This window comes from Camelina sativa, chromosome 17 (assembly GCF_030686135.1).
Source record: "Camelina sativa cultivar CO46 ecotype springtype chromosome 17, ASM3068613v1".
Taxonomy (NCBI): Eukaryota; Viridiplantae; Streptophyta; class Magnoliopsida; order Brassicales; family Brassicaceae; genus Camelina; species Camelina sativa.
The window spans coordinates 32,702,900-32,774,574 of NC_141896.1; the positions used below are offsets into that span (position 1 = coordinate 32,702,900).

General features: G+C 39.0%; 6 protein-coding genes and 3 long non-coding RNA genes across 16 annotated transcripts in view; 5 read left to right on the top strand and 4 right to left on the bottom strand.

Annotated features, from left to right (window-relative positions):
* Positions 1–19,901: 19,901 nt before the first annotated feature.
* Positions 19,902–20,361, top strand: LOC104774002 (uncharacterized). Its single transcript, XR_015587708.1, has 2 exons — positions 19,902–20,039; positions 20,120–20,361. It is a non-coding gene; the product is annotated as an uncharacterized LOC104774002 (long non-coding RNA).
* Positions 20,362–23,087: 2,726 nt separating this feature from the next.
* Positions 23,088–28,158, bottom strand: LOC147924615 (uncharacterized). The gene is made up of 3 exons (XM_087496856.1): positions 28,147–28,158; positions 23,446–25,599; positions 23,088–23,123 (listed from the first exon to the last, which is right to left on the bottom strand). The coding sequence occupies exons 1-3, from the start codon at positions 28,156–28,158 to the stop codon at positions 23,088–23,090; spliced, it is 2,202 nt and encodes a 733-aa protein (XP_087352982.1).
* A 682-nt stretch (positions 28,159–28,840) lies between these two features.
* LOC147924616 (uncharacterized) lies at positions 28,841–30,438 on the top strand. The gene is made up of 2 exons (XR_015587751.1): positions 28,841–29,353; positions 29,588–30,438. It is a non-coding gene; the product is annotated as an uncharacterized LOC147924616 (long non-coding RNA).
* A 10,318-nt stretch (positions 30,439–40,756) lies between these two features.
* On the bottom strand, positions 40,757–42,014 carry LOC104758085 (cell wall / vacuolar inhibitor of fructosidase 1-like). The gene is made up of 2 exons (XM_010480897.3): positions 41,726–42,014; positions 40,757–41,150 (listed from the first exon to the last, which is right to left on the bottom strand). Exons 1-2 carry the CDS (start codon positions 41,900–41,902, stop codon positions 40,848–40,850), a joined length of 480 nt encoding a protein of 159 aa, XP_010479199.2. The 5' UTR covers positions 41,903–42,014; the 3' UTR covers positions 40,757–40,847.
* Positions 42,015–59,159: 17,145 nt separating this feature from the next.
* On the top strand, positions 59,160–60,305 carry LOC147924617 (uncharacterized). Its single transcript, XM_087496857.1, has 2 exons — positions 59,160–59,420; positions 59,688–60,305. The coding sequence occupies exons 1-2, from the start codon at positions 59,160–59,162 to the stop codon at positions 60,303–60,305; spliced, it is 879 nt and encodes a 292-aa protein (XP_087352983.1).
* Positions 60,306–64,232: 3,927 nt separating this feature from the next.
* Positions 64,233–66,652, top strand: LOC104758086 (MLO-like protein 7). Of its 8 annotated transcripts, none has more exons than XR_762618.3 (9): positions 64,233–64,474; positions 64,584–64,636; positions 64,769–64,892; positions 64,976–65,046; positions 65,166–65,254; positions 65,345–65,419; positions 65,502–65,590; positions 65,709–66,136; positions 66,342–66,652. It is a non-coding gene; the product is annotated as an MLO-like protein 7 (long non-coding RNA). The 8 variants fall into 8 exon arrangements; XR_015586306.1 differs by having other exon boundaries at positions 66,379–66,652; XR_015586307.1 differs by having other exon boundaries at positions 65,709–66,122.
* LOC147924618 (uncharacterized) lies at positions 65,695–66,133 on the bottom strand. Its single transcript, XM_087496858.1, has 2 exons — positions 66,002–66,133; positions 65,695–65,922 (listed from the first exon to the last, which is right to left on the bottom strand). Exons 1-2 carry the CDS (start codon positions 66,131–66,133, stop codon positions 65,695–65,697), a joined length of 360 nt encoding a protein of 119 aa, XP_087352984.1.
* On the top strand, positions 66,644–68,946 carry LOC104758087 (uncharacterized). Its single transcript, XM_010480898.3, has 2 exons — positions 66,644–67,937; positions 68,450–68,946. Exons 1-2 carry the CDS (start codon positions 67,572–67,574, stop codon positions 68,693–68,695), a joined length of 612 nt encoding a protein of 203 aa, XP_010479200.1. The 5' UTR covers positions 66,644–67,571; the 3' UTR covers positions 68,696–68,946.
* A 713-nt stretch (positions 68,947–69,659) lies between these two features.
* Positions 69,660–71,675, bottom strand: part of LOC104758088 (ferritin-like catalase Nec2) — a 2,028-nt gene continuing 12 nt past the window's right edge. Inside the window, exons 1-3 of the mRNA XM_010480899.3 lie at positions 71,085–71,675; positions 70,710–70,935; positions 69,660–70,116 (exon numbers count right to left, since the gene is read on the bottom strand). The exon at positions 71,085–71,675 is cut by the window's right edge and continues 12 nt beyond it. Of these exons, the coding sequence (XP_010479201.1) occupies positions 69,748–70,116; positions 70,710–70,935; positions 71,085–71,416 (927 nt within the window). The 5' untranslated portion in view covers positions 71,417–71,675 and the 3' untranslated portion in view covers positions 69,660–69,747. The remainder of the gene's footprint in view (positions 70,117–70,709; positions 70,936–71,084) is intronic.

Here is a 71,675-nt window from a genome sequence, read left to right on the forward strand (position 1 = left end):
CATCAGAACACACCCCAAACCAACTCTAGATGCATCTGTATAAACCACATAGGATTCTCCCTGCTCAGGCAAAGCCAACACTGGCGCAGTAGTCAACATCTCCTTCAGGCTTGCAAAGCCTTCCTCACACTCTTCTGACCAGACAAAAGGAACATCCTTCCCTGTCAACTTAGTCATAGGACGTGCTCTGCTTGCAAACCCCTGCACAAATCTCCTGTAGTAACCTGCCAATCCAAGGAAAATCCTGATCTCTGTGACATTCTGCGGTCTAGGCCAATCTCTGATAGCCTGAATCTTCTCTGGATCTATAGAAACCCCCTCTGCAGAAACAATGTGACCCAGAAAGCCCATCTCACGCTGCCAAAAACTACACTTGCTCAACTTGGCAAACAACTTCTGCTCCCGCAGCTTCTCCATAAGTGTCCTCAAATGCACTGCATGCTCCTCAGGACTCTTAGAATAAACCAGGATATCGTCGATGAAAATGATGACATATACATCCAGAAACTCCTGAAACACACTGTTCATCAATCTCATAAACACTGCTGGTGCGTTAGTCAACCCGAAAGGCATCACCACAAACTCATAATGCCCATACCTTGTCCTGAAAGCAGTCTTCCTCACATCTGCCTCATCTATCGGTATCTGATGATAAACAGACGCCAGATCTACCTTGGAGAACCAAGTAGCACCCCTCAACTGATCCAACAACTCATCGATCCTTGGAAGAGGGTACTTGTTCTTCACAGTGACCCGGTTCAAACCCCGATAATCAATGCACAACCTGAAACTCCCATCCTTCTTCTTCACAAACAACACCGGTGCTCCCCACGGTGATACACTAGGACGAATGAATCCCTTACTCAATAAATCCTCTAGCTGCTTTTTCAGCTCTGCCATCTCTGCTGGAGCCATTCTGTAAGGAGCCTTGGATAACGGCGTCGTCCCCGGTTCCAGTTCAATGGTAAAAGGATCCGACCGAGATGATGGTAATCCCTACAAAGACTGAAACACATCCTCAAACTCCTCCACTACCGGAATACCGCTAACCGTAGACTTCCCCACTGACTCTGGCATAAATATAGTAACCAAATAAGCCTCACGGCCCTTCTCGATCATCTTCCCAGCCTGAATGGCTGAGATCACGAGACTCCCCGAAGTCGGTCTAATACCCTGAAAAACCAACTTCCCTCCTGAATGCTCAAAGTCCACTCTACCCCGATGGCACTCCAAATGCACCCTAATCCATCCCGAGAATAACATCATATAACTCCACTGGACTGATAAGCAAATCCGCTGGCCACGACTCTCCTACGATCTGAATATCAATTCCTCTAGCTCGACCAATCACTCTCAGGAACTCGCTTCCCGCAACTCTGACAAGTCATGTACGCTCTCCGGGATCCCCGCTGATCCCCGCATACTCTGCACACTCCGGAGTAATGAAGCTGTGAGAAGCTCCAGAATCAAACATAACATGAGACTTAAACCTGCCCACCAACAAGGTCCCTACACAAACCTCATGTGTTGAGAACCTAACACTTTATCACAGGAAACATATACAATCTGAACCTACTAAAATTCACAAAGTTTAAGTACCAGAAATTATACCTGTGATCGCCCCGGCATTGATTCCACCAGTCTCTGCTGTCGTGTAAACCCGTGGCGCCTGCTCAATCCGTGCCACCTGCTGCAATGCTGCCACTGCTACCGGCTAAAACTTGGGACACAAGGGCCTGATGTGCCCTGGCTCCCTGCAATAATCACATACTCGAGGCCCTGCCGTTGGGGCACTCCTCTTGGGACAGCTAGAAATCTTATGATCCTTGCTCCCACACTTGAAGCAACTCGCACCACTCTGCGTCTGCGTAGCCTCCCACTTCCTCTTGGTTCCCTGTGCAGGCCTACCGCCCCTGCTCGAACCACCCTGCTGCTGAGCCCTACTAGGCTGAACTACTGGAGCTACCGCCACTGACTGTGCCTGGATATCCTCCTCAATCTCTGCTGCAGTCTCAACCAACTCTGCACGCATAGCATAACTTTGCCCTCTACAGTGAACTCTCAAATCATCACGTAGAGCCCTCAAAAACCTCATGATTTGAGCCTCCTCAGACTCCAAAGCCCGACACCCATAACAAAGGAGTCAACTGAACTCCAAAATCCAGCTCCCGCACTTACCGTGTCCCCTGAGACAACTGGAGGAGCTGCACCTCTAACCAATCCAATGCCTTTTTAGGAAAATACTTGCGGTTGAACTCCAAGATGAAGTCAGCCCAAGTCATCTCCCGCTGCACTCTCCTAGCAGCCACTGATCTCCACCACAACTCAGCATCACCACTCAAATAGTAGACCCCCATGTCCACCCAAAACTCCTCAGGACACCTCAGAATATGGAAGTTACGTTCTACACTCGTCCTCCACGCATCCGCAACAGTAGGATCTGTACCACCCGAAAACCTCTCAGTGAACACATCCTTCATCTCCTTGAGCATAGACAAATAACGTCTATGTGCTCCCACATCCGCAACCACTGGCTGCCGCTCCTCTGCCACCACTGGTGGCACTACCTGAGCCTGAGCCGGTACCGCTGGTGGTAACCGCGCTAACACCTCTGCTAGCATAGCCGCAAAATCAGTACCAGGGAATCGACCCGCTGGGACTCCCACACCCGGGACCCTAGCATCACCGGCCACTAGAGCATCAACACGCCCCCTCCTGCCACACTCACGGAATCCTCCGGAACACCCTGCGACTCGCCAACCCCTTCAGCTGTCACACTCTCGTCCTCGGTCTCACTAACCACTGGGACTCTGCTCCTACCACGACCACGTCCGCATCCACGACCACGTCCGCGTCCACGACCACGTCCGCGTCCACGACCACGTCCGCGTCCACGACCACGACCAGCCATAGCATCATCTCTAGCCATCTGCACTACCATGAACAGAAGACTAAGCAAACAATTACTATTTAACACAGAAATATAAACTCACCGTGGAATCACACAGTCGGCTCGAAGAGGATGTTCTAGGATTCCATGCTACACACAATTGACTAACTCACATAATCAATCAATACATGCAATCCCAAACATCACAACTGAAACCTAGTGAACCCAAACCTAGAACAGTAAGGGCTCTGATACCAAAATGAAACGAGCGACCTTTTTTTTGTTAATAAATAATAAATAATATATATATATATATATATATATATATATATATATAAATAAACTACAACTAGTGGTCCCATACCCACTAGCCACCTAACCACATTCACAATCAACAGCGGAATAACAAAACCAATATCCAATAATAATCCAATAACATAGCATAAGCAATATCCAAATACCAAACAACAAGAAACATGAAACCAGCAACCTAGCAATGTTTCTAATGACTCAACTCTAGCAACCTAACAATACCAGACAACATCCAATCGAGTCCCTAGAACATCCTCCTCTTCATTGCCTTGATTCCACGATCACACTTTGCCTTTACCTACACTACAAACACAAATTGAGATGCATGAGTATTTGATAAACACTCAGTGAGGCAATCCTCCCATCTACTGGGCTATACACACAAGCAATAAGATCTCTACATGCCACAATCAACAATCAATAAAACAAACCAGGCAATATACAAAGCATGCAACATCCGACGTAGCTGAAAGAAGGGTGTCGACCGACACCATACAGGTGTCGACCGACACCCTGCCCGACACTCCCGAAAACCCTAGTTTGTGTCGACCGACACCTCCACATGGCATCGATCTACATTTGCCAAAGTCTCAAGCCGTCCTCGCATTGGTGTCGACCGACATCCCAACTGGTGTCGACCGACACCGATGCCGAGCAGCGATTTCTTTCGATCAAAAACTCCGAATCTCGCCTCCAATCTTCTCCAATCAGCTCCATGCATTCCCAGAAACCAAACCCAGCCAAAGCAGCGACGAAATACCATAGAGAACTCAAAGAAACAACCACATAAGCACCAAATCACATAAAATCTAGAGATCTTAGCTTAGATAAGCCATGGTCATGCACTCACCTCTTTGCAGGAAGATTCAGACCAATAGCAACGAATCCAAGCCTCCTAGCAAGCTTCTAACTCTTTCCTAGCTCCAAATCTCTCAAGAAGAGCAAGGAATCTCTCAATCTCTTCCCAAAAGCTCAAGAATACTTTTTCTCTCTTTCTTTCCTCAAAAACAGCCAAAAGGGAAGAGAAAGGTTGAGTTCCCCTTATAAACCCCAATTTTAGGGTTTCCTAAACTAACCATGCAAACCGGACGATTAAAATCGAACCGACCAAACCGGCCACAACCAGTGTCGATCGACACCTCCTATGGTGTCGATCGACACCCTCACCAAAATACCAAAAAAATAGTTTGCGGGTGTTACATTTTTTAATAAATAAGTTAATTATAGTACATTAGTTTGTGTGGATATTCAAAACAAAACAAAAAAATACATAAATTATATTATCTTCGACCAAATATATATATACTAGAAAGTAAAATGGAGAATTAATCTATTATGACATTGGGTAATAAATATCTTGAAGTTTCTTAAATATAGGATATATTAGTAAATATTTTGAAGTTTCTTAAACAAAAAATATATTAATTTTAGTATATTAGCATGCTTAAAAATTAATTCTTAAAAAAATACAGGATATTTCAGTTATATTATAATCTTCAAGTTCAACCATACATAACATTTTAGGAAAAAACATGATAATATATATGTGACATTTGTGCCATTTTTTTTGATTTTTTTTTGTCGCCAAACATGTTTGCCATTTTATATGTATTTTATGTTGTGTTTTGTCATTTAGAACTGATACTGTATATGATTTTGTGACCTAACTTCTTACATTTCATGAATAGTTTATACAAATGCAAAATCAATTGATAGTACATAGTGTGTACATATACTAAATCTTTAAGTAAGTTTACATATTAGTCTCTGAAAATCCAATTATTGCTTCTTCTTGTTACTTTTAATGATTATTTGAAAGATTTTGGGGATATATTAAGAAATTTGAGATAGTAGATACTAACATTTGTAATTGTTATTAGAAGTGTTATTTTTTTCTACTAAATATCTAGTTTATCAAATGTATATTAGGGATTATGATTTTATATTTAAGATTTCGTTTTGTTAAGGTGTTCTATTATAAATTAGATGTCAACATAAAAAAATGGTGTTTCAAAATAAAATAAATTGTTATTAAAAATTTACACTTCACTTTATAAATAAAAATAAATAAATAAATTTGTTTTGACACAATTAAAAAACAATTGGTCACATCTTTTTCATTTATCTAATTTAACTTCTTATTGCCATGAAAATTATCCACTTATCAAAGAAAGACAAACAAGTTTAACTTAAGACAAGAGGTTTCTTTCTAAAAAATGTTCTTGACAAAAAGGATTGATAACCATTAACGGACAATTGACAATTTGATATTACTATATATGGACATCTGCATGCATATATGCCACTCCATCCTTAGAAATTTGAAATATCTACCAATTTTAATGGTTTGATAAGAAACCAGTAAGTTGGTCGTACTCTTATATAGAGTTATAGTATTTTCATAGTTTGATGGCCCTATTAATTTCATTACATTACTTTGTCCAAGCACATGCCTTTTTGATTTTTTTTTCCAACTGAACTGGTTTGAGTAGTGGGCCATATAATTCGTCAAGATCGTGGATTGTGTAGAATGCTTATTTCTCTGATGGAGCATGTAGTTATAGAGAAGAGATGAGAGAGTGACTGCTTATGATATATATAGAGAATGTTCTCTAATTTATCATGATATGCGTTGTTGGAACTTAGTGTTGAGAGAAGATGTTCTACTAATAAACAGTCAAAGCCGCACTTGGACCATGTCAACGGAATTCATAGCACTCTACAAAGATACGATGAACCACAAACACGCTAATGGCTATCACATACTTGATTGCCATGTTCTTTCTTTAGTCATTATCCCTTGAAACAAGCGAAAAGCTATGCATACACGTTGGAAAAGGCCAGTCCCCTACTGGAATCCTTTTACCACAGCCAGTGACTCAAGATTATCACTTCTCACTTCTCTAGTTGGTACACTAAAGCCATTTGTAGGTGAGAAGGTATGGTAACAAGTGGAAGAGATAGAAAGCTAGATTTTACTGCAGAAGCTTAAGTGTTGAATATGTTGAGAAATCGCTCTATATATATATATATATATATATATATAGGAAAAATAGCACTCTAGCACATTTTTGAAACTTTAATAGCACTCTAGCACACTTTTTGTCCACAGCATACTTTCTTATATTGAATTGTCAAAAACACCCTTTAACTAAAGCATCTCTCTCCCAACCAAATTTTTTTTATGCACACAATAATGCTTAATAAAAAAAACAAAAATATCTTTTTAACTACATCTTTAGTTTAACAACCCACACAATATTTTTTTTTGTAATTTACAGCAATATCTTCTTCTTTTTTCTTTTCTTTTATAATTTCTTAATTTCCAGATCCACCATTTTCATTACTCTCTTTCTCTCTCTCCAATGAACATCTTCACCACAAAAAAAATGGGGAAACTCTAGATACTCAATTCATCTCACTCCCTCCATGATATAATTCTCACACATGTTGTCTTACCTCCTTTTTCATATCTCTAATTTATTTTCAGACTCCAAATACCAAGCTTTGACTTGGATAAATGCCAAATCAATATGAAATCCAGTTTTTTATTTTTCTTTTCTTTTAATCTTAATAAAACATTCAATCCAAATATTAAAAAAAAACATTTCACTATAAAATAAAAGTAGAAATAAGAAAAAATTACAGATCTCCAATTCATCTTATATTGTTATCATTCTCACTTGCATCGTTCTCTCCACGAGGATCTTTAAGAAAAGTAACATATGAGAATTGGTTGTTGATGACACAAAGAAAATAATCATATGGTCATTGTCTCGTGGACAACCCTTAAAAAAAACAACATATGGAAATTGATTTTTGATGCCACAAAGAAACTAACCATATGGTCACTGTCTCGTGGATATCACGTGGTTAATTTACATGTAAATTAACCATATGGTTAGTATTTTGTGGACACCATATGGTCGTTGTCTCGTGGACAACTCTTAAAAAAAAAATAACATATGAGAATTGATTGTTGATGCCACAAAGAAACTAACCATATGGTTATTGTCTCGTGGATATCATGTGGTCAGTTTACATGTATTCTTATGTTTTTATATGATCATCCAAAAATAAGTATCCACATAATAAGATACTTTAAGTATCCACATAATAATGAACAAATATTCAACTTTAAATAAATAATTATACATATTATTCATTTTAAGCATAGTAAAATGGATCTTAAAATATAGGAAAAATATAATTATAATGAATCACAAAAATTAAATCAACCATATATGTCATAATAATTAAATAAAATGCTTACAAAGAGAGAAGAAAAAGAGGAGAAACAAAAAAAAGTAAAGAGAAGAATAAAAAAATATGACATAAAAGTGTTTGAGATTAAAAAAAACAAATTATTTGTTTTAGTTGATAGTAAAAATGGTCCCCACATTTTGTTTTGTTTAAACTCTAGTTTGATATTAACACTCTCTCAAATTCTTTTTATATTTAGATGGCAAAATAGTCAAAAAATTATGTGAATAGTGTAAAAAGTTGTTAAAAAGTGCCTCATGGATAGAAAGTGTGTTAGAATGAATACACTTTCATCAAAAGTGTGCCATAGTGTCAATCTCTCATATATATATGCTCTTTAAGCTTGGGTCTCAGATTGTCTATGCAAATCTACTCCTGAATCAGCATACACTTGAGGATCCAATAGTTTTTTTTTGTTTTTTGTTGCCAAACATGTGTGCCGTTTTATATGTATTTTATGTTGTGTTTTGTCATTTAGAACTGACACTGTATATGAGTTTGTGACCTAACTTCTTACACTTCATGATATAGTTTATACAAATGCAAAAAGAAATAGTATATAGTGTGTACATATAGCAAATAGTTGTAAGTAAGTTTACATATTAGTCTCTGAAAATCCAATTATTGCTTCTTCTTGTTACTTTTAATGATTATTTGAAATATTGATCAAAGCTTTGATTGGTACAATATGATAAACATGTAACTTTAAATGGAAATGAACAATATTTATGCATTTCTTTACATAAAGATGACATGATTTCTTTTTTTTTTTTTTTTTTGTCAACTTATGATGTTTTTTATTTAATTAGATTTTGAATCAATAAATTGTAATACAATTTTTTTTATAATTATCTATATATATAAATATATATATATATATATATATATGATTGTCCACTTGAACTACATAGAAAAAATATCCAAAAACATGCAATAAAAGTGTCTAACTCTCGCACACGGGATTAAGACTCTTGTCAACTTTCGCATGCAGCGAGATACTATTGGTGGTCTGTTCGGATCGCCTTTGAAATACCATGATTCATGTGCCTTGCTTGGTTGTCAGCTTCCTCGCCAAAAGTCGGTGAGCGACGAACATTTTTTATATCTTAAATAGAGAGTATGATTTTTATCAATTTTTTTTACTATTATAAGTTTATAACAACTAACATGTTTATATGCCAAAAATAAATTAGTAATTAACATATTTCTTAATGTCCTTGTAAGTTGTAATCCTACTATATTAATTGGGAAGTAAAAATATGAAACTAACCTTAAAATGTGTAGAAAATTACATTCAATTACCATTATAAAAATTTAATTAAGCTTAATTAATTAATTTAAATAAATATAGTTAATAAAAAAAAATAAAAAACACTCACATATCAAATATTGAAAATCTAAAAAAATATAAACAAAAATGTATATTTTCTCTCTCTAATAAATTATGGTCGAAATTAGTAAATATTTAAAAAAAAAATATAAACCAATCAGAATTTTAAAAACTAAGATTTTATATCCAAGTATACAATATAACTATTTTTAATAACAAAATTCAAAGATTTTGTTAAGATATCAAATTATGATTCTCCTATCATCTTTATTTTATTTTATTTACAAATTGTTTGGAATTTTCATATAACACTTATGATTAATAAAATGCAGAATTTTTTCTGCATATGTTGTGATTTGAATTTTTAAAAACGAAGATATATTACCCAATTTATGAAAAATGTGTGTTTTAATTTCCACATTGGTGGGTTGGTAAAACTAAATTTAAATAGATGATAAATTAATAATTTTTATTTGCTCACAATTATAATATTAAAATTACTATTTTATATTTCACAAAATAATAATTCAAATACAACAAACAAACAATATAAAACTGTAATGATACCTCAAAAATAAAATACTATAATATTCTAAAATAATTAGTATTCAAATAGACTAATAGAATTACAGAATAATTAAAATAAATATTATCTCAAACAAAATAATTTTTTTAAAAAAATATAACAATTAACTTTTATTATTATATTATAAAATTTTTAAAAAATGTTGATCTGTGCTTTAAACACGGGATATCTCCTAGTACTATTAATCCCTCTGTATATAAATATTTTGGGGATATATTAAGAAATTTGAGATAGTAGATACTAACACTTGTAATTGTTATTAGAAGTGTTATTTTTTTTCTACTAAATATCTAGTTTATTAAATGTATATTAGGGATTAGGATTTTATATTTAAGATTTTATTTTGTTAAGGTGTTCTATTATAAATCAGATGTCCACATAAAAAAAATGGTGTTTCAAAATAAAATAAATTGTTATTAAAAATTTACACTTCACTTTATAAATAAAAATAAATAAATAAATTTGTTTTGACACAATTTAAAAACAATTGGTCACATCATTTTCATTTATCTAATTTAACTTCTTATTGCTATGAAAATTATTGAAACAACCCTTCCCGTTTTTTTTTTTTTTTTTTTAATACCTTAATTTACTAGTGGTCCCATACCCACTAACATCCTAACATCAATCAATAACCGCGGATAATCAAATAAAACAAATTCCATTAAACCAAAAGAATTCCAACATTCAAATCCAATAACCAATAACATCAATCAAATAAAGAGATAACCAACAACTAACATCCTACAATGTTCCTTTGACTTAATCTAGCAACCTAACAACAGCTAGACCACAATCAATCAAGCCTCTAGAACATCCTCCTCCTCATAGCCCTTGATTCCACGATCACACTTTTCCTTTACCTGCACACCACAAACAACAATTGAGATGCGTAAGTATTATCATAAATACTTAGTGAGGCCATCCTCCCATCTACTGGGTTATACACACAAGCAGATGAGACCCTCAAGTTCAAGCAAAACAAACAACACACAACAATACATCAAACCAGAAAAACAAGTCTCGGATAAGACTAGTGTCGACCGATGCCAAACGGTGTCGATCGATGCTACAACAAGGTGTCGACCAATGCCAAACAGTGTCGACCGATGCCCATCAAATTGGTGTCGACCGATGCTCCTGAGTGTCGATCGATGCCTCCTCTGCAGACACGATCTGCGCGAATCCCAGCGACGAACTCCGACTCCAATCAACCCAAAATCGACTCCAATCAAGTCTATCCATCTCGGAATTCACTAGAAATCACACAAACAACGAACCCAAGCACAAAACAACACAAAACAACAAGGAAAACACTCAAACAAGAGAGATCTCATGCTTAGATCAACCATGGTCAAGCACTCACCTCAAGAACAAGAAGTTTGGATTGAGAAACGTGGAAAACAACACCTCCAGAAGCTTCCCCTTCGATTCCAGCAACAGCTAACACTCCTACAGCCTCAGATCTCTCCAAAATCACCAAGAACAAGCCCAGAAATCCCAGAAAAAGTTTTTCTCTCTTTTCTCTCTTTCTTTTCACTCAACGGCGACAAATGAGACCTTCTGAAACCCTTCTTTCGTCCCCAGACACTTAACACACGATTAGGGTTTTAAATCAAACCAAACCGAACCAATTTGGCAATTAAATCAAACCCGACCAAACCGGAAAACATGGTGTCGATCGATGCCACCAAGGGTGTCGATCGACACCCACACCAAAAATACACAAATTGGTTCGCGGGCGTTACAATTCTCCCCCACCAATATGGATTCGTCCCCGAATCCCGCAATACCGTCCATCTGCCAAGGACCTCCGTGCCACCGTCTGCACGGCCCGCACGTCCCCAGACCGGACTAAACACCATCAGCCAAGGTTTCCCGTGCCACTGTCGCAACAGCCCGCACACCTCCGACTGACCCTCGAGGTCTCCCTCTAGCCAATATACTCGCATCATAAACACTATTTGCTCACAACTCAGTGCTTCCCCCGTCCGTGGTCGCAACCAACGAATCATGCCGGCTCGCTATCAGGCCAACCGCCTTAAGCTACGGCATCCAGGAAGTCACCCACACACACTCCCCCCGCTCTCGGGTCGCAACCCTCGAGACATACCGGCTCACTGCCGAGCCTCGGCTCACAGCTACGGTATCCAGGGAGCCTCACATATCCCGCTCTTGGGTCGTCACCCTCAAGCGCGCTCTCGGATCGTCATCCGAAGCAACATACCACTCCCACTCTCTGGCCACAAAGTCCATCGAGCTATCGGTATCACGTGAGTTGGGCCCACACGGCCTAGAGCAAAAACAAACACTGATGCCAACGAGTATCTCCCGGCTAGATCTACCTCACTTTTCCACAAAACATTCCCATTTTAGAAACTTCCTATTTAAGGAAACCTTCCTTTTGTGGAAACTTTCTATTTATGGAAACTTTCCAAAAATGGAAACCCGAGCTATTTCTCTTTTCCCATGACAACAACAGTCAAACATAAAGAAAAATACTCATCTTATTAATCTCAAAATGTCATAATCGTTACAATCTCAACGAAATTACATCAGAAAAACCAAAAATACAACAACCGGAGCCAACAACCCGCATCCCGAGCACCACCTCATCTCGATACTTAGTCGCACAACCAACCACCCCTAAGCGACCAAATATCAAGAGAGATGGGCTGGAATACTCCGTACCCGCTCCAGCCACGGACTACAACTCGGACCCGGCTAGACAAGCTCAAGCGGTCTGCTTCTCAAACCACTTCTTAAACCTTGCCTTCATCCTCGCCTCGGGCTCCCAAGTCTGCTCCTCTACTCCGTCACAGTCCCACAGGACTCTCATCAAAGGAATCTTCTTCTTCCGAAGTTCCTTGACTCTCCTCTCGAGCACCCTTACTGGTCTCGCCTCCAAAGTCATGTTAGGCTGAAGATCCTCAGGAATCTTAGCCAACAACTGATCACCCTCGTGAAGACACTTCCTCAGCATCGACACATGAAATACCTTGTGGAACGCACGCATAACCTCAGGCAACTCCAGCCGGTATGCCACTGGTCCCACCCGCTCAACCACTCTGAACGGTCCCATGTACCTCGGACTCAACTTAGTCTCTGTCAATGACCTGTTCGGACCCCGCAACATGGCCATCTTGAGGTACACTCTATCACCAACCTGAAACTCAAGATCCTTTCTCCTCTTATCAGCATAGCTCTTCTGCCGATCCTGAGCCTCCTTCATGTTCAGCCTCAAAACCCGAATCTTCTCCGAGGTCTCCTATGACAACCCGTCCCGTTGACCCCACTAGCCCACCGCTAGCTTGCCCCCATAGGCCCGAAGCTGGCCCTGCAGGGCATCGATCCTAACCCCTCACTGGGCAAATGGAACTATTCATCCAAATTCACAGTAGGTTATTGGTGTACCAGGCGTTCCTTGAACCCTGGTCCCCACCCTTTAACAACCTTCCCACAGGACAAGTTGCCACCAATTGATCTGCAGGTCAATTGGTGACAGCTTGTCCTGTGGGAAGGTTGTTAAAGGGTGGGGACCAGGGTTCGAGGAACGCCTGGTACACCAATAACCTACTGTGGATTTGGATGAATAGTTCCATCTGCCCAGTGAGGGGTTAGGATCGATGCCCTGCAGGGCCAGCTTTAGGCCTATGGGGGCAAGCTAGCGGGTTGGCTAGTGGGGTCCACGGGACGGGTTGTTACATCTCCTGAACGAAATCTGCACCAAATATGCTCCTTACCCCCACCTGAGTCCAACATAAAGGTGTACGACACGGCCTCCCTTACAGGGCCTCATAAGGAGCCATCCCAATACTAGCCTGGTAGCTGTTGTTATAAGCAAACACCACCAAGCTCAAGTGATCTGCCCAATGACCACCCCAATCCAGCACACACATCCTCAATAAATCCTCCAAGATCTGGATCGTCCTCTCTGACTGACCGTCCGTCTGAGGATGATAGGCTGTACTCATATGCACCTTCGTTCCCAACTCTGCCTGAAACGCCCTCCAGAACACCGAAGTGAACTTGGAATCTCTATCAGACACAATACTAACAGGCACACCATGCAATCTGACTATCTCCCTCACATACTTCTTGGCCAAAACCGCTGCTCCATCAGTTTTCTTGATGGCCAGAAAATGTGCAGACTTAGTCAAACGGTCCACAATGACCCAAATAGCATCAAACGTCCTCGACACAGGTAAACCTACCACGAAGTCCATCGTGATCAAATCCCACTTCCACTCTGGAATGGGTAAACTCTGTAACAAACCACCAGGAACCTGATGCTCCGCCTTCACCAGCTGGCAAGTATCACACTTCGCCACCCAGTCAGCTACGTCCTTCTTCATCCCGACCCAGTGATAATACCGCTTGAGATCACGGTACATCTTGGTCGCCCCTGGATGAATAGAGAACTTGCTCGAATGAGCCTCTCTCAGTATCTCCTGCCTCAAATCCTCACCCTTGGGCACACAGATCCGACCATGCACAAGGATAGTACCATTAGCAGAAACCTGATACTCTGCACCCGCAGCCTTAGAGGCATTCACCAGCCCCTCATCACTCTCCTGAGCTAACCTCACTCTGCTCAACAAATCTGCTCTATCAACTGCCTCCAAACCCAAAGGTTCTTGTGAGATAGCACACAAACTCAATGCACTGATCTCACCTACCAACACCTCCATATCCTGCTCCTGAGCCGAAGCCACCCGCTTCCGACTCAAGGCATCTGCAACCAGATTGGCTTTACCAGGATGGTAAGCTATGTCCAAATCATAATCTGCTACTAACTCCATCCAACGCCTCTGCCTCAAATTCAGCTCAGGCTGAGTAAAAATATACTTCAGACTCTTGTGGTCTGTAAATACTTGTACCTTCCCACCATACAGATAGGATCTCCAAATCTTAAGAGCAAAGATCACTGCTGCCATCTCCAAATCATGAGTAGGGTAATTAGCTTCATGCTTCCGCAACTGCCGCGAAGCATAAGCTATAACCTTCCCCTGCTGCATAAGTACACAACCCAACCCCACTCTAGAAGCATCTGTATACACAACATAAGGCTCGTCCTGCTCAGGCAATGCTAACACCGGCGTGGTAGTCAACATCTGCTTGAGACTTGCAAAACTTGCCTCACACTCTGGTGACCACACAAACGGGACATCCTTCCCTGTAAGCTTAGTCATCGGCTGAGCCATACTCGCAAAACCCCGAACAAACCTCCTGTAGTAACCTGCTAACCCCAGGAAACTCCGAATCTCAGTGGCACTCTGCGGCCTCGGCCACTCCCTGATGGACTGAATCTTCTCTGGATCCACTGAAACTCCCTCAGCTGAAACAATATGACCCAAGAACCCCATCTCACACTGCCAGAAACTGCACTTACTCAGCTTAGCAAACAACTTCTGCTCCCGCAGCTTCTCCAACACTGCTCTCAGATGTACTGTATGCTCCTCAGGACTCTTAGAATATACCAGGATGTCGTCGATGAAAATGATGACTGACACGTCCAGAAACTCCTGGAACACGCTGTTCATCAATCTCATAAACGCAGCTGGCGCGTTTGTCAACCCAAACGGCATCACCACAAACTCATAGTGCCCATATCTCGTCCTGAAGGCTGTCTTCCTCACATCTGCCTCATGAATAGGGATCTGATGATAACCTGAAGCCAAGTCGATCTTGGAGAACCAAGTAGCACCCCTCAACTGATCCAACAACTCATCAATCCTCGGGAGAGGGTACTTGTTCTTCACAGTAACTCGGTTCAAACCCCGGTAGTCAATACACAACCGAAAACTCCCATCCTTCTTCTTAACAAACAACACCGGAGCTCCCCACGGTGAACAACTAGGACGGATAAAACCCTTGCCCAGCAAATCCTCCAGCTGCTTCTTCAGCTCTGCCATCTCTGCTGGAGCCATCCTGTAAGGAGCCTTGGATAACGGCATCGTCCCCGGTTCCAGCTCAATAGTAAAAGGATCCGACCGAGATGGTGGTAATCCCTGCAATGACTGGAACACATCCTCAATGTCCTCCACAACCGGAATACCGCTAACCGTAGACTTCCCCACTGACTCTGGCATAGATATAGTAACCAGATAGGCCTCACGCCCCTTCTCGATCATCTTCCCTGCCTGAACGGCTGAGATCACGAGACTCCCCGAAGTCGGTCTAATACCCTGAAAAACCAACTTCCCTCCTGGACGCTCAAACTCCACTCTACCCCGATAGCAATCCAAATGCACCTTATACCGATGCAACCAATCCATACCAAGAATGACGTCATACAACTCCACTGGACTGATAAGCAAATCCGCTGGCCACAACTCTCCTGCGATCTGAATATCAACTCCTCCAGCTCGTCCAATAACCCTCAGAAACTTGCCTCCAGCAACTCTGACAACTCCTGAACGCTCTCCAGAATCCCCTCTGATCCCCGCACTCACGGCACACTCCGGAGTAATGAAGCTATGAGAAGCTCCAGAATCAAACATAACATGGGACTTAAACCCGCCCACCAACAAGGTCCCTACACAAATCTCATGTGTTGAGAACCTAACACTTGACCACAAGCAAAAACAAATATAATCTGAACTATTGAGTTGACTAAGTTCGAATCTCAGAAGTTATACCTGTGATCGCTCCTGCACTAGTGCCACCGGGCTCCTGGGTCGAGTACACCTGAGTCGTCGGCTCAATCCAACCCACCGGCTGCACACCCTGCTGCACCCCTGGCTGAGCTCCAGCCTGCAACACTGCTACTGCCCTCTGCTGCAACTTGGGACAACGAGGCTTGATATGCCCCGTCTCTCTGAAGTAGTAACACACTCGAGTATCGGTCCGCGGCTCCGTCACCGCCCGCTGCTCTGTCACTGCCCGCTGCTCACCTCTCTGTGGACAGCTAGTCACCTTGTGGTCCCTACTACCACACCCAAAGCATCTCGCACCCCCGTGCCTCGACCTCTGCATAGCATCAAACTTCCGCTTCTGCCCTTGCGCAGGCTTGCCGCCCTTGCTAGGAACAGAAGACGGCTGAGACTGCTGAGACTGCTGTGGCTGCACTGAAGAACCGACCACAACCACCTGTGACCTCAAGTCATCCTCTATCCCAGCTGCAACCTCAACCAACTCCGCTCTCGTAGCATAACTCCTCACTCTACACCGAGTCCTCAAATCATCCCGCAGAGCCAACAAAAACCTCCGCACCTGAGCTGCCTCTGGCTCCCATGCCCTGCCTGCATACCCTACAAGCCGACTGAACTCTGCATCCAGCTCCCGCACTGTACGGTTCCCCTGAGTCAGACCCAAGAACCGTGCCTCCATACGATCAAGAGCCTCCTGAGGAAAATACTTGGAGTTAAACTCCCCCACAAAATCTCCCCAAGACATACCCCTCTGCACCCTCCGTGCTGTCACCGACCTCCACCACACACGAGCATCTCCTGACAAGTAAAACACTGCCAGATCCACCCTGTACCGGTCGGGACACCTAAGCGAAAGGAAAATATCCTCCATCCGCTCTCTCCACTCATCCGCTACACTCGGATCGGTACTTCCTGAGAAATACCCTGCTCCCACATGCCGCAGCTGCTCCATCATCCGAACATACTGAGCATCCACTACCTCGACCCCCGGCTGCACACCTGCCTGCAAACCCGCCACAGGCTGCACCGCTGGACCCTGCCCACCACCCACGGGCGGCACTACCGGATCCTGCCCACCAACCACTGGCGGCACAACTGCTGGAAGTCGCTGCAAAGCCTGAGCTACCTGAGCTAGCAAGTCCATCAAGACATCCTCCCTGCCTAGAGCACCTCCCGCTGCAACCCCCACACCCGGGGCAACACCGTGACCGACACCGGGCCCATCCGCCCTGCCGTCACCCAAACCAGCCTGGTCTCCAGACACACTAGGATGAACCTGTGACTCCGCCACCTCCTCACTGGCCATGCTCTGGGCTACACTCACACTAGCCTCAGGAACCTGACCTCGTCCCCGACCACGACCACGACCACGCCCACGACCACGACCGCGACCAACAGCATCCTCACCCCTAACCATCTGTATCATCCAAGAACAGAAGGCTAAGCAAACAATAATTCTAATACACAAGAAACACAACTCACCGTGGAATCCCAATCAGGCTCGAAGAGGATGTTCTAGGACTTCATGCCACACACAATTGCCAATCACACAATCAATTATAGCATGTAATCCTAAACATCAACAGCAAAAGCACAATGAACCCTAGACCTAGAACCGTAAGGGCTCTGATACCAAATTGAAACAACCCTTCCCGTTTTTTTTTTTTTTTTAATACCTTAATTTACTAGTGGTCCCATACCCACTAACATCCTAACATCAATCAATAACCGCGGATAATCAAATAAAACAAATTCCATTAAACCAAAAGAATTCCAACATTCAAATCCAATAACCAATAACATCAATCAAATAAAGAGATAACCAACAACTAACATCCTACAATGTTCCTTTGACTTAATCTAGCAACCTAACAACAGCTAGACCACAATCAATCAAGCCTCTAGAACATCCTCCTCCTCATAGCCCTTGATTCCACGATCACACTTTTCCTTTACCTGCACACCACAAACAACAATTGAGATGCGTAAGTATTATCATAAATACTTAGTGAGGCCATCCTCCCATCTACTGGGTTATACACACAAGCAGATGAGACCCTCAAGTTCAAGCAAAACAAACAACACACAACAATACATCAAACCAGAAAAACAAGTCTCGGATAAGACTAGTGTCGACCGATGCCAAACGGTGTCGATCGATGCTACAACAAGGTGTCGACCGATGCCAAACAGTGTCGACCGATGCCCATCAAATTGGTGTCGACCGATGCTCCTGAGTGTCGATCGATGCCTCCTCTGCAGACACGATCTGCGCGAATCCCAGCGACGAACTCCGACTCCAATCAACCCAAAATCGACTCCAATCAAGTCTATCCATCTCGGAATTCACTAGAAATCACACAAACAACGAACCCAAGCACAAAACAACACAAAACAACAAGGAAAACACTCAAACAAGAGAGATCTCATGCTTAGATCAACCATGGTCAAGCACTCACCTCAAGAACAAGAAGTTTGGATTGAGAAACGTGGAAAACAACACCTCCAGAAGCTTCCCCTTCGATTCCAGCAACAGCTAACACTCCTACAGCCTCAGATCTCTCCAAAATCACCAAGAACAAGCCCAGAAATCCCAGAAAAAGTTTTTCTCTCTTTTCTCTCTTTCTTTTCACTCAACGGCGACAAATGAGACCTTCTGAAACCCTTCTTTCGTCCCCAGACACTTAACACACGATTAGGGTTTTAAATCAAACCAAACCGAACCAATTTGGCAATTAAATCAAACCCGACCAAACCGGAAAACATGGTGTCGATCGATGCCACCAAGGGTGTCGATCGACACCCACACCAAAAATACACAAATTGGTTCGCGGGCGTTACAATTATCCACTTATCAAAGAAAGACAAACAAGTTTAACTTAAGACAAGAGGTTTCTTTCTAAAAAAATGTTCTTGACAAAAAGGATTGATAATGATTAACGGACAATTGACAATTTGATATTACTATATATGGACATCTGCATGTATATATGCCACTCCATCCGTAGAAATAAAATATTAAAATATATGCCACCTTCATGCCCTAAATCTCTTTGTTAATCTCCAAATCCCAGTTTATCATTTCTCCTTTTGCTCTGATTTTCTCTCTTCTCTCTTCTTTCACTTTCCCTCTCCAAATCCCAAATCCTAGTTCGTCACCCCAAAGCAAAACCAGGTCTCCCAGTTTCGACACAATATGTTTCCCCCAAATCAGAATCGGATCTAGGTCTCCATTTGCGGACGAGTAAATCAGTAGCAAGCAGTGTGCTGCCAATAGCTTTGGATCTTTGATAGTAATGGCTGGATCTATATTTTTGATTGAATCCACACAATTTTTCTGGGTTTTTTTTTTGTGTTTTGGAGTCAATGGAGATTGTTTTCTGGAAACAAGATCGATTTTATAATTTTTCTTTGTTTTTGTATAAAATTCAATCTTAATTGCTACAGTTTTTGGATTGAATTGACTTAACAAAGATCGATTTTGTGGCTCTTTTTTTTGTGTTTTTGTCAAAAGTTTATGAAATTGATTTTATTGATACGATCAAAGATGTTTTCACTGTTTTCAATTTGAAAAATCGTAACTCTGGGGTTTTTTTTGTTTGCAGGGATTTGCTAATTGGTAGGCTGTCTTAAAGCAAACATGAATGGTTATGAAGAGGTAAGCAAACCCATTGTTTTTTTTATCTTTCTTTCTGTGCTTTCATCGAATTCACATTTAAGCTACATTGATCTCACACCGTTTACATGATTCCGATATGTTTACATTGCATGACCTTGATGATAGAGCTGGATATGATGACTATTACAGCGGTGATGAGGACCTTGATGAGTATTGAAGAGGATGAGGAGGAGGAAGAAGAAAGACAACCTCCAAAGGAAGAACTGGAATATCTCGAGTTGCGTGAAAAGATGAAGGAAACAATGTGGAAGAACCTGAGGAAAGGAAGTGCCAACGCTCAATCTTCACAGGAAAGAAGAAGAAAACTTCCTTATAAGGAGTATGTGGTGTGGCTGAAGTACATTTTCTAATTATTCTGGAATGTGTTTTGATGATGATCACCTAATTTATCCTTTTTTTTATGCAGCTTTGGTTCCTTCTTTGGTCCTTCGCAGCCTGTTATTTCTTCAAGAGTTATACAAGAAAGCAAATCATTGCTAGAAAATGAGCTACGGACAGCTAAAATGTCCAATTCAAGTCAAATGGTTTGTGCAATTGATCTCTGTTCCTCTTAGTGTTTTATCATTTAAGATGTGCTTGTATTTAAGATGTGCTTGTATAAAGTATGTATAAAGCTATAAATTAATTAAGAAACACAGCTTATACAAATTGCCATCTTTCTATATAATATTGAATTGAGGCCATATGATTCATATCTCTGTGAATTGAGGCCATATGATACACATTGAATTGAGGCCATATGATAATATTGATAAATATAAAATAAACATATTTGTTATGGCTGAGTTATGTACTTCGTACGGCTGAGTTACGTATTTCGTACGGCTGAATTATGGCTGAGTTATGTACTTGGTACGGCTGAGTTATTGACTTACATGGCTGACTTATGAAATATTTGTAAATTTATATTATTATAACTCAATATTAAAATGTACAGTTGAAATATGAATATTACAATTATTATAACCAATAAAAAATAATAATTATAGAGAAAGATTGATTTTTACACATTCTCACCAGAATGTGTTTAACATACAACACATGACGTTTAGGGGTTAGGGTTAGGGTTGGGGTTGATATGCTCAAATTTACCCTAGAGCTACTCTCTCAAATTAAGAGATCAATGCAGTACTTAGGGGTCGAATTCCACAGAGACTCAAGACTACACAATAAATTATAGAGTTTTTCAATTATGTTAAACAGATTAAATTAAATTAAAACAAAAGCAATGCAAAATATTAATATTAAAGACTATTGTAAATTCAGGAGATCAAAAAGCTAGGCCTAGGGAATTTCTCAGGAAATTATGAAATATTAAATAAATCAATAAATTAGGATTCAAACAATTAAGAACAGATCTAGAACTCTAAACACTTTTGTAAATTAAATCAGTTCTCACTGCAAATAATATCTAAATTTAAAACCAGAAAATCCAAATCTCTTTGTAAAATTCTAGGTAATAAATCAGCAATAAAATCAGGTTTAGATTGTTCACAAAATTATTAAATCAAATCTCTTTGTAAGAAATAATTTTGCTCATCAAAAGGTTTTATCAGGAAAACAATTATATTCTCATATCAATTTATTTTCCTAAGGTATTAATTCTAGATGGCCAATCAAGGATTAATATGAAGAACAACCTAAGATGAAGATCTAGAAAGATAAAGAATCCTAAATAATCAGATCTAATAATTCATAAAATCCCTGTGAAAAAACCCTAAACCTAACAAGCAAACTACTCAGACATAATCAATGAAGAACAAAACATGATTCTGAATAATAAGCAATTGAAATTAAAAGAGTAAGGAAGGAGTTTAAGAATTCTTCTCTCAAAGCAGTTCAGATCTCTCTCCCAAAAGCTCTCAAAATCTCACAGGGTTGCAGAAAAAAATAAAACTCTCTAGAATAAAACTTAAGGGTTTGGAAAACCTAAAAACTATATATATATGTCCTAAAACACGTCAGGGACTTATGTTGCAAATATGGAAAACTTCGGTCAATTTTGTAAAACTTCCAAATTTGAAGACTTGTCTCGATTTGCAATGGGTGTCGACCGATGCTCTTCTAGTGTCGATCGATGCCCTTCGTATAATCAGACTTCAAATTGATTCTTCGAGATTTATGCTCCAAAACAATCCAAATTGCTCCATTTCGCTCCTTTCATGCTAAAAACCTATAAAGACTCAAAAACAATCTAGAAACAAATGAAAAGACACTAAAAGACTCCTTATATCATGGTTAAAAACCACAAAAACCATGATATATCAACTCCCCCAGACTTAGCCTTTGCTTGCCCTCAAGCAAAACAGAAACTTAGACCTGTGAAAGAGGTTTGAAAACTGGGAACTCACTCAACTGCATAATGATTCTTATTTGCACTCTTCATTTACCTGACTCAAGAACTTACTACTTATACTTAACCATGATAAGCATCAACATTCCTTACTCAAATCCCACAATCCTTTGGAATCTCTGAAATCTCCATTGTCATCTCATTAGTCAATATTAAAGCACAAATAAGGTGAATTCTTACCTTGGGTGTATTGATCAGTGACACATGGACTCTCTTCAGGCCAAGACATTCTTCTTACATCTCCTTTCCTCTCCCTTTTCTCACTTCCATTTTTTTTCTTTTCTCTCTTTTTTTTTTTCTTCTAATCAAAGGTGTAAGCGAATACCGGGGTCATCGGTAATTTACCTACCCCTCGCTTCCAAGCTTTGTGTGATCATTTGACTCAAGAGTAGAATAATGAGGTCACAGGTAATTTACCTACCTCTCTAAACTGATCAAAATCATTTCATCTTTTATTCTTTTTTTCTGATTTTTTTTTCTTAAAGCACTGAAGGGAAGAGAGAGGGGAGACATACTTTGAAAAATTGCACTGTCTTATATGGCCTGAAGAAGATGTCTAGTCCACTGATTTCCAACCCCAAAGTAAGAGATTAAGTCCGGTTAAAATCCTGATAAAAGTTGAGACAACGTTAGATCAATCAGATATCCATTGAATAAGGGCTTTCAGGATTGTTGATAAGGCTCATAGTCTTTCTAAGCTTCAGTTCTGAGATCAAGCATAAACAAGTAATCATTAGAGTGTTAGCCAAATAAGAGAAATCATTAATCAAGATCATAATTCCCAAAGATAAAAAGAAAAATTTTGAAAAATTTGACTCAAACTTTATGGTTTTGACTGACACAACTGAAACTCAAAAACAGAAAATATAGTTAGTAACTAACCTCCCCCAGACTTAAACAACACTGTCCCCAGTGTTATCAAGTAAGAGGAAAGCAAAAATAAAAATAAAATAAATAAAAATCAAAAGCAAAAGAAAAAGAAAAACCTACCAGTGGGTTACCTCCCACTGAGCGCTTGTTTTCAGTCATTAGCTTGACTGTGTTGGAGCTCATGCATCTGGAGGATCAGAACATGGCATTGAAGTCCTCTTCATCCAAGGTGGTGTATAAGCTTTAGGTGCATGAGGCTTGCCAAGGATGTGAGAAATAGGATCAGTGTGGGATTTAGGGATTGGATTGCTTCTCTTATGCCCTGCAAAATCATCAACAGAAGAAACAAGCGCTCTACGATAATCTCGTGGCTTGGTTAACTGGAAAACAGTTTTTGTAGCTTTGAAGGTCTTATTGATGATAGGAGGAAGTTTAGGAGAAGGAGATGCATACCTTGGCCTTACCCGAGGGCTCTGGAGTGTGGAGTGGGAGACTTTCTGTTTGGGAACAGGTTTCTGACTTGGAGCATCAGTTTTGGACAAGTTCAGTCTTGGTCGTGGAGGGGTGTCGATCGATACCCTCTTGGTGGCATCGATCGACACTGAGCCTGATGCTCGTGTTGCAGAAACTTTTTCAACAGAAAAAGTCTGTCCATCAATAGTAGAAGCCCTCCTCAGCTTATCCATCTCGAAATTCAAACTCAAACCATCCACATTTAGTGCTATGTGTCCCTTCTTCACATCAATGATGGCACCAGCTGTAGCCAAGAAAGATCTTCCTAAGATGAGAGGATCTTTAGGCTCTTGATCATACTTCAGCACCACAAAGTCAGTGGGAATCATGAAGTTGCCAACCTTAACTGGAATATCCTCTAAAACACCTTCAGGAGTTCTTCGGGAGCGATCAGCCAAGATAAGAGAAATCTGAGTTGGCTTGAATTCTGTCATCCCAAGTCTCACAGCAATAGAATGTGGCATCAAGTTGATGCTAGAACCAAGGTCACAAAGAGAGTGAGAAAACCTTCCTGTGGAGATAGAGCAACCTAACACAAAACTTCCAGGATCTGGTAACTTTTCTGCAGTCCTACACTCAATTTTTGCACTCACTTTCTCAGAGACAACCACTTCCTGCTTTCTCTCCTTCTTCCTCTGAACAGGCTGGTTCAACAGAATTGCACTGACATCTTTTGTAAGAAGTGCTCCTTCTTCAGGGCTCAAACCATTGGATACCATTCTCTTAACATAGCGCTTGAGTGGTGGTGAAAGCTTTACTGCATCAATTAAAGGCATCTCAATCATCACCTTGTCCATCATTGCTTTGCATCTAGCTTCCTCCATCTCTTGCTTAGACTTTCTTGGCTTGGGAAAAGGAACCTTAGGCTTGTAGACCCTTTCAGCAGCTGGAACTTGAGATTTCGCAGCTTCTGGTTCCGTCTGAGAAGAGTGTCGATCGACACCCAGCTGGTGTCGATCGATGCCATCATCTGGATCCGACGAATTTTGCGATTTCTCTCCTTTTTCTGCAGAAACAATTTCAACAGCATCTTCATCTCTCACTGATATGGCATTGCAAGCATGTCTGGGGTTTGACTCAGTTCTTGCTGGAAGATAATTCTCTTGCCGTTTTACAGACCCAGCAGTTTGTGCAACTTGAACCTCCAGCTTCTTAACATGAACATTTAATGCTTCTATCTTCCCATTCAGCTCAGTGTAGACATTGTCAATCTTTCCATTGAATGTCACTGTCAGATTCTCTTGTCCCTGAAGAATCTGCTCGAGCATGGCTTCCATTCTACTCTCAGAAGAAGTCTGTGGAGGCGGAGACTGATAGGATGAGTTCCCATAAGTCCTTGTGAAGTTGCTCCCTTGTTGCTGCTTCTGGTAGTCCGGTTTGGGAATGTAGCCTGAAGAGTTCCCACTGTAAGGCCTGTGGCCTTGCTGATTGCCAAATCTCTGACCTTGATTGCCATATACAAAGTTGACATCTGCTTCTTCATTCCTAGTCTCAGGTTGTGGCTCAAATGATTCAACTTCAGCAGCAAAGTGAACTGATTTCTTACCAACCAGGAGATTATGAACTGAATCAAGCTTAGCATTAACAGAAGCTAGCTGGTTTGCATCAAATCCTCCATGCAATCTCTTCCTTTCAGCATCTGCTCTCTTAGTACTATTGCTAGCAGCTAAGTTCTCAATCAACAATTCAGCATCTTCTGGCATTCTTGTCTTGAAATTTCCATGACTTGCAGCATCTAAAGCCAACTGATACTCCCAGTCACACCCTCTGAAGAAGATACTTAGCAGTTGAACTCTTGAGAAACCATGGTGTGGACAGTCCCTTTGGTAAGCCTTGAATCTCACCCAAGCTGCTTTGAAAGCTTTATCTGGTCTCTGCTTGAAGGAAGACAGCTTGACTCTCAACTCATCTGACATTGCATCATCATAGAAGTGGTTGAGAAAAGCCACCTTGACATCACGCCAGCTTGTCAATGATCCAGGAGGCAGCTGTTTCAACCACTGAGATGCCTCTCCTGCAAGTGAGTAAGGGAAAAGTTTGCAGAAGATGTAGTCCTCAGTTACCCCATTAGCCTTGATGCTAGTCACCAGATCCTCAAAATGCTCAATATGGTTCAGAGGCTTCTCATTGGGTAAAGCAGAGAAAGGTCTCTGCCCAACTAGTTGAAAGTATGCAGGTTTCAACTCAAAATCATTCCTCTGAAAAGGGGGAGGAACAATAGCAGACCGGTTCTCATACACCAGATCAGCCCTATTGTAGTCAGCAATGGTCCTGATCAAGTCCCGGTTGTTCTCCTGTCGTCGAACTGGGTTCTGTACGTGGTTGGCAGCTCCACGCACGTCTGCAGGTGGGTGTCGATCGATGCCACCTGGTTGGTGTCGATCGACACCCAGATCCGGATTATCAATGACACCAGCTTGCTGGTTCACAACAGCCTGCTCGTTGACAACAGGTTCAGGGATCACGTTCCCTTCTGCATCAAGCTTTTGGCCCTGCACATTGCGCAAGTGGCCCTCTTGATCCCTCAAAACACCAGCTTCATCACGCATCAGAATGATTGTATTAACCATCTTCAGAGATTTAGCTGCCTTTCTGTTCTCACGTTCTAGTTTTCCCAACTCTTTGTTTGACAAATTCACAGTAGGACCAGACTTGTTATTCCTTGTGTGAGGTTTAGGAGGCATGCACCTGAAACACCAAAGAGAAGAAAAACAAAAACGTGTTAGTTTGAAAATAAAAAGAAAAAATTTAGACAAAATCAAAAACTCAAATCTAATGGTAGATCAAAGAGTCCCCGGCAACGGCGCCAAAATTTGATATGCTCAAATTTACCCTAGAGCTACTCTCTCAAATTAAGAGATCAATGCAGTACTTAGGGGTCGAATTCCACAGAGACTCAAGACTACACAATAAATTATAGAGTTTTTCAATTATGCTAAACAGATTAAATTAAATTAAAACAAAAGCAATGCAAAATATTAATATTAAAGACTATTGTAAATTCAGGAGATCAAAAAGCTAGGCCTAGGGAATTTCTCAGGAAATTATGAAATATTAAATAAATCAATAAATTAGGATTCAAACAATTAAGAACAGATCTAGAACTCTAAACACTTTTGTAAATTAAATCAGTTCTCACTGCAAATAATATCTAAATTTAAAACCAGAAAATCCAAATCTCTTTGTAAAATTCTAGGTAATAAATCAGCAATAAAATCAGGTTTAGATTGTTCACAAAATTATTAAATCAAATCTCTTTGTAAGAAATAATTTTGCTCATCAAAAGGTTTTATCAGGAAAACAATTATATTCTCATATCAATTTATTTTCCTAAGGTATTAATTCTAGATGGCCAATCAAGGATTAATATGAAGAACAACCTAAGATGAAGATCTAGAAAGATAAAGAATCCTAAATAATCAGATCTAATAATTCATAAAATCCCTGTGAAAAAACCCTAAACCTAACAAGCAAACTACTCAGACATAATCAATGAAGAACAAAACATGATTCTGAATAATAAGCAATTGAAATTAAAAGAGTAAGGAAGGAGTTTAAGAATTCTTCTCTCAAAGCAGTTCAGATCTCTCTCCCAAAAGCTCTCAAAATCTCACAGGGTTGCAGAAAAAAATAAAACTCTCTAGAATAAAACTTAAGGGTTTGGAAAACCTAAAAACTATATATATATGTCCTAAAACACGTCAGGGACTTATGTTGCAAATATGGAAAACTTCGGTCAATTTTGTAAAACTTCCAAATTTGAAGACTTGTCTCGATTTGCAATGGGTGTCGACCGATGCTCTTCTAGTGTCGATCGATGCCCTTCGTATAATCAGACTTCAAATTGATTCTTCGAGATTTATGCTCCAAAACAATCCAAATTGCTCCATTTCGCTCCTTTCATGCTAAAAACCTATAAAGACTCAAAAACAATCTAGAAACAAATGAAAAGACACTAAAAGACTCCTTATATCATGGTTAAAAACCACAAAAACCATGATATATCAGGGGTTTAGGGTTTGAGATGTAGGGTTCAAATGAGTAACATTATTTTTTTTTTTAGTTTTGGTTCTAATGTGTTTTAACGTGTTTGGTTTAAGGTGGTAATATGAATATACTAATATTATTACCATTTGAATATTTTTTAAAACAATCAAATTTTTTTTTGGTTATTTCCAGTTATAGGTCGGTTAAATTAATATATAACTATAAATAACTCAAAATATATTGTAATTAAGTAGATTAGCCTAATATAACCAAAATTAAGCCGAATATAACCAAAATTAAGCCGAATATACCAATTCAAAAATACTAAATTGGAAAAATTATTTTTTTCGGTTTGGTTCGGTTTGGTCGGTTATTTTGTCATTCTAATTTGAAGGTTGGCTGAGTTATGGTAAAGTTATGGCTGAGTTATGCAACGAATATAATTTATTATATACCTTCTCGAGAATACAAAAAGTGTTGTTGGGGAGACGCAAACAATAATAAATGACATTTTAGCGATTTTTTATTTAAAAGGAATTCAAAATTTGAATTTGAATTTTTCAATTTTATTTTTATTTTTTTATTAAAAGTATTTCTCAAACAATTGACTGATATGGCTGAGTTATCGAAATAAACGGCTGACTTATGAATATTTGTAAATTAGAATTATTATAACTCAAATTTAAAAGGGACAATTGCATTTTTAGTACCTTTATTTGCATTTAAAAGAGAACGTAGACCTTATATTCGTTTTTCAAGAAACATAACCACTAAGGGTGCTGAAATTACAGTTGACTCCCTCACGACCAAACAAAAAACAGAAGCCAAAATGACAGATTTAACCCGATGAAGTCTGCAATAGATATCTTTAAGCTTGATTTCAAACTGACGTCAAAAGGGAGACTTGAAGTCTCCTTTTTAATTATAGGTTAAATATTAATTTTAAATATTATTAAAAATAATTTGATTAACCGTTTGATGAAATAATAACCACATAGACTTCCTGCATTGTAATAAAATAATTTTACATATAAACTAGTAAAATTAAGGGAGGTAAAGCTGATTAGGTTAAAATTATTTGATTTAGGGTTTCCTTAAGTAGACTTCTCTGTAGACTATTGGTGGTTGACTTTTCTATGCCATCAACTATTAATAATTAGTCCTGGGCGTTCGGTCAGAATCGAGAGAACCGAACCGATTAAACCGAGATGTTCGGTTTTCGACAGCATCTATGAGAGGATCAACAAACCGATCGGCGAAATTAATTTGGTAATTCGATTCCCAGTTCGGTTTGGCGAGACACATAACCAATCGGTTTTAATTAACCGAGTTATATATACCTAATTTTCACTAACCCTAACCCTAATAATTTTTATTTCTTTCTCTTCCAACTTCTGCCTCTCTCTCTGGCGGCGATAAGCGATTCTGAAACTGAAAAAATCTGTCACTCATCAAATCATCTTCGTAATCACCTTTCTTCTTCATCTTCGCCATCTACAGCTCTTCTCTCTATCATACATGGTGTAGAGATCGACCTTTTAGCTGTCCAAACCCTAATCTCGAGTTTTAGACTGGTAATGGCTTTGTTGAGGTGTTTGGACGGGTCTGCGCTTCTCCTACGGCAGGTCTCTTGCTCAGATCTGGTTCCCGATGGTGCACCGTCGGTTTAATCTCAGATCTGCTTTTCGCCGGTGGTCTCGTCTCCTCGTTGTTCGTGTCGTGGCGGAGCTCGAAGGTTGGTTAAGGTGGCGCATTCCGGGGCTGATTCTCTGCGGTTTGCCGTCGTGGTCTTTTTGATGTCGTGTCTCAATTTTGGGTCACGGCTCCTAGTGTGGGTCGCTGGTGGTGCAGTCTGAATCGGAGCGAGTGGCGGCTTGGTTCTTCTCCGGTGTGGCAATGGACTTTGTGTTCATTCCGGTAAGATCTCTCCTCGGCTTGTGGTCCTCCGGTGCTTTAAGCATTGGTTGGATCGGGATTTTGGTTGTTGTCGTGGTGTTCTTTGTTGTGTTGTGTGGAAGGCTAGTTGTGAAGCTTAGAGCATCATTATCGTTTGTTGCAGTGTGTTGATTATTGAGTTGTTTGGTGTTTTGTTTCATAAACCCCATCGTCTGAGGTTTGATTTATAACACCATTTATTTCCTTGGTCTACAGAACAAGCATAGTGGGAGGGAGGTCTTTGAGATTGGTCTGATGTTAATGTTATAACTGAAGAGACGATTGTGGTTTCATTAGAACCTATCATAGTGATTGTGATATTTCCATTTATTTGTAAGTTGAAATAAATAATTTGATGATGTTTCTTGTTGCAGCCATGGAGCTTGCTCTCCCATTGGAGAAGCTACTAGGTGGGGAGTTATTACATAGTAGTACATCTTTTAAAGATTAAGTGGCTTTGTTACAAGTGAGAGAGACTGAGAGCTTTGGCCTGCAATTTTATGACATTTTGATTTTTAAAAATGGTCAATAGTTAGTTTGATGCATCTAGTTAATTAGGTTTAGACTTTTTAGTCTTGTCTTCATCATTTATATGATTTAACAAATCCTTTCTTTGTCAAAGTTGTGTGTGGGTTTGTTTTTTATGTGACATTTTCAGCTGGGAAACATAGGAGGGCATTTGAATGTTGCAGCTGAAACAAAGCTCCCAAGAGAAGTAGGCTACCCATCACGACTCATGTCTTAGACGTCTCACCTGATGCTCCATGGTTCAAACTTGCAGGTTCTGAAACTGACATAGCAACGGTTGTCAAGAATTTTTAATGAAGCTGAAGCTAGTGAAGGAGGATATGAGAAAAATGTTCTCTCTCTTGAACTGGTTTTCATCAACTTGCTTCTCCGGTAGCTGTAGAGTTTTGGTGGTGAAGATGGGAAGGAAAAAGCAAGAAACCTCAATCTTCTTATTTTAAGGTCCACACACGATACACATTTTATTGTAAAAGTTTCGTCTTTGAGAACTAACTGAGAATTCCAGAGAATTTTAATGGAATTTTCTTAATTTGGTTCCCTTTATGTTGCATTAATGGTGGTGTTATGGATGAATTTGGTTAATTTGGTTCCCTTTATGTATGAATTTTGAAATTCTCAAATTGGAGTTTATGGATATGGTGAATGTTCATTGAATTCTGAAATTCTCAAATTGCTACGAGACCGATGATTACATTGCACAAAGCAAGAATTGGATAATGGATTCATCATTGCTTAATCGATAGTTTGTGTTCACGGAGTTATGTATAAATAATCTGCTCATTTTAATACAACAAAAACAAACCGTCTCTCATGTATCTAAACTGAGTGATCAAGACAATATACCTTTTATCACATTTTGCCAAAATTGAAACATCATTACACTTTACTTCTTCAACAGATCATATCACATTGAGCATTTAAAATCCTAAGAGGATCCATTCAGGAACTTGTCGACTCTATGATTAGTTGAAGCTGAGAGAAACTTCATGCAAATAGGAGGTTTAACTCCAGCTATAGCAAGCACTGAACTTGGCAAAGTTCTCCACGCACATGTCAATCGCAAAGTTCCCCACGCACATGTCAATCGCAAAGTTAGAGATAGAATTGTTGTAGAAAAAGTTTAACTTAAATATCAATAGAAAAAGAAAATGAATATAAATTTTTTATAAAAAATAAAAAAAATTCAATTAAAGACTTTTTCAATTATACAGACTTCACACAGAACTCCAACATGTTGACTTCAAAAATAAGTCTAAGTTAATGACCTAACTGCCTAAGAAAACCAAAAACTTGATTTCTCCATATGTATAATATATAATCATGTCAAAAACATATAGAAGCAAGTACATAACATATATCAAAGAATACAACAAAAAAATCTTAAAAATTATTCACCAATTTGCAATAATTTGGTTTTCAAATAATGCTGACTTCATGTTCACATCAACGAGTAGACATAAAAAAGACTATACGAGGATAACTTCAAATGAAGTCTATTTCTTGGGGTCTATTTTTGCAATTACAATTTTACAAAGCAGACTGCGAATGAAGTCTACCATAACCGGTTGACTTCTTTTGTGGTCTTCCTTTGTTAATTTTTTGGTTAGTTTTGCAATTAAATAGATAAAACAAGGTAGACTTCAATGGAAAGTTCAACCGGTTAACTTCAAATATAGTCGACTATGGTTATTTTTGCAATTGACCAACCCATTGACTTTACAGTAGACTTCTGTCTACTAAGTAGATTTTAACTATCCGTCAACCAGAAAAAGTAAACTTCGTCGTGGTTAGTTTTGCAATTGACCAAGTTTGACTTTCGCCAAGTAGACTTCGTATGAAGTCTACATTAATGACGACTTCGTTTGCAGTCTGCCGTGGTCATTTTTGCAATTGACCAACAATTGCATTTTTTAAATAGTAGACTTCTTTTGCAGTCAACTAATTATTTTAATATATTTTTAATATATTAATATTACGGTCAATGCTTAAATAGTTTGGTCAATTGCAAAAATAGTCACTATGGAAGTCTACTCGTTTATTATCGTAAGAAGACTTCGTCCGGCAGTCATAACTAAAAAGTCAAGAATTTGGTCAATTGCAAAAATACACCTTAGTAGACTGCAAATGAAGTATCTGACGGAAAGATTATAATGCAGTCTGAACCATATTTTTTTGTTTTCAAATGAAATTAAGGAGACTGAAATTGCAGTCTACGGGCTCGAAACTCGATAAATTTTTAATTGCAAAATTGACCACAGAGTAGACTTTACATGATATTATGACGGTTAGACTAACAAATGAAGTCTACTTTCGCAAAAAAATCAAGGAAAATCATGAAATCTACCGGAAAATAACCGTATCGGTGGTTGTTTCGCAATGTCAAGCACCGAGGACGTCGTCTTTAGTCACCACAGAAGAAACCCAGCACCAATTTAATCACTATCCAAGAATCATGACATATAACAAGATAAATGCACTTGCAAATTTTCTTAGATTAAAATGGAGAGGAGATGGAAGAAAATGAAGTTCTCATAGCATTGGGTGTTATTTAAACTCACAAATTTGGGTTGTTGAAGCATTAAGAGCTTCAAATTTGGTTGTTCATGGTGGTTGTAAAATTGATGGCGGTGGCACAACCGTAAATAAAAGAAGAAGATGAGGATATGGATGTAATAAACATTTTCGCAAGAAATTCAAATAAATCAGAAATAATGGCATTTATGTGAATACATGGAATGGCAGAGGATTTAGTAGGGAGAAAGTGGCAAATGTTGGAGAGAGAAAAAGAGGGGTCCAATTTTGCAATTGACTCAAATAAGGGGTCTAATTTTGCAAACGTCCCAATTTAAAATATAGAATGAAAAAATGAATATTACAATCATTATAAGCAATAAAAAGTAATAATTATAGACAAAGATTGATTTTTACACAGTATGATCAAATTGTGTAAAACATTCAAATCATGACATTTAGGGGTTAGGGTTAGGGTTAGGATTAGGGTTTGAGGTATAGGGTTCATATTTCCAACATTATGAGTTTTAATATAACAATTTGGTTTTGGTTATATTATGTTTGGTTTAAGGTGGTAATTTGGATATACTAATATGATAACCATTTTAAAATTTAAAAAATTTTGAAATTATTTTTCGGTTATTTCCGGTTATGTGTCGGTTAAATGAATATATAACCATAAATAATCCAAATGTTACCTAAATTCCGGTTCGGTTCGGTTTGGTCAGTTATTTAGTCATTCTAATTTGAGGGTTGGCTGAGTTATGGTAAAGTTATGGCTGAGTTATCGTTTAGGGTCTTCTCAATAATATGAAAACGTATTCTTCTTTCCTGGATCTTTTGTTCTGTCAGATTCCTAATAAGTATTAAAACGTCTCTCGATATTATAAAAAGTGTTGTTAGGGAAGCGCAAAAAATCACTAATTCTGTGCCTGCTCAAATCCACACGCATAATAAATTCATAAAGTGAGATTTTTATCACAAGATATTATTGCAAATAATATATGGGTCTTTTGTTCTGTCAGATTCCTAATAAGTATTAAAACGTCACTCGATGTCACAAAAAGTGTTGTTAGGGAAGCGCGAAAAATCACTAATTTTGTGCCTGCTCAAATCCACACGCATAATAAATTCATAAAGTGAGTTTTTTACCACAAAATATTATTGCAAATAATTAACTAATTATTATTCAAATTTAGAATTTTATTTTTCTAAAAGTATTTCTCCAACAATTGAATATTAAAATTATTATAACTCAAAATTTAAATTAAGAATGGAAATATGTCTATTATTAGGTTAACAGATGGTTTCACGCCAAAATATCGCTTTACGGCTGAGTTATAATCATTGCGGGAAAACGAAAGGTCATGTGACGGCTGAATTATAATCATTACGGGAAAACGAAAGGTCATGTGACGGCTGAGTTATAGTGAGTTATGGCTGAGTTATCACAAGAAACAATCTGAAAGTAAATGGATGATATATATGACTTTACGGCTGAGTTATAATATTTAGGGGAAAACGAAAGGTTATGTGACGGCTGAGTTATAGTTAGTTATGGCTGAGTTATCACAAGAAAAATCTGAAAGTAAATAGATGATATAGGCTATGACTGGTAACATGTGTTACTATTGACTTAAGTTGAGTTATGGACTTAACTCAAATTTTATTCAAAAATGTTACCAATCACTAACAAAACTAACTTTTTTAATTAGTTATTTAATTTCTCCTAAAGTATTATTTTTTATTATCATTTGAAATGAAAATAGACATAGACCTAAATTTTATTCAAAAATGTTACCAATCAATAACAAAACTAATTTTTTTGAAGTTGAATTTGAATAATCATGTGTTATGGTTGATGTACAAGTTTGAGGTATATCCTTTGTAAAATTGTTAACTCAAAAGATTATTCAACATCATGAAAATTTTCATCAGTTAAAGATGTAGTAAGTTGAGTTATCTATTTTTTTTAATTAAAAAAAAACGAAAATTCAGTTATATAATACAAAAAATTATTTTTTTTCGTTTTTATTTAATTCATATAATTTAGGAGAAAAATAATTTTTACTGTTTTTCTTTTATTTAATAACTTTTTTAATTAGTTATTTTATTTCTCCTAAATTATTATTTTTTATTATTATTTGAAATGAAAATAGACATAGGCCTAAATTTTATTCAAAAATGTTACTAATCACTAACAAAACTAATTTTTTTGAAGTTGAGTTTGAATAATCATGTGTTATGGTTGATGTACAATTTTGAGGTATATCCTTTGTAAAATTGTTAACTCAAAAGATTATTCAACATCATGGAAATTTTCATGAGTTAAAGATTTGGTAAGTTGAGTTATATATTTTTTTTAATTATAAAAACGAAAATTCAGTTATATAATACAAAAAAAAATATTTTTTTCGTTTTTATTAAATTTATATAATTTAGGAGAAAAATAATTTTTACTATTTTTCTTTTATTTAATAAATTTTTAATTAGTTATTTTATTTCTCCTAAATTATTATTTTTTATTATTATTTTAAATGAAAATAGACATAGACCTAAATTTTATTCAAAAATGTTACCAATCACTAACAAAACTATTTTTTTTGAAGTTGAGTTTGAATAATCATGTGTTATGGTTGATGTACAAGTTTGAAGTATATCTTTTGTAAAATTGTTAACTCAAAAGATTATTCAACCTCATGGAAATTTTCATGAGTTAAAGATGTGGTAAGTTGAGTTATCTATTTTTTTAATTAAAAAAAACAAAAAATCAGTTATATAATACAAAAAAATTATTTTTTTTCGTTTTTATTTAATTCATATAATTTAGGAGAAAAATAATTTTTACTATTTTTCTTTTATTTAATAACTTTTTTAATTAGTTATTTTATTTCTCCTAAATTATTATTTTTTATTATTATGTGAAATGAAAATAGACATAGACCTAAATTTTATTCAAAAATGTTACCAATCACTAACAAAACTAATTTTTTTGAAGTTGAGTTTGAATAATCATGTGTTATGGTTGATGTACAAGTATGAAGTATATCCTTTGTAAAATTGTTAACTCAAAAGATTATTCAACCTCATGGAAATTTTCAAGAGTTAAAGATGTGGTAAGTTGAGTTATCTATTTTTTTTAATTAAAATAAAAACAAAAATTCAGTTATATAATACAAAAAAATTACTTTTTTTCGTTTTTATTTAATTCATATAATTTAGGAGAAAAATAATTTTTACTGTTTTTCTTTTATTTAATAACTTTTTTAATTAGTTATTTTATTTCTCCTAAATTATTATTTTTTATTATTATTTGAAATGAAAATAGACATAGACCTAAATTTTATTCAAAAATGTTACCAATCACTAACAAAACTAATTTTTTTGAAGTTGAGTTTGAATAATCATGTGTTATGGTTGATGTACAATTTTGAGGTATATCCTTTGTAAAATTGTTAACTCAAAAGATTATTCAACATCATGGAAATTTTCATGAGTTAAAGATTTGGTAAGTTGAGTTATCTATTTTTTTTAATTATAAAAACGAAAATTCAGTTATATAATATAAAAAAATTATTTTTTTCGTTTTTATTAAATTCATATAATTTAGGAGAAAAATAATTTTTACTATTTTTCTTTTATTTAATAAATTTTTAATTAGTTATTTTATTTCTCCTAAATTATTATTTTTTATTATTATTTGAAATGAAAATAGACATAGACCTAAATTTTATTCAAAAATGTTACCAATCACTAACAAAACTAATTTTTTTGAAGTTGAGTTAGAATAATCATGTGTTATGGTTGATGTACAAGTTTGAAGTATATCCTTTGTAAAATTGTTAACTCAAAAGATTATTCAACCTCATGGAAATTTTCATGAGTTAAAGATGTGGTAAGTTGAGTTATCTATTTTTTTTAATTAAAAAAAACAAAAATTCAGTTATATAATACAAAAAAATTATTTTTTTTCGTTTTTATTTAATTCATATAATTTAGGAGAAAAATAATTTTTACTATTTTTCTTTTATTTAATAATTTTTTTAATTAGTTATTTTATTTCTCCTAAATTATTATTTTTTATTATTATTTGAAATGAAAATAGACATAGACCTAAATTTTATTCAAAAATGTTACCAATCACTAACAAAACTAATTTTTTTGAAGTTGAGTTTGAATAATCATGTGTTATGGTTGTTGTACAAGTATGAAGTATATCCTTTGTAAAATTGTTAACTCAAAAGATTATTCAACCTCATGGAAATTTTCAAGAGTTAAAGATGTGGTAAGTTGAGTTATCTATTTTTTTTAATTAAAAAAAAACAAAAATTCAGTTATATAATACAAAAAATTACTTTTTCGTTTTTATTTAATTCATATAATTTAGGAGAAAAATAATTTTTACTATTTTTCTTTTATTTAATAACTTTTTAATTAGTTATTTTATTTCTCCTAAATTATTATTTATTATTATTATTTGAAATGAAAATAGACATAGACCTAAATTTTATTCAAAAATGTTACCAATCACTAACAAAACTAATTTTTTTGAAGTTGAGTTTGAATAATCATGTGTTATGGTTGATGTACAAGTTTGAAGTATATCCTTTGTAAAATTGTTAACTCAAAAGATTATTCAACCTCATGGAAATTTTCATGAGTTAAAGATGTGGTAAGTTGAGTTATCTATTTTTTTAATTAAAAAAAAAAACAAAAATTCAGTTATATAATACAAAAAATTATTTTTTTCGTTTTTATTTAATTCATATAATTTAGGAGAAAAACAATTTTTACTGTTTTTCTTTTATTTAATAACTTTTTTAATTAGTTATTTTATTTCTCCTAAATTATTATTTTTTATTATTATTTGAAATGAAAATAGACATAGACCTAAATTTTATTCACAAATGTTACCAATCACTAACAAAACTAATTTTTTTGAAGTTGAGTTTGAATAATCATGTGTTATGGTTGATGTACAAGTTTGAGGTATATCCTTTGTAAAATTGTTAACTTAAAAGATTATTCAACATCATGGAAATTTTCATCAGTTAAAGATGTGGTAAGTTGAGTTATCTATTTTTTTTTAATTAAAAAAACAAAAATTCAGTTACATAATACAAAAAAATTATTTTTTTCGTTTTTATTTAATTCATATATCAAGAAAAATAATATTTACTGTTTTTCTTTTATTTAATAACTTTTTTAATTAGTTATTTTATTTCTCCTAAATTATTATTTTTTATTATCATTTGAAGTGAAAATAGACATAGACCTAAATATGATAAGATTTAAAATATTATGGCATGCATGTAGTTAATTTTTTAATTTGCAATGTAACAAAGAAGTTTAGTTAACAATGTAACTCAGCCACAACATGAAAAACATTACAGTAATTAAAAAGCAAAAAAAATTGCTGCCAAACTCAGCCGCTTCATCAACTGAAAATATGTAACTCAGCCGTATCGTTTGATAAGTCAGCCGTAACTGAATAACATTCTAGTAATTAATATTTTGCTAATAAGTCAGCCGTCAAACGGCTGAGTTGTCGATAAGTCAGCCTATGACGGCTGAGTTATAGTTTTTTTACCATAACTCAGCCGTAACAACATCTCATAAGTCAGCCGTTTTTCATAACTCAGCCAGACGGAAAATGTTAACTCAACCGTGTCGTTGTGATAACTCAGCCAAAATTTTGACAACTCAGCCGAGTCGTTGTGATAACTTAGCCAAAATTTTGACAACTCAACCATCGGGTGAAAACTCAGCCGTAACTACAGCTGAGTTATGCGCATAACTCAGCCAGATTTAATAAGTCAGCCGTAACCCTTGGCTGACTTATGCGCATAACTCAGCCAGATTTTAATAAGTCAGCCGTCCGCTCTTACTCAAATGTTTTTCCGATAACTCAGCCGCAACATACCTATAACTCAGCCGCAACATACTATGTAACGCGTTATGGCTGAGTTATGGTTACACGTCAGCGATTTCTGACGTGGCGTCTGACGTGGCAATGGCATTTTTGTAATTACATTTTTTCCGGTAACATAAAACAGGGGCACGCTGGGTATTTTGAAAATACCCGAAACATTCTAGTAATAAAAAAGTTTTTTGTAGATTCTGGTAATATTACCTAAAATGAGTAACATTTGAGTAATTCACCCAACAAATAATCATTAGAGTGTTAGCCAAATAAGAGAAATCATTAGTCAAGATCATAATTCCCAAAGACAAAAAGAAAAAAATTTGAAAAATTTGACTCAAATTTTATGGTTTTGACTGACACAACTGAAACTCAAAAACAGAAAACATAGTTAGTAACTAACCTCCCCCAGACTTAAACAACACTGTCCCCAGTGTTATCAAGTAAGAGGAAAGCAAAAATTAAAATAAAATAAACAAAAATCAAAATCAAAAGAAAAAGAAAAACCTACCAGTGGGTTGCCTCCCACTAAGCGCTTGTTTTCAGTCATTAGCTTGACTGTGTTGGAGCTCAGGCATCCGGAGGAGCATAACATGGCATTGAAGTCCTCTTCATCCAAGGTGGTGTATAAGCTTTAGGTGCATGAGGCTTGCCAAGGATGTTAGGAACAGGACCAAGGCGGGACTTAGGTATGGGAGGGTATCTTTTCTGTCCTGCAAAATCATCAACAGAAGAAACAAGCGCTCTACGATAATCTCGTGGCTTGGTTAACTGCAAAACAGTTTTTGTCTCTTTGAAATTTTTGTTGATGATAGGAGGATGATTAGGAGAAGAAGATGCATACCTTGGCCTTACCTGAGGGCTCTGGAGTGTGGATTGATGACTCTTCTGTTTGGGAACAGGTTTCTGTCTTGGAGCATCAGTTTTGGACAAGCTTTGTCGCGGTCGTGGAGGGGTGTCGATCGATACCCTCTTGGTGGCATCGATCGACACTGAGCCTGATGCTCGTGTTGCAGAAACTTTTTCAACAGAAAAAGTCTGCCCATCAATAGTAGGAGCCCTTCTCAGCTTATCCATCTCGAAATTCAAACTCAAACCATCCACATTCAGTGCTATGTGTCCCTTCTTCACATCAATGATGGCACCAGCTGTAGCCAAGAAAGATCTTCCTAAGATGAGAGGATCTTTAGGCTCTTGATCATACTTCAGCACCACAAAGTCAGTGGGAATCATGAAGTTGCCAATTTTAACTGGAATATCCTCTAAAATACCTTCAGGAGTTCTTCAGGAGCGATCAGCCAAGATAAGAGAAATCTGAGTTGGCTTGAATTCTATCATCCCAAGTCTCACAGCAACAGAATGTGGCATCAAGTTGATGCTAGAGCCAAGGTCACAAAGTGAGTGAGAAAACCTTCCTGTTGAGATTGAGCAATCAAGTACAAAGCTTCCAGGATCTGGTAACTTCTTAGCAGTCCTACATTGAATGATTGCACTCACTTCCTTAGAGACAACCACTTCCTGCTTTCTCTCCTTCTTCCTCTGAACAGGCTGGTTCAACAGAATTGCACTGACATCTTTTGTAAGAAGTGCTCCTTCTTCAGGGCTCAAACCATTGGATACCATTCTCTTCACATACCGCTTAAGAGGTGGTGAAAGCTTTACTGCATCAATTAAAGGCATCTCAATCATCACCTTGTCCATCATTGCTTTGCATCTAGCTTCCTCCATCTCTTGCTTAGACTTTCTTGGCTTGGGAAAAGGAACCTTAGGCTTGTAGACCCTTTCAGCAGCTGGAACCTGAGATTTTGCAGTTTATGGGTTCGTCTAAGAGGAGTGTCGACCGACACCCAGGTGGTGTCAATCGACACCATCATCTGAAACCGAGAGATTGGTCGATTTCTCTTCTTTTTCTGCAGAAGCAAGTTCACCATCATCTTCATCTCGCACTGATATGGCATTGCAAGCATGTTTGGGGTTTGACTCAGTTCTTGCTAGAAGAACACTCTCTTGTCGTTTAACAGACCCAGCAGTCTGTGCAACTTGAATCTCCAGCTTCTTAACATGAACATTCAATGCATCAATCTTCCCATTCAGCTCAGTGTAGACATTGTCAATCTTCCCATTGAATGTCACTGTCAATTGCTCCTGTCCTTGCAAAAGCTGCTCAAGCATGGCTTCCATTCTACTCTCTGAAGAATTCTTAGGAGGTGGAGACTGATAAGATGAGTTCCCATATGTCCTTCCAAAAAGGTCTTGTTGCCGACAAAAGTGAGTTCTTGCAAGCTAATCTGCTGACTCTCCCCAGACTTTCATCAACATGCAACAACATCTAGTTCAGCTGACTCTCCCCTCATCTTTTTATCGCTTTGATGTAGCATAGTGAAAGTAACTTAACATGAATATATGGTTATATATATATATCATTGGAGTTAACTCTGCTTCTCATATTTTTTTATTTTTATGAAGAGGATAACATCCCAATCAAACACATATAAACCTTATAAGAAGATAAAATCAAAGCAACATTCTCACAACGGCTCTAGTCACACTAGAGATGTTTTGCATTGATTTGGTTAAACTAGTCAACGGAGATTTCCCTTGAAACCCTTCTTCACAAACAGAAGCTTCTACCCCGGCGTCGATCACACCATCTTCGCCAAATTTAGGGACTCCTTTAGAGATAGCTTCGATGGCTTCGGGAACATCAGCATTTAAGATCGTTTTGTATCTTCGACTACATTGGTCTAAAGCCTGTTTTAGTTCCGGTCTCTTTTTATATAGACCGTTGATTTCGTTTAAGGTCTTTGTCGCCAGAACCTACAAAAAAAAATTTATAAGATAACCCCATACGTTTATATTTCAACAGAAATTACCTCACATTTTTTATTTGTAGTTAAACTCTCCCCTTAATTCAGATAATTCTGGAAAAATAAAGCTACATAATTGGTGGGATAGAAACGACAAACGAGCTTTATATACACTATACTGAAATTGAAAACAATATTACTACGACATGAAAACACAAAAAAAAATAACACCCTTAGGCTTAGGTATGTGTTCTAAACAAAAGTAATCAAAAACTTCTTATTTATCAAAAACAACCCCTTGTGTTACTTATAGTCTTATAGACAAAAACGTCTTAGTGATAATTACTTTTTCGTAGAATAACGAAACTTATGAGCCTTTTTATAAAAATTTAAGAGATCAAAGTTATAGAATAGAATAAAATTAAATATTACATCTAATAATATAGAAAAAATATCATAATTTAAAAAACAACCACAAAACCTTTAGTCAAGATTTGATTCTTATAATAAGACTTGAAAATAATCTGAGATAATTGGTAATATCTATATAGAAGAAACTAGATGAGAAAAGGAATTGAAAAATACCTTGATTTTATCGATGAGGATGAGAGCGAGGCCAGAGGTGTCGGCAGAAGAGCCACGTGGGTCGGAGTTGAGTAGAGAGACACAGAGATTGAAGTCTGGTGTCTGTTTACATGTTTGATCTATCATACTTCCTTCACTCATCATCATCATCATCATAACCATCACGATCATCTTCATCTTCTTCTTGTTGGATGATGATCTTTATATGTAAAAAGATGGAGGTTTCGCTTTTTGTTTATTTATAAGTGTGTGTGTCTTGTCTGTGTAGTGCCCGTCTCCAGTATATATATAATTGAATTGGTGGTGTGCCTTTACCAAAATCTCTTAATAAGGATAAAAAAGCTATATATCATTTCTGATATTTTCAGGTAATATACTTTTATTTTAGTATATACCACCAAATTGATATTGTCCAATCAAAATTTAATTTGAATGTTTTTAGATTTCTTTAGTTTGGGTTATTAATCTTTTTAGTTTCTATAGTATCCAAGAACAAATTTGGCAAAAACACTAATATAAATTATATATACATTATATAATGTCTAATATTATGACCAGACTGAAATAAGATCTTACTATGAAATTATAAATATGCCAAATTAATATTAGTCAAGTGATCATGATATGGAAAGTGTATTTATGCCTAAAACCATATATGTATTTAATTTCCTGCAATGATTTGAATTTCAAAATTACTATACATTTTTTTGGTTTTCAAAATTTCAATATTGCTTTTTAATTAAATATATACTATTTATTAAAGTTCATTTAAAGAATTTTTAACGTTAATTTTTGAGACCGAAAAGTAACTAATAGAATAAACTTGTAGAACATATATTGGTTCAGTCTTTATGATTCTAACTTACAAAGCATGCTGCATGCTAAAACGTACAAACTAGAGACAGTAACGTAAAAACCTTTTTCTTATTAATTAAAAATAACTAATAGAATAAACTAGAGATGTTGCAATCACGTAAAAACCTTTTTCTTATTAACCTTTTTCTTACAGATGTTGCATGGGATTTGGGAAGCCTATTTTTTGGGGGTCTTCTTTTGAATATTATGTCATTCTGCTTCACGATTATACGCTTCTCTTGACTATTGGGTATTTTTTGGGTTTTTTTTTTTCTTTTTTTCTCTGGACATACGCTTTACGGCTTCTTGGTGGTATTATGGTTTTCTTAGGAAGGTTTGTAATATCGTTTACTTTTCAATTTTATATTTTCTCCAGGGTGGGAGGAGATGTATTTGGGTGCTTTTATCCCCATAAATCTTTATTTATTTCATGAATATTGTGAGTTGGAATTGTCAAGGCCTGGATAATAAGGCTACAATTGGTAATCTTAGGGATTTATGGTCCAAACATCGGCCAGATTTTTTGTTCCTTATGGAAACCAAACAACCTACTTCTATTCTAGAAAAGTTTGTTGGTCATTTCGGATATAAGAATCTGAAAACAATTGATCCTATTGGTTATAGTGGTGGTATGGCTCTTTTTTATAATCAAGATGATTTTCAGGTATCAATTTTATTTGAGTCTAACAGATTAATCGATATTGAAGCGGTTTTCAAAGGCCGGATAATCTATTTAACTTTCGTTTATGGGGATCCCGTCCCTAAGAATCGGGATATGGTGTGGGAACGCCTTCTCAGAATTAGCTCTAATCGGTCCACCCCATGGTTTTTGGTAGGGGATTTTAATAAGCTGACAGGGAACCATGAAAAACAGGGGGGGAAGCTACATCATCCTTCCTCTTTTCTTTCCTTTAATGGGATGATTCGGGATTGTGGCTTTTTGGAGTTTCCTTACATTGGTGATTGTTTGTCTTGGAGGGGTTGGCGGGACAAAAAACCTATACGTTGTCGGTTAGACAGAGCTTTAGGGAATGAGGATTGGCATGATTTGTTCCCGGATACGGTGACGGAGTATTTACCAATGATAGCCTCTGATCATAAGCCTCTAGTGGTTAATATTGGGGCTAAAAGGCTGCGGGGGAAGAGGAGTTTTATGTTTGACCGCCGCTGGATTGGTAAGGCGGGGCTGATGGATGCAATAGCATCGGGGTGGGACAGGGATTTGGATCAGGACCCAGATAACTTCGTGCAAAAAGTTGTGAATTGTCGGAAGGCAATTTCTCAGTGGCGTAAATCACAAGTCCCATACGGTAGGGAAACTATTGAGGATTTAAAGCGGCAGTTGGAGGTGGCTCTGGCAGATGACTCAATTCCTCCTTCTACAATCTCGGAATTGCAGAATCGTTTACGCCAAGCGTATGGGGATGAAGAGATTTACTGGTATCAAAAGAGTCGGAGTAAATGGATGAAATTGGGGGATAAGAATTCCAAATATTTTCATGCCTTAACAAAGCAGAGACGGGCGCGTAATCGGATTACTTGTTTGTTTAATAAGGACGGCATCTGGTCCACTGAGGATGTTGATATCTGTCACACGGCAGTCTCATATTTTGAAGATTTGTTCACTTCAACAAATCCGGAAAATTTTGAGGAGGTCCTAAGGGAGGTCAATACGGTGATTACTGCCGAGGATAATGAGAGGCTCACAGGACCCGCTACGGAGGCTGAGGTCAAATCTGCTTTATTTATGATGCATCCAGATAAAGCCCCAGGTCCAGACGGGATGACAGCTTTATTTTTCCAAAAAGCATGGGGTATAGTTAAGACGGACCTTGTGGACTTGGTTAATAGGTTTTTAGTGGAGAGAGTTTTTGACAAGGACCTCAATCGTACTCACATTTTCCTTATTCCGAAGGTGGCTAAGCCAACTCGAATGGTAGAATTACGTCCGATTAGCCTGTGTAACGTTGGGTATAAGATCATTTCAAAGATTTTATGTCAGCGACTAAAGAGGGTTTTACCTGGTCTTATCTCCGAGACTCAATCGGCTTTTGTTCCGGGTCGGCTGATCTCAGATAATATCCTTATTGCTCAAGAGATGTTTCATGGCTTGCGTACGAACCCCTCTTGCAAAGGGAAATTTATGGCCATCAAAACAGACATGAGCAAGGCATATTATAGGGTTGAGTGGGATTTTGTGGCAGCTTTGTTACAGAAGATGGGGTTTGCAGAGTCATGGGTTTCATGGATAATGTTTTGTGTCACTTCAGTAGAGTATAGGATTCTTATTAATGGCCAGCCGAATGGTTTGATAGTGCCGCAGAGGGGGTTGCGACAAGGTGATCCTTTATCTCCTTATTTGTTTATCTTATGCACAGAGGTGTTAATTGCTAATCTACGGAAAGCAGAGAGGGAGAAGCTTATTACAGGGATAAAGGTGGCGAACAAATGTCCGCCAATTACGCTTTTGTTGTTTGCCGATGATAGTCTTTTCTTCTATAAGGCGGACAGAGGACAATGTCAGGTTATTTTAGATATTCTAAAACAATATGAGTCTGTTTCGGGCCAGCAAATAAATTTTAACAAATCCTCGGTACAATTTGGACACAAGATTGATGAGCAGACAAAAACCAAGCTCCAGGATGTTCTCGGGATCACGACTTTGGGTGGTATGGGGTCCTATCTAGGTTTACCAGAAAGTTTGGGTGGGGCTAAGACCAAGGTTTTCTCCTTTGTTCGGGAGCGGATTCAAAGTCGGACGAATGGATGGACGGCAAATTTGCTTTCAAAAGGGGGAAGGGAAGTGATGATTAAATCTGTTGTAACTGCTGTTCCAACGTTTGTGATGTCTTGTTTTAGGTTACCAAAAACAATTACATCCAAGCCTACCAGTGCGGTGGCAAATTTTTGGTGGAGTACAAATGGTCAGACAGGGGGCATGCATTGGCTTGCCTGGGAGAAATTATGTGTTAGCAAACAGTTGGGTGGCCTTGGTTTTAGGAATGTGGATGACTTTAATTCGACATTATTGGCCAAGCAACTATGGCGTCTGATAGATGTTCCAGAGTCTTTGTTTGCCAGGGTTTTCAAAAGTAGGTATTATAGGAATACGCATCCGTTGGATCCAATTAGGTCATACTCTCCCTCCTATGGATGGAGGAGTATATGTTCTGCTCGCTCTCTGGTTAATAAAGGGCTTATTAAACGGGTTGGCTCTGGGGACACCATTTCTATATGGTCAGATCCTTGGGTACCAGCTCAATTCCCGAGACCAGCTTCCAGTAAGGGGCCGTTCAAGGACCCTTCTCTTCAAATGAATCAATTAATTGATCGACAAAATAATTCTTGGCGTCTGGATATGCTCAATGAGCATTTTGATCCACTTGATGTAGCATTAATCAGGGCTATTCCGTTGGGTGGTAACCAAAGGGACGATCCTTCCGGTTGGCACTTCACGAAAACTGGAAAGTATACAGTCAAATCAGGCTATCATACTGCACGTCATGACGTGATTCGGACTTTTGCGGCCACTGGTTCAGGCCCGGAAATTACCCCGCTACTCGCTAGTGTGTGGAGGGCTCGTTGCCCACCTAAGATCCAGCATTTTATGTGGCAGGTCTTATCTGGTTGTATTTTGGTTTCGGCAAATTTGGGACGACGGGGTATTGCTTGTGATGTACGGTGCGTACGATGCGGCGCGGATTCAGAGACAATAAATCATGCCATCTTTGTGTGTCCTCCGGCCCGTCAGTTTTGGGCACTAGCAAATGTGCCGGTGGGACCTAACTCCTTCCCGACGGAATCAGTATATGCAAATGTTGATCACTTTTTAGGGCAGCAGAATCCGGGAGCCCATATTGCAGCTTTTCCTTGGCTTATGTGGTTTATTTGGAAAGCACGGAATGCACGTGTCTTTGAAAATATTGCCGAAAGGCCAGAGGACATTGTCAGGGTAGCAGAGGGTGAAGCTGCAGCATGGCAGCAGGCTCAGATAGAGGATGATCTAGTGACTAGTCCCACCTTTCCAGAAGTTTCGGAGTTGCCAGTTAGGGTGCCTACGGTTTCCCTTCCTTCGGTCTTTTCAGGATATCGATGCTTCATAGATGGATCTTGGAAAGCAGGGGATTTGTATGCAGGTGCTGGTTGGTGTTGTACCTCGATCCAGCCAACGTTGCCGTTTTTGGGGGCCAAGAATTTCCGGCGAAGTCTATCTCCATTACATACTGAAGTTGAAGCTTTCCTTTGGGCGATGTGCTGCATGATCGGCCATGACTTCAGAGAGATGGCTTTTTATACTGACTGCTCAGACTTGGTGAAGATGGTGTCTTCTCCTTCCGACTGGCCAGCGTTCTCGGCGTACCTTGACGACATCAAGACTGATAGGGAGGAATTCTCTTCCTTTTCTTTATCTTTAATTCCTAGAAATGCTAATGTAAGGGCGGATTCTTTGGCACGCCAAGCGTGTACATTTCCGCACCAAGTTTTGTTTGTAAACGATTTTCCTGCCAATTGGCTCGTTTAAACTGATCTGTTGTTGACAAAAAAAAAAAAAAAAAAAAGAAAAGAATAAACTAGAGACAGTAACTTACAAACCTTTTTCTTTTTTGTTATACAAAAATAAATAAATAAAAAATAACTAATAGTCATGACAAAAAAAAAATCACAGCTCAATATGCTGCTACCAATGTGAACCCCGATATACAACACTACAAACTTTTCAACCGAAACACATCCATAACTTTTCTGGTATGAATATAATAAGACCAATTTTTTTTTACGAATATTATATGGTACATAAGCAGTAGATAAAAAACAACAGACATAAGCAGTTTTGTTATTAATGTTGGGCCAAGTATTAAAGTTCCATAACTTTCCAACAAGAAAATGTATGAGATGTCGCCATGTGGATCCAATAGTCCCCTTTAACGTGCTACACTGCATCGTAAACAAGAATATGCTTCAATCTATACTAATCAAGGGGCTAACTTTTCCTTAGCCGTAGTTTCGCCATTGGTAATGCTAACATTTGCGAGTTATTGAGGTACATAGTGGAGCCATTACATCATCTATACGGAGTATAAAATAAGATAAAGTTTAAAGTTATATAAAGCAAACAATTATTTGAGTTATTTTAAACGTTTCATTTGACAACATATGACCGACTTAGGCAATTGTTTTGACAAAAAAAATATAATCATATCATCTTCTTCTTCTTTTTTTTTTTGTCAACATATCATCTTCTTCCTTTATTTATTTTTCGTGCTTTTGGGGTTTGGCCAAACGCTGAAAGATAAGTTCAATACGAGAAGTCCTTTTCCTATATTGATATACATACTCAATCATTCAACTTCTGCTAATTATATAATTGTTTTCAACCATACATAGAGCAAAAGGTGCATATACGGCTATAGAAACTTCGAGTGATAGAAGCTTTGTATAAAGGAAAATGTTTATTTTTCCAGACGTATGCTCACTAGATTTAATATTTTAACTTTGTCAAAAATTGGGTATGTATTTGGTGTCTTGGACTTTTCAGAATACGTACTAGCGGACAATTTAACTTGTAACAAAACATTTTGTCCATAACTGATCTGTTCAGTAACAAATATCTAGAAAAAAAGCATCAAGTTATCCCAATCTATCAAAAACAACGTGTTCATCAATTAATAAAACGGTTCCATAGCTTTAATAAGTAGTAAATGATCCGAATCTATCAGAAAAAAACATATGTTCATAAATTAACTTACATTCACTCCCAAGTCCTTCACATACATATATATATATATATATATATATATTCATATATAAAACAATGCTTCTAATGTATATGAATATTGAGTTTAGTTTAAACTACAAAACTTTAATATATTTTTTTATTGTTAGGGATAGATCCCTACCCTAACAAGAATCCTAGCCCAGGAAAATCCCAATATAAACCTCCTAAAGAAGGAGGGGTATTATGGTCTTTTAAATAGACGAACCGACACGATTCCCTATAAGTACAAGCGTACGGCTTTTGGAGGAGGAGATCGCGGAAAAAGGTAGAGAATTGGTACAGTAAGTACAAGGTTTCAACCCGTCTAGCAAGAGTCGACGAGCTTGTAGCTCGTCCATTGTTCCCGTTCATTCTTGTAACTCGTCTAAGTTGTGTTGTAACCCGTCTTTTGTGCCTCGGCACCGATTAAATAGAAGAGAACTTCGACCTCCTTTAACCGAATTAAAATATTCTAATTGTGACCGATCTGGACATCAACAATTTGGCGCGCCAGGTAGGGGGAATCAAGTCGAATTTCTCTGACAAGAATTGAAGAACGGACCTACGACGACTAGACGAGATGACAATAGCCAATAAAGAAGGAAGCAAGGAAGCTGGTTCGTTGGGGGGAACGACAACTCCAGCAATGGATCAAACGGAGCAAACAGTCCTCCCAACACCGGACGCTCCAAGGAAGGTCGTGACAGTAGAAAGCCGGGAGACGTTCGTCATAGCAACCAACTTAACGACCCCGATGACCATAGAACCAACACCGGTTCCTACGCAACTCACTTTGCTCAACAGCCAGCCCGTCTCCAGTATCGACGAGCTATTCCGCGGAATCTTAACACGTTTTGACCAACAAGAAGAACGAACCAACAGCCGGTTGGACGCACTCACCGCAGCCCAGGCCAGTTCCCAAGACGACATCAATCACCTTCATGCTACTCGGTAGAACCCAACGGCCTTCCTCCTAAACGAATCAGCAATAAGGCCACAGGTGCGAGTCAGCGGGCTCGAACAAGGACCTACCATGCGAGTCAACGAACAGGGTAGCGGAGCGTCGAGCGAGGAACTGAAAGAGATCAGAAAGAAGATGTGCGAAATGGAGACGATATTCCACAAAGCAACAAGCAAAGCACCAGAGGTCGACCTCGTACTCGAAGCGACTCAGCGAACACCATTTTCCTGAAGACTCGCGGCTACACCAGTGCGACAAGCAGTTAAACCAAAGCTAGGCTATTATGATGGTACTGTTGACCCACGCGACTTTCTGCTGACCTTTGGAGTAGCTCTTGGCCCCTTACAGTTCAGCCCGGCAGAGTATGACGCCGGAGCATGTCAAGTTTTCGCCGAGCATTTGACGGGAACCGCCCTGAGTTGGTTCTCGTGACTTCCATCCGGGTCCATCGACAGCGTTAAAGATCTCATCACAGAATTTCTGAAACAGTTTTCTGTGCTAATAGAAAATAAGAATTCGCACGCCGATATATACGCCTCGACTCAGGGACGCAATGAGTCACTCCGGTCATTTATCACACGTTTTAAGGACATCATCGTCAATGTCTCAATCCATGGCACAACAGCCATCGTCGCACTTAGAAACGCGCTGTGGTACGAGTCCCGATTCAAGGAAGAATTATGAAACAATCCTTCCCGTTTTTTTTTTTTTTTTTAATACCTTAATTTACTAGTGGTCCCATACCCACTAACATCCTAACATCAATCAATAACCGCGGATAATCAAATAAAACAAATTCCATTAAACCAAAAGAATTCCAACATTCAAATCCAATAACCAATAACATCACTCAAGTAAAGAGATAACCAACAACTAACATCCTACAATGTTCCTTTGACTTAATCTAGCAACCTAACAACAGCTAGACCACAATCAATCAAGTCTCTAGAACATCCTCCTCCTCATAGCCCTTGATTCCACGATCACACTTTTCCTTTACCTGCACACCACAAACAACAATTGAGATGCGTAAGTATTATCATAAATACTTAGTGAGGCCATCCTCCCATCTACTGGGTTATACACACAAGCAGATGAGACCCTCAAGTTCAAGCAAAACAAACAACACACAACAATACATCAAACCAGAAAAACAAGTCTCGGATAAGACTAGTGTCGACCGATGCCAAACGGTGTCGATCGATGCTACAACAAGGTGTCGACCGATGCCAAACAGTGTCGACCGATGCCCATCAAATTGGTGTCGACCGATGCTCCTGAGTGTCGATCGATGCCTCCTCTGCAGACACGATCTGCGCGAAACCCAGCGACGAACTCCGACTCCAATCAACCCAAAATCGACTCCAATCAAGTCTAACCATCTCGGAATTCACTAGAAATCACACAAACAACGAACCCAAGCAACAAAACAACACAAACCACAAAGAAAACACACAAACAAGAGAGATCTCATGCTTAGATCAACCATGGTCAAGCACTCACCTCAAGAACAAGAAGTTTGGATTGAGAAACGTGGAAAACAACACCTCCAGAAGCTTCCCCTTCGATTCCAGCAACAGCTAACCCTCCTACAGCCTCAGATCTCTCCAAAATCACCAAGAACAAGCCCAGAAATCTCAGAAAACGTTTTTCTCTCTTTTCTCTCTTTCTTTTCACTCAACGGCGACAAAATGAGACTCTGAAACCCTAAAATTCGTCCTAAGACACTTATAACTCGACTTAGGGATTTTAATTGAACCAAACCGAACCAATTCGGCAATTAAATCAAACCGGTCGAACCCAGAAATTAGTGGTGTCGATCGACACTCCTTCCAAAATCCCAAATTCTGGTTCGCGGATGTTACAATTCTCCCCCACCAATACGGATTCGTCCCCGAATCCTGCAATACCGTCCATCTACCAAGGACCTCCGTGTCACCGTCATCACGGCCCGCACGTCCCCAGACCGGACTAAACACCATCAGTCAAGGTTTCCCGTGCCACTGTCGCAACAGCCCGCACACCTCCGACTGACCCTCGAGGTCTCCCTCTAGCCAATATACTCGCATCATAACACTATCTGCTCACAACTCAGTGCTTCCCCCGTCCGTGGTCGCAACCAACGAATCATGCCGGCTCGCTATCAGGCCAACCGCCTTAAGCTACGGCATCCAGGAAGTCACACACACACACTCCCCCCGCTCTCGGGTCGCAACCCTCGAGACATACCGGCTCACTGCCGAGCCTCGGCTCACAGCTACGGTATCCAGGGAGCCTCACATATCCCGCTCTTGGGTCGTCACCCTCAAGCGCGCTCTCGGATCGTCATCCGAAGCAACATACCACTCCCACTCTCTGGCCACAAAGTCCATCGAGCTATCGGTATCACGTGAGTTGGGCCCACACGGCCTAGAGCAAAACAAATACTGATGCTAACGAGTATCTCCCGGCTAGATCTACCTCACATTTCCACAAAACATTCCCATTTTAGAAACTTCCTATTTATGGAAACCTTCCTTTTGTGGAAACTTTCTATTTATGGAAACTTTCCAAAAATAGAAACCCGAGCTATTTCTCTTTTCCCATGACAACAACAGTCAAACATAAAGAAAAATACTCATCGTATTAATCTCAAAATGCCATAATCGTTACAATCTCAACGAAATTACATCAGAAAAACCAAAAATACAACAACCGGAGCCAACAACCCGCATCCCGAGCACCACCTCATCTTGATACTTAGTCGCACAACCAACCACCCCTAAGCGACCAAATATCAAGAGAGATGGGCTGGAATACTCCGTACCCGCTCCAGCCACGGACTACAACTCGGACCCGGCTAGACAAGCTCAAGTCGCGGTCTGCTTCTCGAACCACTTCTTAAACCTTGCCTTCATCCTCGCCTCGGCCTCCCAAGTCTGCTCCTCTACTCCGTCACAGTCCCACAGGACTCTCATCAAAGGAATCTTCTTCTTCCGAAGTTCCTTGACTCTCCTCTCGAGCACCCTCACTGGTCTCGCCTCCAAAGTCATGTTAGGCTGAAGATCCTCAGGAATCTTAGCCAACAACTGATCACCCTCGTGAAGACATTTCCTCAGCATCGACACATGAAATACCTTGTGGAACGCACGCATAACCTCAGGCAACTCCAGCCTATATGCCACTGGTCCCACCCGCTCAACCACTCTGAACGGACCCATGTACCTCGGACTCAACTTAGTCTCTGTCAAAGACCTGTTCGGACCCCGCAACATGGCCATCTTGAGGTACACTCTATCACCATCCTGAAACTCAAGATCCTTTCTCCTCTTATCAGCATAGCTCTTCTGCCGATCCTGAGCCTCCTTCATGTTCAGCCTCAAAACCCGAATCTTCTCCGAGGTCTCCTGAACAAAATCTGCACCAAATATGCTCATCTCCCCCACCTGAGTCCAACATAAAGGTGTACGACACGGCCTCCCATACAGGGCCTCATAAGGAGCCATCCCAATACTAGCCTGGTAGCTGTTGTTATAAGCAAACTCCACCAAGCTCAAGTGATCTGCCCAATGACCACCCCAATCCAGCATACACATCCTCAATAAATCCTCCAAAATCTGGATCGTCCTCTCTGACTGACCGTCCGTCTGAGGATGATAGGCTGTACTCATATGCACCTTCGTGCCCAACTCTGCCTAAAACGCCCTCCAGAACACCGAAGTGAACTTGGAATCTCTATCAGACAAAATACTAACAGGCACACCATGCAATCTGACTATCTCCCTCACATACTTCTTGGCCAAAACCGCTGCTCCATCAGTTTTCTTGATGGCCAGAAAATGTGCAGCCTTAGTCAAACGGTCCACAATGACCCAAATAGCATCAAACGTCCTCGACACAGGTAAACCTACCACGAAGTCCATCGTGATCAAATCCCACTTCCACTCTGGAATGGGTAAACTCTGTAACAAACCACCAGGAACCTGATGCTCCGCCTTCACCAGCTGGCAAGTATCACACTTCGCCACCCAGTCAGCTACGTCCTTCTTCATCCCGACCCAGTGATAATACCGCTTGAGATCACGGTACATCTTGGTCGCCCCTGGATGAATAGAGAACTTGCTCGAATGAGCCTCTCTCAGTATCTCCTGCCTCAAATCCTCACCCTTGGGCACACAGATCCGACCATGCACAAGGATAGTACCATTAGCAGAAACCTGATACTCTGCACCCGCAGCCTTAGAGGCATTCACCAGCCCCTCATCACTCTCCTGAGCTAACCTCACTCTGCTCAACAAATCTGCTCTATCAACTGCCTCCAAACCCAAAGGTTCTTGTGAGATAGCACACAAACTCAATGCACTAATCTCACCTACCAACACCTCCATATCCTGCTCCTGAGCCGAAGCCACCCGCTTCCGACTCAAGGCATCTGCAACCAGATTAGCTTTACCAGGATGGTAAGCTATGTCCAAATCGTAATCTGCTACTAACTCCATCCAACGCCTCTGCCTCAAATTCAGCTCAGGCTGAGTAAAAATATACTTCAGACTCTTGTGATCTGTAAATACCTGTACCTTCCCACCATACAGATAGGATCTCCAAATCTTAAGAGCAAAGATCACTGCTGCCATCTCCAAATCATGAGTAGGGTAATTAGCTTCATGCTTCCGCAACTGCCGCGAAGCATAAGCTATAACCTTCCCCTGCTGCATAAGTACACAACCCAACCCCACTCTAGAAGCATTTGTATACACAACATAAGGCTCGTCCTGCTCAGGCAATGCTAACACCGGCGTGGTAGTCAACATCTGCTTGAGACTTGCAAAACTTGCCTCACACTCTGGTGACCACACAAACGGGACATCCTTCCCTGTAAGCTTAGTCATCGGCTGAGCCATACTCGCAAAACCCCGAACAAACCTCCTGTAGTAACCTGCTAACCCCAGGAAACTCCGAATCTCAGTGGCACTCTGCGGCCTCGGCCACTCCCTGATGGACTGAATCTTCTCTGGATCCACTGAAACTCCCTCAGCTGAAACAATATGACCCAAGAACCCCATCTCACGCTGCCAGAAACTGCACTTACTCAGCTTAGCAAACAACTTCTGCTCCCGCAGCTTCTCCAACACTGCTCTCAGATGTACTGCATGCTCCTCAGAACTCTTGGAATATACCAGGATGTCGTCGATGAAAATGATGACTGACACGTCCAGAAACTCCTGGAACACGCTGTTCATCAATCTCATAAACGCAGCTGGCGCGTTTGTCAACCCAAACGGCATCACCACAAACTCATAGTGCCCATATCTCGTCCTGAAGGCTGTCTTCCTCACATCTGTCTCATGAATAGGGATCTGATGATAACCTGAAGCCAAGTCGATCTTGGAGAACCAAGTAGCACCCCTCAACTGATCCAACAACTCATCTATCCTCGGGAGAGGGTACTTGTTCTTCACAGTAACTTGGTTCAAACCCCGGTAGTCAATACACAACCGAAAACTCCCATCCTTCTTCTTAACAAACAACACCGGAGCTCCCCACGGTGAACAACTAGGACGGATAAAACCCTTGCCCAACAAATCCTCCAGCTGCTTCTTCAGCTCTGCCATCTCTGCTGGAGCCATCCTGTAAGGAGCCTTGGATAACGGCATCGTCCCCGGTTCCAGCTCAATAGTAAAAGGATCCGACCGAGATGGTGGTAATCCCTGCAATGACTGGAACACGTCCTCAAAGTCCTCCACAACCGGAATACCGCTAACCGTAGACTTCCCCACTGACTCTGGCATAGATATAGTAACCAGATAGGCCTCACGGCCCTTCTCGATCATCTTCCCTGCCTGAACGGCTGAGATCACGAGACTCCCCGAAGTCGGTCTAATACCCTGAAAAACCAACTTCCCTCCTGGACGCTCAAACTCCACTCTACCCCGATAGCAATCCAAATGCACCTTATACCGATGCAACCAATCCATACCAAGAATGACGTCATACAACTCCACTGGACTGATAAGCAAATCCGCTGGCCACGACTCTCCTGCGATCTGAATATCAACTCCTCCAGCTCGTCCAATAACCCTCAGAAACTTGCCTCCAGCAACTCTGACAACTCCTGAACGCTCTCCAGAATCCCCTCTGATCCCCGCACTCACGGCACACTCCGGAGTAATGAAGCTATGAGAAGCTCCAGAATCAAACATAACATGGGACTTAAACCCGCCCACCAACAAGGTCCCTACACAAATCTCATGTGTTGAGAACCTAACACTTGACCACAAACAAAAACAAATATAATCTGAACTATTGAATTGACTAAGTTCGAATCTCAGAAGTTATACCTGTGATCGCTCCTGCACTAGTGCCACCGGGCTCCTGGGTCGAGTACACCTGAGTCGTCGGCTCAATCCAACCCACCGGCTGCACACCGTGCTGCACACCCTGTTGCACCCCTGGCTGAGCTCCAGCCTGCAACACTGCTACTGCCCTCTGCTGCAACTTGGGACAACGAGGCTTGATATGCCCCGTCTCTCTGCAGTAGTAACACACTCGAGTATCGGTCCGCGGCTCCGTCACCGCCCGCTGCTCTGTCACTGCCCGCTGCTCACCTCTCTGTGGACAGCTAGTCACCTTGTGGTCCCTACTACCACACCCAAAGCATCTCGCACCCCTGTTCCTCGACCTCTGCATAGCATCAAACTTCTGCTTCTGCCCTTGCGCAGGCTTGCCGCCCTTGCTAGGAACAGAAGACGGCTGAGACTGCTGTGGCGGCACTGAAGAACCGACCACAACCACCTGTGACCTCAAGTCATCCTCTATCCCAGCTGCAACCTCAACCAACTCCGCTCTCGTAGCATAACTCCTCACTCTACACCGAGTCCTCAAATCATCCCGCAGAGCCAACAAAAACCTCCGCACCTGAGCCGCCTCTGGCTCCCATGCCCTGCCTGCATACCCTACAAGCCGACTGAACTCTGCATCCAGCTCCCGCACTGTACGGTTCCCCTGAGTCAGACCCAAGAACCGTGCCTCCATACGATCAAGAGCCTCCTGAGGAAAATACTTGGAGTTAAACTCCCCCACAAAATCTCCCCAAGACATACCCCTCTGCACTCTCCGTGCTGTCACCGACCTCCACCACACACGTGCATCTCCTTACAAGTAAAACACTGCCAGATCCACCCTGTACCGGTCGGGACACCTAAGCGAAAGGAAAATATCCTCCATCCGCTCTCTCCACTCATCCGCTACACTCGGATCGGTACTTCCTGAGAAATACCCTGCTCCCACATGCCGCAGCTGCTCCATCATCCGAACATACTGAGCATCCACTACCTCGGCCCCCGGCTGCACACCTGCCTGCAAACCCGCTGCAGGCTGCACCACTGGAACCTGTCCACCACCCACTGGCGGCACTACTGGATCCTGCCCACCAACCACTGGCGGCACAACTGCTGGAAGTCGCTGCAAAGCCTGAGCTACCTGAGCTAGCAAGTCCATCAAGACATCCTCCCTGCCTGGAGCACCTCCCGCTGCAACCCCCACACCCGGGGCAACACCGTGACCGACACCGGGCCCATCCGCCCTGCCGTCACCCAAACCAGCCTGGTCTCCAGACACACTAGGATGAACCTGTGACTCCGCCACCTCCTCACTGGCCATGCTCTGGGTCACACTCACACTGGCCTCAGGAACCTGACCTCGTCCCCGACCCCGACCACGACCACGCCCACGACCACGACCGCGACCAACAGCATCCTCACCCCTAACCATCTGTATCATCCAAGAACAGAAGGCTAAGCAAACAATAATTCTAATACACAAGAAACACAACTCACCGTGGAATCACAATCAGGCTCGAAGAGGATGTTCTAGGACTTCATGCCACACACAATTGCCAATCACACAATCAATTATAGCATGTAATCCTAAACATCAACAGCAAAAGCACAATGAACCCTAGACCTAGAACCGTAAGGGCTCTGATACCAAATTGAAACAACCCTTCCCGTTTTTTTTTTTTTTTTTAATACCTTAATTTACTAGTGGTCCCATACCCACTAACATCCTAACATCAATCAATAACCGCGGATAATCAAATAAAACAAATTCCATTAAACCAAAAGAATTCCAACATTCAAATCCAATAACCAATAACATCACTCAAGTAAAGAGATAACCAACAACTAACATCCTACAATGTTCCTTTGACTTAATCTAGCAACCTAACAACAACTAGACCACAATCAATCAAGTCTCTAGAACATCCTCCTCCTCATAGCCCTTGATTCCACGATCACACTTTTCCTTTACCTGCACACCACAAACAACAATTGAGATGCGTAAGTATTATCATAAATACTTAGTGAGGCCATCCTCCCATCTACTGGGTTATACACACAAGCAGATGAGACCCTCAAGTTCAAGCAAAACAAACAACACACAACAATACATCAAACCAGAAAAACAAGTCTCGGATAAGACTAGTGTCGACCGATGCCAAACGGTGTCGATCGATGCTACAACAAGGTGTCGACCGATGCCAAACAGTGTCGACCGATGCCCATCAAATTGGTGTCGACCGATGCTCCTGAGTGTCGATCGATGCCTCCTCTGCAGACACGATCTGCGCGAAACCCAGCGACGAACTCCGACTCCAATCAACCCAAAATCGACTCCAATCAAGTCTAACCATCTCGGAATTCACTAGAAATCACACAAACAACGAACCCAAGCAACAAAACAACACAAACCACAAAGAAAACACACAAACAAGAGAGATCTCATGCTTAGATCAACCATGGTCAAGCACTCACCTCAAGAACAAGAAGTTTGGATTGAGAAACGTGGAAAACAACACCTCCAAAAGCTTCCCCTTCGATTCCAGCAACAGCTAACCCTCCTACAGCCTCAGATCTCTCCAAAATCACCAAGAACAAGCCCAGAAATCTCAGAAAACGTTTTTCTCTCTTTTCTCTCTTTCTTTTCACTCAACGGCGACAAAATGAGACTCTGAAACCCTACAATTCGTCCTAAGACACTTATAACTCGACTTAGGGATTTTAATTGAACCAAACCGAACCAATTCGGCAATTAAATCAAACCGGTCGAACCCAGAAATTAGTGGTGTCGATCGATGCCACTAGGGTGTCGATCGACACTCCTTCCAAAATCCCAAATTCTGGTTCGCGGATGTTACAAATTATCTCTGTCGCACGTAGCAACCATCGCCGACGCACTACTACGAGCCGCGAAGCTTATCGAATTGGAAGAAAAAAGGCCGTCAACGCCAAGAAACATGCGGCCGACAAAAACATCGTCACCAAAGGCCAGCAGTCGTAGCAACAAAGGTCAACCATATTGAGCCACGACAGCACTTCACCAAAAATCAAGATCGAACTCGTCGAACCTTTGCGATCAGCGAAAATAAGTACATCTGAAAGGAAGGAGGTGAGAATAGTACGACCCGATATTACGATTACCACCAGAGTGCCACACACTTGACCGAAGAATGCCATTACCTTTAGAAGGTCTTGATGGAACGATACAAGAAAGGCGCGATAGTTGTTGAGCCCGGTAGAAGCAAAACGGCTCGGCCTGGACGCAGCGACGCTAAAGGTACCGAAAGTATCGCTCGCAAATTCGTCAAGGACTCTAAGATACTCGCCGACCAAAGCGACGACGAGATGGAAATCCAGGACGACACCGGTCATGAAAAACGACCGCACACAGATCGTAAGCCTGATCAACGCCCTTCAATGATAAGACGAATAAACATGATTATGGGCGGACTAGCAGGATACAACGACTCGGTCCGATCGATCAGAGATTTCACCAAGAAAGCCAAAATGAAGAAATCCTAGCCTGCAAGAGCCGAATTTGACGGCATGCCCATTTCTTTCGACAACAGCGACCTTGAGGGTTTGGGTTTGCCGCACAACGATCCACTGGTTGTCGAGCTCCTGATCGACGAAAGCGAAGTGACAAGAATACTGGTCGACACTGGAAGCTCGGTCAACGTCATTTTTAGAGACGTCCTAGCAAAGATGGAGGTCGATGAAAGTGACATCATGCCAGAATGCCACTCTCTAACTGGCTTTGACGGAGATCACCTGATGTTAGTTGGCACCATCACCCTGCCAATCTTCGTGGGGGGGGGGGGGAATAGCTAGATACTTTAGGTACGCAGTTATTGACAAACCAACGATCTATAACGTTATCCTTGGAACCCCATGGCTCCACAAGATGAAAGCAGTCCCGTCGACGTACCATCAATGCGTCAAATTCCAGACCTCAAAAAGAGTATACACGTTGCGTGGTAACCAGCAAAGCGCAAGGGCCTGTTTCCTGACCGAGCATAAGATTCGTACCGGAAAGAAGTTATAGCAATCAAAGCAACGAGTCGGCGATGGCAGCACGTCGCCAATAGACGGAAAGCCAACCCCGTCCAACAGGGCGTTGCCGCGGTAGAAGAAGTAAATCTTGACGAGAATGATAAGAAGCGATGCGTGAATATCGGCACAGAGATAACTTCAGCTATGCGCAACGAGTTAGTACTTTTTCTCAAAACCAACATCTCGATGTTTGCATGGAGCGTGACCGACATGAAAGGGATTGATCCAAATGTCACAACCCACGAACTCAATGCCGATCTAATGCATAAGCCGGTCAAACAGAAGCGACGCAAGTTAGGTCCCGAGCGATCACAAGCAGTAAACGACGAAGTTGAAAAGCTCCTCAGTGCCGAATCGATCATAGCAGTGAAATATCCCGAGTGGTTAGCTAACCCGGTAGTCGTCAAAAAGAAAAACGGAAAGTGGCGAGTTTGTGTAGATTTTACCGATCTTAATAAGGCCTGCCCAAAGGATAGTTTCCGATTACCAAGGATTGATCAACTCGTCAAGGCAACCGCAGGCAACGAGCTGTTAACCTTTATAGACGCCTTCTCCGGGTACAACCAGATTCTAATGCACAAGGACGACCAGGAAAAGACATCGTTCATCACGGACGCGACGCTCGTTGCGCGAGGTTAAGTGATTGGTTCGGGCAATAAGCTATTTCTTAAAAAAAGGAAGGGGGGATGAGAACAAAAAAAAATGAGCGAAAAAGGGCTAAGGACCGAATCGGCTGAACGAACGAACCTCAAAGGAGGCCTGAGCAACGTCAACAATCGCATGAGCTTCCTTCATCTTCTCAGCAGGAAGAATGCGACCGGCTCCGAAATGAATCTTCTGAAAAAGCTCGGCGCAAGCTGAAGAGTCGTCCGGGAAAGGACGAGCCCCAGAAGTGTGGGAAAAACTCCAGCTGAAATCAGACGTCTTCAGTTTCTTTGGCGGGTCAGATCGCTCTTGGTCTGCGCCCTCCTTCCTCTTCTGAGGACCTTTTGTAACCTCAGTATCACGGCCAGAAGCCTCGTCCACCTTCCTCCTCGGAAGTGTCTCGGCAGACCCAATGTGGCGATTTGAGGGAAGAGGGTTAGAGAGCTGTTTCGATGGAGTATCAGACGACTGATGAGATCGAGAAGGAACCTTCTTGGTCGAACTGGCGCCTGAGTAAGAGGCAGCAGGACGAGCATCTGGTTAGGGAGTCGAACGAGGAAGAGAGGACGGTTCTGACGCTCGGCGGTAACGAGCAGATGCGTTGGGGACATTCATATTCAGTTTGCCCATTGTTCCGGCTAAAGTAAGGGACGACAAAAACAGTGTCAGATCAAAAGCATAAAAAAAGGTAAGATAAATCGCACACAAGGACTACCTTTCTTTCTCGAGAGAGCTGGTGCTTTTCTCGGACGACCTCTCTTTGATTCGGTACCCGGCCAAACGTAAGGGCAGAAGACCTTGATCGCGTCGATCTCAGCTTGGAAAGAAGAAGGATATGGAAGCAAACACCTTGGAATAACAACTACAAAAAAAAAAAGAGAAGGGTTAACTGAAACCAAATACCAGCAAAAGACAGAAGTAATCAAGCAGGAACGGTCGGCTACCGGGTGAAGGGTTCCACCCAGAAAACAAAGGAATGGACGGATCCTCAAGAACCCCCAGGACAACTTCTAGAAAGAAATACGAGCCTTTCAAATTATACGTTTTTCCTTTGGCACCTTCGACCAGAGTCATCTTCTTCGACGAAGCCAGATAATAAAGCCCAAGAGTTTTTGTCCGATTCGACGGGTTCAGACTTGTCAGCTCCTCCAAATGATCACAAGTGAGCTTGATTCCTGCGGCTTCGGCCATAATCAAAAGACCCATGGCGTTTCGAAAGGTTGCTGAGGCAAATTGAGAAATGGCCGCCTTACGACGAGCGAAATACGTCATCAGAAAAGAAGGGTCCCAGGGACGTTGAGCTGGAGTCAGGATCAAAATATTAGGTTTAACGGTTAACTTCCCAATACGAACCGCTTCAACGGCCTCGTCAATATCCAGCGTCGATCGACGCATGTGAGAGAAAATATTCTCAGTCGGCAGAGGGACGTCGCTCATTTTGGGAGAAGACGGGTCATCGGTTAATGGCTTGTCGATTAGAGAGGGGATCCTGCAGGGGAGTCCCGACGAGCTGGAAACGGCCGTCTCAGAAAAAAGACGATGCTGGGTTTCTTCATACAGAGCTATGTCAGAACCCGCCGACGACGAATCAGAAGAACTCCGAGAACGAGCCCTACGACGAGCAGGCCTAGCGGAACCATCGGATTCAGAAGAAGTGGCTTGCCGAAGATGACTCTCGGCGGAAGGGTCGGGAGACATGGATCGGGGGGAATTCATAACGAAAAGTGCGAAACACTAACAAGCAAAATAACGACGAGATAATAAGAAGGGAGAGTACCTGAACGATGAGAGCACCAAAAACTTGATAAGATGATAATGAAAGAAGAGGAGGGGTGGTATTTATAGGAGAAGAAGGAAGGATCTAGAGACGCAATCATTACAGCACGCGCTCGATGACGATACAACTTCCAGACTTCACGCGCGTCAAGCGCCGCGCATAATGATTCGACCTCAAACATCGAAAACTGTTTTCTCACGCGCGACCTTTCGTTTTCTCAATCCTTGTCCGAAGATTCACCACCTCGGAAGCGACCCTTCGTCTTCTCACAAACGGTCCTTCGCCTAAAGACTGCGAACTAAAGGCGAAGGGGGGGGACTACTGTTAGGGGTAGATCCTCACCCTAACAAGAAACCTGGTCCAGGAAAAGCCCAATATAAACCTCCTAAGGAAGGAGGGATATTATGGTCTTTTAAATAGAGGAACCGACATGATTCCCTATAAGTACAAGCGTACGGCCTTTGGAGAAGAGGATTGCAGAAAAAGGCAGAGAATTGGTACAGCAAGTACAAAGTTTTAACCCGTCTAGCAAGAGTCGACGAGCTTGTAGCTCGTCCATTATTCCCGTTCATTCTTGTAACTCGTCTAAGTTGTGTTGTAACCCATTTTTTGTGATTCGGCACCGATTAAATAGAAAAGAACTTCGACCTCTTTTAACCGAACTAAAACATTCTAATTGTGACCGATCTGGACATCAACACTTATTCAAGCTGTTTTCCATAAATAATTCGTTGAATTGAAATGGACATCTTTTAGTCCATATCGAGAGATATGTAGTACTCCTTAGTTTGCCAACTTTTGTTTTTGGATTTAACGAAACAGTTAAAGTAACATAGTATACAAATACATCACAATTTATAGTGCAGACTCAACATTTCCAGGTGTCTGGTGAAGTAAAGAGATATTTGTAGCTCAAGGTTTTATTTATTTTTTAAATCAACGGATGCAAATGTTAGCCCTTTCCTTTAAATAAATGAGTGGAAAATAAGCTGAAGGAAATGTAATTGAGTGTATCAATCAACTCATGTCCACTATTTTTCCCCTAAATGAAATATAGCTGATGCATTGATGGTGGGGAATGGATTTAGATAGAGATTTTTTTTAGAATACCCTAGTACTGTGTTTGTTTTTTTATTTATTTATTTTTTAAAAAAATCTGTTATTATTTCTAATTTTTTACTTTAATCATGGAGTTTTATTTTAATTAATGTGTCATTGCCAAAAATAAAATACTCTAAATTTGTAAATTTATGATGGAGACTCTTTTTAAAGTAGAGAATTTGTAAGGGTTTATAAGATTTTATAAGGTTTTACAAAGATTTTAAAAAGTATTACAAAATATTTATAAAGTTTTTAAGAAATATTTATACACTACTTATAATATTATATTCATATATAAATGTAAACTGTGCATTTTTTATGATTTTTATATTGTTACATATCTATTTAAATAGATATCAAAATTTTAGAAACATTTTCGATAATATTTGTAGAAAATTTATTTAAAAAAAAATAGTTTGTGAAAAGGGCATTTTTTTAACTTCTCAATTTAGATAACATAAAACATCCATTGGATAATTTTCCTTTTTGGCTAAAAATTTCATAATAGCTATTAGTTTCAAAAAATGTAAAGAACTAGATTTATATCCGCGGTACACCGCGGATCAATTTTTTCTGTTTAAAAACACATAAAATAAATGAATAATTTATTTGTCTATATATGTAAATAATTTGTTTTATATTTTTAAGTTTTAAAATTTATAAAATCTAATATATTGTGTAATTTTGATTGTCTGTATCGATTTTGCGACCGCAGGTTAATGGGTGAATATAATATTGTTGATCATATGATTCCATTGGATTAACTATTAGTTTAATTTTGATTCTTTGTATTTATAATGTATATTAAATATAATTTTGATACTGTTGTTTAAAATAAATAGATGAGTTGACCTTAATTTGACATCCAATTTTTATTTGTGGGAATTATTTTTTTTTGTTCATATAAATATCTGTTATATTTTGCAATATTTGTTGAATTGTTTTTTGTCAATCATTAAAGAAAATAATAATGGACCAGAATACTTTAATCCAAACAATTAAACTTGATGGGTTTTATTAATGTCCAGGCCCATTCAGAGATTGTAAACATTTACCGACAACAATTTATTATGGCCAGAAAAAAAAAAAGGCAACAACAAAAGAAAAACGTAAAACAAAAAAAAAATGGTTGTCTCGAGAGAAAAGTCGATTTGACAACATAGATCAGATTCAGAAGATGATGGATCAGACAACATATATTTTCCAATTATGAAAACCCAGAGTAAGATCCATCATTTATCGAGATTAATCGACTTACCGATGTCTTCTTCAATTGATAAGTGAGGTAATCTCGTAAACAATGTTTAGATTCTGATCAATTATTTCTATTTCTGATAATAGCTCAAAAATTGTTACGATTCCTGCTAATCTTCTTCTTTTATGTCTGATTCCAGCGTTTTAGTAGAGCTTGAAAATCTACAAACGAATATGGGTCTTCTATATGTAGGTTAGAATCTGAATCTGAATCTAAATCGTTTTTGATTTTTTTTTTCAATTCATGTTTACATAGTCAAATATTGAGGTTTATATTGAAATTTATGTTTGTCCTAATTTTGTGATTTTTTTTGGTGAATATGAGGAACTCGAATGACGACCCACTCATAACATTCAAAGGCTTGCACCAAATTTACATCTTGGTGTTCTTCTTCGCCATCTCTCATATCTTCTATAGTTTAATCACCATGATGCTTAGCAGACTCAAGGTATGCGATAAAATCTATTTCTGATATGCAAATGTGTTTGATTGAGTGAATTAAACAATATTTTGGATTGGCTGTTGTGGCAGATTCGTGGATGTTCTGACTGTGGGAGAAAGAAATATTATGTCACGCATTATTGACTATGAGTTTTCTATTGGTACTTTGTTTCATAAGATTCTCTTTTGAATGATTTGCTCAAAAAAAAAAAAAAAAAAGATTCTCTTTTGAATGTTTTGTTCTAATTTTACAGACTGGCATTTGTTTTGTGTGGTGTAGATCATTCAAGACTTAGACTCACTCATGAGACTTCTTTTGTGAGAGAACATATAAGTTTCTGGACAACCATTACTTTCTTCTTTTACGTCGTAAAGATACCATTTCTCTCAATCTTCATCTCTTATAAAAATGCATCAAAACTTTCCTCATTTGATTGATTTTTGCTCTTTTGGTTACAGGGATGCTTACTAAGGCAGTTATTTGTATATGTGAGAAGAACCGAGTACTTCACTCTGCGTCATGGATTCATCTCTGTGAGTTTGATAGTTTTGTATCTTTCCATTTTCTTCTCTCACAATCTTGATATGTGATACTACTAATACTGTTTTGATTCAGGCTCATTTGGCCCTACTGTTAAAGTTCAACTTCCAGAGTTATATCTAACGATCTCTCGAGGACGATTTCAAGTTGGTAGTTGGAATAAGGTTAGAGCAAAAATCAAGTTAAAACAAAAACTGTGCTTCTTTATCTGATCTTATATAACTGTTTCTTTTGCTCCGGTTTGACCCACCTTATTTATATTCATCATTTATTTGATCTTAGTTAAGGTAAGGAAGCTAGCATCAGAAACAGGGTCACTGTCCATGACCATAGTTCCATTGGTAAATGACATCTTGTACAGATGCGTGGTTGGTCTGAATTGACCAGTTGCATAGCTGAGTGCAAATGTCTCAATGAAAACCCAGTTACCAATAGGAAGTCTATTGACATATTTGTTTAGCAATTCCTTCTTCACAGATGCATGAATCTTTTTACTCTGCATCAATGAAAGACATAAGATGCATTAGTAATAAAAAATAATTGTATGTTTCGAAAACGTAAACAGTAGATCTTACCATCGAGTCTGACAACACCAACTCAAGTGTTTCACCACCATTTAGACGCCATGAATGGATGACCTTGACTTGAGCCCTCCATGAGGTTTTGTAGGGGCGAACGTCTTTCAAGAAAGCAAAGGTAGCAGCCATAATGTGAGTGATGTTTTGATGTGTTTGCTTATGTTTAATTTTCGTTTAGGTGGGTATTATTTATAAAGAACCGATTAGGTCATAGAATAATTTTTGTGAAGATATCAAGAAGATATGATGAGACGATAATTAGAGAGAAAATCTTGTTTTCTGGTTTTTTATGGAATCTTTAGGGGATATGTTATATTTTAAATTTAATTTTGTTTAGGTTGATTGATATATGAGTAGCGTAATTGTTGGAGCAGATTTTTGGAAATCAAGCAGTTTAAACAGAATTCTTGGAGAAGATTGTAAGGCAAGAAAATCTTTCTCATTTAATTGTTAAGAATAAACGGGTGAGAGGAGAAGGTATAATCGTGTTCTGTATAGTGTTACAACTTTCGATAGAGGCTGGGCTTGGCCCAATTGTTTTTTGTAATCAACAAATCATGTGACCCAAGAAGAATAATTGTAATAGAAGGTATTAAAGACAGTGGCAGGGTTATAAATAAGTTGGAAATCCAGGATTTATTCTATAAATGTTTCTGAAAATGTATATATAGATACTGTCGTTATGTCATTAAACTGTGGTGCTCAAGTGTTTGAAGTAGTTAAAGCTACAACTCTCCAGGTCAAGCATTCATAGTTGTACTTGTACCGATTTTATATTTTCTCTCTTTCTCACACACGACAACATTCCTAACAAAAAAACAAAAAGAAGAGAATGTGATCCGTATATTACCTTCTTTTGTTCTTTATAAATTGATGTTTTAGAGTTTAACTTTTAAACCAATTACATTCAGCAAAATCAGTTTTTCCATTACTCCATTAGTATTGTTTAAAGTTACGAAAGAAACTATCCAAATTATAATTTATGCCTTTTAACAAAAAAAAAACTATCCAAATTATAAAAATGTGTTTTAAAGAAAGTTTTGTGTTTTTTACATTTTGTATCAAACCCAATATCCAAATTATCAAATCTATTGTTTAAGTATATGATATTGGGCCTTAATTATACAGCATATTGGGTCTCATTTAATTTACCTACGTTTAGAAACTAGAATATTCGATTGAGAGAGAAAATAAAAAATAAAAGTGGTTTTAATTAATTATTCGCACAAGCCGCACGTGTGAGTGATCCTAAAAAAGAAATAATGAATTATTTTATTTTAATTCAGGTTTGGCCCGCCGCTGTGGTTCTTGAGGCATCTTTTTACCCTTACTCATCAAAACCACATTGTTCTCTCATCTAAACCGTCCGATCATAATCCACGTCATCAATCCTCGTGAAATTAACATTCAACGGTTCAGATCTAATCTCAAAGACGGTACTGCTTCAAGCTCATGAGTCGAACCTTCTCTAACCCTTTCTCTTTCTTCTCCTTCTCTAAAAATTCTCCAGGAAAATCGAATTATTTTCTCGGGAAAAATCTTGTAAACTTCGCTTCTTCGTAGAAAGATGACTGATGGTAAGGACTTCAAAGACAAAGAAGAGCCTGAGATTCAAGTTCTAAGCGACGACGATAGTGATGAAGAAGAACAAGTTAAAGCCGGTGGTGAAGGAGGTAGCGACGACGACGAAGGTGAAGAAGATGGAAGTGAAGGAGATGATGACGACGATGATGATGATGATGAGGAAGAAGATGAGGATGACGATGATGATATTCAGGTTTTGCAGTCTTTAGCTGGTCCTCCTGTACAATCAGCGGAAGATGAAGATGAGGAAGGTGATGAAGATGGAAACGGAGATGACGATGATGATGATGATGATGATGATGATGATGATGACGATGATGATGATGAGGATGAAGATGCTGAAGATGAGGTATCAATTTTTGAAAAATTTTAATCAATTTTATTGGATTTGTTTCAATTGATTAAGGGTTTTTGTCTCTGAGATGAAAATTGTAGATCTAGGGTTTTATATATATGCTTCAATAGTTTTGAATCCTCTGTTTGAAGGCTGGATCTGTTTAACCTAGACACCTATTAACAGAATCTTTGAACTTTTCCTGCAAATTTTTTATCTCACTGTAATTAGAAATTGTTCTGTTTTATCCCCAAATTAGGGTTTATGCTTTCTTACCCTGAATAAAAAAGTGGGTTTTGATTATAGTTTATGTTTTGTTTCTTTCTCTTTACTCAAATCAGATTAGAAAGTGTTAAGAATTTAGGTTTCCATGTTCATCTTTCTAAGTCTATACCTTTGTGGTACTGATCTGAGTTCTTCTTGTTTCTGATAGTAGAAACTGTTGTTTGATTTAGTAAAGTTTGGTTTTAAGGTTTGAAACTGAGATGGTGTTTATGTTTTGGTTTTGTCTTATGGGATTTGTGTAGGCGGATCTTGGAACAGAGTACTTAGTGAGGCCAGTTGGTAGAGCTGAAGATGAGGAGGATGCAAGTGATTTTGAGCCAGAAGAGAATGGTGTTGAAGAGGATATTGATGAAGGAGATGACGATGAGAACGATCATTCGGGTGGTGCTGGGAAATCAGAGGCTGCTCCTCCAAAGCGGAAGAGAGGTCCTGAAGAAGATGAAGATGATAGTAGTGATGACGATGATGAGAGACCTCCAAAGAGGTAGTATTCAAATCTGATAAAGACAACACAATGAAACCAGAGAGAGCTTTTATGTTTTCTTTTTAAAAAAAATTTGGGTGTTGTGAGATTTGAATCATTGGTTGAGGTTTATGTAAGTTTATTATGGAGCAACGAGAGTAGTTTTTAAGTTTTAAGTAGGGCTCTTTTTTTTTTTTTTATGCATTGCTGTTTTTTCTTTTTCTTTTTTGTACCTTTTTTTAGTGAATCAATAACCAATGAATGTTTCTCCAACAATTTACCTGTAGTTTCTAATGCTCTTTCTTTAGAGCTTTCTTTTACATTTTGTGTATCTCTTCTAATTTAGAGTAGAGTTCAAAACACTAAGGTATTCAAATCTTTTCATAATAAGATCATCTCAACCAGACTTAATTCTATGTGAAGAGCAATGGTCATCGTGTTTAGAACGTAGGAATCGCAAGAAGTCTACGTTACATGGCAAAAGTAGAGTAAGATATTAGTACCATACACAAGTTCTCGAAGTGGCATGATTTGCTTTTTGTTGTTGCCGACAATTACATGGATGGATATACAAAAAGTCATGTTCACATATGAATATCATGTAGATTCCTACCACACCTTGTTTATGTGGATATAGGTCCCCTTAAGTTATATATAATTGATTAATTTGGATTTGGATTTCAGATCAAGTTCACAACCGTGAAGTAATATGCAATCACTATAAACATTAGTTGACATGTGTGTATGTACTATTGAAAAGTATTAGAGACTTGAACATCTTCAAAAATGATAATAACACTAACAGACTGAATTTTTCAAACATTTTAATTTTGAAAATTTTATTCTCACATGTATTAAATTAATACGACCACTATTATTTTGTAATCTTTCCTATAATTCCAAAGGAAATTAAACTCCAGCTACCAAGGCCCGGCTTAGCACATGTGCTGGAGGTGCAAGAGCACAGAGTCCAGGATCCAAAAAAAAAATTTTGCATGTTAATTTTTTTTTTATATATATTTGGGTGTATTTCATAAAATAGCACTGGGTCTACATAAACTTTGAGCCGGCCCTCCATCAGTAATACAACTTAGCTATATCTCCATTAGCTCCTTTAGGATAAAATCCACCAGGAATACTCTCATTTCCACTTCCATACACAATTCGTAGAATCTCCTCAGGTGTTCTATCGTAAGAGAGAGATGACTCATCACCCGCCAATACATTTCCAATCACTTTTCCTTCTGCGCCATCGGCCTTACGCACCATCAATCCCTCATCTTTTAGTCCTGTTTTTCCCAATTTGTTCCTTAACTCTGAGATCTTATTCGTGAAGGCTGCGACCGTGATATTATAAGGATGTACTATTTTTGAAGCCCGAGCATTTAACATTGCTCTTATCACTGCGTCCTGGCCTGATTCTACTCCCAAAAGTCCTGCTACTAACTGAAATAGAGGTTGCGAAATATGATGTATACATGATGATATTTTTTTAAAAATCAATTAAGAATGAACTTATCTCTACTGTAAACTGTGGTTCTATTACTTTGTTTTTTCAATATAACAATTTGAATTATTAACATCTTTTGTAATTAGATGAAATTATAGTCATAACTCGTAAAGAGAACTTTCACTGTAAAAATAAAAAAAAATAACTCAGAATTAAAGATAATAATGTGTATTTTATGAAATCTTTACCTCAAAATCGATAGAATATCTCTAAACACATACTGATGTAATAACACGTTAGTCAATTTTATAAAAGCCTAAACTATGAAAGAATATACAATAATGATGTATTTGGCGAATCAAATATCATGGTCTAATAAAGAATCATTCTGATTAGTTGATAATTTTGTGAAAGATTCCTATGAAAAAGGTTATTTAAATCTATTCCTAATTTATGTCGAGTAGACCTTGTTGTCTTGTTTACTTTACAATGTGGTTTTTTAAATATATTCCAAAAACCTTAGTTTGTTGTTGTAAGATGAGATTATACCAATTAATAAAAGATTTTTTTTTTTGTCTAGATTTGTTACCTTTCTTGAGGATGGACATTTCAGTTTAGGGTTAGCGCCAACGTAGCCGGTGAGACCAACATAAGGGACCAAATATGAAGCAATGAGGTAATTGTAAGAATTGGCATAAGGATTGAATGGTGGCACAAATTTTTTTCCAAATGCTTTATCCATCACATTAGCAAATGATTCTTTACTCAAATCAAGTTGTGGTCTGGCAAATCCTTTCACCCTTTTCTTGATTGCCCTGCCAAGTTTAAGTTTTTTTGGAGATGATGTCAATGCGATATATATACATGATAAATTAAATTAAAGAATCTCAATTCTCAAATCTATGAAAACAACACTGTACAGTCATAATTAACTACACTATATATACAAATATAATCATTGTACCTCAAGTGGCCAACCTCTTGCCAAGCAAACTGCAAAATAACATCTCTTGTCAAAGGATCAAGATTAGCTTTCTGAGCTCCAAGAGGACTTGGCCCTCCCATCGTTAAATTAGGTGCAACTTTATCAAGGCCAAATCCCAATGCTCCGAACAAGAAAAATTCAGCTTCAAGATACTCCAAATTCAATGGAAACTCCAATAGTTTCCTATCCTTATTTGTACAGCTCTTTTCCTCCTTATGTGGAGAACTCATAACTTGAAGATGATGAACGTTGAAGAAGAACACCATCACCATCGAAACCAACAAGCTTCTTCTCACTTTGGTGATTGCCATTTTAAAAATATTTTGGTTATGTTTATTTATTTATTTTTTTTTATGATTTGATTTGGTTTTAATTTGGATTGAAGGTGAAGTATTTATAGAGTTTTAGACTTCAGGACTTGAGGTCATAGCAAAAGAAATCTGCTCTTTCCACGTGGCCGTTTAGGTGCTTGTTGAGACTAGATTAGATAGAGTCAATATTCAAATCTTATATACTGACTGAGATTAGTAGACTAAAGGGAGCTGTATTCAACAATATATTTTTAAGGGG

Excerpts from the sequence above, each read along its gene's own strand:
- LOC147924615 (XM_087496856.1), bottom strand. Across the intron at positions 23,124-23,445 it reads ATGCTCCAAGTCAGAAACCT|ATGCATGAGCTCCAACACAG; the intron begins GTTCCCAAACAG and ends CTGATCCTCCAG.
- LOC104758085 (XM_010480897.3), bottom strand. The coding sequence starts at position 41,902 with ATGAAGATGATCGTGATGGTTATGATGATGATGATGATGAGTGAAGGA. Across the intron at positions 41,151-41,725 it reads TCCTCATCGATAAAATCAAG|GTTCTGGCGACAAAGACCTT; the intron begins GTATTTTTCAAT and ends TTTTTTTTGTAG.
- LOC147924617 (XM_087496857.1), top strand. The coding sequence starts at position 59,160 with ATGCCCATTTCTTTCGACAACAGCGACCTTGAGGGTTTGGGTTTGCCG. Across the intron at positions 59,421-59,687 it reads CCATCACCCTGCCAATCTTC|CACGTCGCCAATAGACGGAA; the intron begins GTGGGGGGGGGG and ends CGGCGATGGCAG.
- LOC147924618 (XM_087496858.1), bottom strand. The coding sequence starts at position 66,133 with ATGGCTGCTACCTTTGCTTTCTTGAAAGACGTTCGCCCCTACAAAACC. Across the intron at positions 65,923-66,001 it reads TGGTGTTGTCAGACTCGATG|AGTAAAAAGATTCATGCATC; the intron begins GTAAGATCTACT and ends TCATTGATGCAG.
- LOC104758087 (XM_010480898.3), top strand. The coding sequence starts at position 67,572 with ATGACTGATGGTAAGGACTTCAAAGACAAAGAAGAGCCTGAGATTCAA. Across the intron at positions 67,938-68,449 it reads ATGAAGATGCTGAAGATGAG|GCGGATCTTGGAACAGAGTA; the intron begins GTATCAATTTTT and ends GGATTTGTGTAG.